At 46.4% G+C, this 72,089-nt stretch overlaps 1 protein-coding gene and 1 long non-coding RNA gene across 3 annotated transcripts; both read right to left on the bottom strand.

Moving 5' to 3' along the window:
• Positions 1–30,633: 30,633 nt before the first annotated feature.
• On the bottom strand, positions 30,634–33,476 carry LOC123134420 (uncharacterized). 2 transcript variants are annotated; one of them, XR_006465641.1, is made up of 5 exons: positions 33,418–33,476; positions 32,899–32,967; positions 32,747–32,790; positions 31,121–31,504; positions 30,634–30,945 (listed from the first exon to the last, which is right to left on the bottom strand). It is a non-coding gene; the product is annotated as an uncharacterized lncRNA (long non-coding RNA). The 2 variants fall into 2 exon arrangements; XR_006465640.1 differs by having other exon boundaries at positions 32,747–32,774.
• Positions 33,477–33,531: 55 nt separating this feature from the next.
• On the bottom strand, positions 33,532–65,405 carry LOC123139381 (uncharacterized). The gene is made up of 4 exons (XM_044559190.1): positions 65,374–65,405; positions 34,418–34,860; positions 34,251–34,327; positions 33,532–33,645 (listed from the first exon to the last, which is right to left on the bottom strand). The coding sequence occupies exons 1-3, from the start codon at positions 65,403–65,405 to the stop codon at positions 34,323–34,325; spliced, it is 480 nt and encodes a 159-aa protein (XP_044415125.1). The 3' UTR covers positions 33,532–33,645; positions 34,251–34,322.
• Positions 65,406–72,089: the final 6,684 nt, after the last annotated feature.

The raw sequence follows: 72,089 nt of genomic DNA, 5'->3' as shown, positions 1-72,089 counted from the left end.
AGATCGTGTTCCCCTTATTTCGGGATTCTCATCAATACAGACGTGGGTAACCCAACCGCGCCCATTGCCACGCCTCCTCTATCGAAGGCGGGTTCCAAACGGTCACGGGACGACTCTTGGTACTCTTCCTCTTTATAATGAGACCAAGGCCCGTTCCTTTTCTTCAATCCTCAATCGAATCCGCCCCTCGCCCCGAGTTCCAACACCCAGGGTTTCTAGATTCGGGCACTTCGGACCTTCGACAATGTCCGGCTCCAACCTACAGGGCCGGTGGATGCCCTCCTCTGTCACGGAAGAGGACGTGCGAAAGATGAGAGACGCCAGGTACTTAACCTACGAGATTTCACATAGGTTGCCCGCCCAAGGGCAAGTCATTCCCACTCCCGAGCCCGGCGAGAGTGTCGTGTTCGTGTCTCACCTCCGTCGAGGTTTAGGCTTCCCGAAGGATCCCTTTGTGAGGGGGCTCATGTTTTACTATGGGCTAGAATTTCATGACTTGGCTCTGGAGTCCATCCTCCACATCTCATCATTCATTGTCGTCTGCGAAGCCTTCCTCCGCACTACCCCTCACTTCGGTTTGTGGCTCAAAACCTTCAACGTGGAGCCAAAAATGATTGAGGGGCGTCAGGCAGAGTGCGGCAGGGCGGTTATAAGAAAGAGGGCCGATGCTCCATGGCCCGAGGGCTCTTTTCAGGAGGAGCTCGGCTTGTGGCAACAGGAGTGGTTCCATGTCACCGCTCCCAGGGGCAGCAGGCAGAGGCCGCCGCCCGCCTTTCGCTCGGTCCCTCCACAACGGCTGACGTCATGGGTCAACAAAGGGCTTGACTGGGGGCCGTCTAAGGACGTACCCCTATTGCAGGGCCGGATTCGAGACCTCCAAGAGAGGGAGATCGATCTGGTTGTAGTGACACAGGTTATGCTGATTTGGCGTCTTCTGCCCTGCAAACGTCGTCCTCTTCGACTGTGGGAATTCAATCCGGAGGGACCACGAGCTCTCCAACACTTCATGGGTATGACACCCGTGGAGATGTAAAAACTGTTCTTCGGATCACAAGAAATGCGTCCGGACTTGACCGAGGACGCTGGCTTAAGCTGCAATCGCCCGGATACTCAAGTAAGTAGCCCTGTGTCCGGACACGTTGTCCATTTATTTATCATGGGTTTGCCTTTTAACCAGCTATCCCTTGGACAGGAGTGGATAGCGCAAGCAAAACTGATACGGTGTCTAGCCCCCCTCCCTGAGACCACGCCAGGTCCCGTGTTAATCAAAATGTTGGAGGTTGCACCTTCGGAGGAGGGTGAAGGGGGGCACAGGGAAACTATCGCCTCTGCCAAGGAGGCTATCAGTGAGGGGGAATCGAGAATCCCGCCCTCCAGGGGGAGAAGAGGACCGCTTCCGAAGACCCGGAGGCCAAGGCCTCAAAGCAGGGCAAGAAATCTGCACCGAAAGGTCCTGTGCCGGGAACAGCCCCAGCCGCACAGTCTCCCTACAGGAATCAGCCCTCCCGCGAGCCGTAAGTAGAAAAAAGGGGGAGTTTTGTAATAAGGGACATCCCTATTTTATTCCTGAGGGTAACTGAAGTTTTTACCTTGTAGTTCGGACCTCAGCCCTGCTCAGCAGAGCTCATCCTCGGGGGACCTTCGTTTGGAGATGATGGAGAGCGAAACGCCCCCATCTGCCGCCCCATCAGGCGGGGCGGACGACCTTGATGTGTCGTCACGGAGGGTCTCCCCGAGTCCGGCGGGCCGGGGAGTTCGGCACCCACTGGAGTACGGGCGGTGGAGTTGCAGGATTTGCTCGAGAGGGCGTCTATCTCAGAAGATCACCGCACATTAATGAGTACGGTGATTGAAAGAATCTTATCCGCCAAGACCGGTTGTATGAGGCCGTCGGAAGTTTGCTGACGGGGTTTGAGGGACACAAAAAATGACATACCTTTTGACAGTTTTGCACATGGAGTGCGCCCTGTATAGATAGTATCCCCTGAGACTTGGTACGCTGTCGAAAGCGGCAGCGTGCCAAGGATCATAAACTCAGTTATAAAATGTTGCCTTTCCTATGCAGGTGGCGGAACATTCGGTGGCCAGCCGGACTTATAGAGTTGCCGAGCTGAAGCGGCAACTCAACGTTGCGGATGCGAACATCGCGCTGGTCAATAAACGACTTGACGAGTCACAAGGTAGGTGGCTTCTCCTCGGTCACCCAGTAAGGGAGCTGATGCCCACTCCTTACAATATGTATGCTTGATGCAGATGGTGCCGCTGCTGTGGAAGACCTTCGAGCAGAGCTTTCTCGAGCCAAGGAGCAAGCCAGAAAAAGTGATGCTACTGCGTCAAAGGCAGCGGAGGAGTTAAAAGCCGAAAAGGCTGCTCAGTGCCGAAGCAGGGAGGAGATGGCCGGAATGGCCGTGAAATTAAAAGATGCTACCGACCGCTATGAGGTTCTTGAGAGAGAACGCCAAGCGGAGCAAGAGGACCTGAAGAAGGCCACCGCCGAAGCCAAGGATGCCCGTTCTGCAATGCGGGCTATAAAGGAGGAACTGCGTCAGGCCGGAGACATTGCAGCTGGAAAGCCCTTTCTGCTGCGTAGGAAGTTCACGGATCAGAAGTATGCTCAATTGGGCCAGTTGTGGGGTGCGGAGGATCTTTATCTGGATTTGGCGGCGAGTGCGGCGGACGCAGTCGTGCACTTCCGAAGCCAGAAGGATCACGGAATGGAAGAGCTTTTTTGGTCTCAATTCCATAGTCCGGAGCGTTCACTTCCGTTGACCGATCGGTTGGCTGAGTGGGCTGAGCTAAATAGATTGTCCGGACTTGCCATGACAGATGTGGTGGCTCATCTGTGGCCGGAAAGGCCTAAGCCGAAGAGTTATTTTGGCTTATTGCGGCAATTCCTTGGGGCAGTGCCGCATATCAAGGCGATGAAGCGGTCGGCAGGCATAGAGGGTGCACGGATGGCTCTCGCCCGTGTTAAGACATACTGGGCGGAGATGGATGCCACCGATGTTGTATCCCGGGGTTCGGATGAAAGCCGATTACCCACCGAGCACTATTTTGAGGAAGTCCTGCAGGGCGCTCGTTTAATAGAGTCGCGGTGCTCGAAAAATGTTATGTTTAAATGATATGTATGATTTGTGAGACCATATTTATAATGTAACGGTTTTTTATACTTGTGCATTCAAGTATTGAACTATCTCCTGTTCGGCCGTATATGTATGTATAACCTGAAAGATGGCAATCTTTGGCTTCAGCCCCCACGCACATGGTGCGAGGGTGTTTGCAAAAAAAGGGCGCTTTTTCACACTTAATCCAACGTCTTGGTCCTTTGAAGGAGGTGATAGCATAGCAAACTAAGCAACCGGACTATGATGCTTTATCACTTTCACTTAGCCATAGGAGCTCGATGGTGGGGCTACTATATAGCCCCTAGAGGCACCGTGCTTTCCAAACTCGGGGCGCGTATGTGCTTGACCGGGAAGCGGTCCTTCGTCGAATCGGAGGAATTCTAAACATTCCAGTAGTCAATCGCGTGGTTGACCAGTCTCTCGCTATATCATGATAGTCAGTTTTCGGCTTTCTCTACTTAGGTGCTCGCCCGGCCGAACCGGGGCACAATCGCAGTAGTTCTCCTGGTGCCGCGTTAGCCGATGGAGCGGGACATAAGGCAGCAAAACACAGGAGCCCGGCAAACCCAACATTTGACCAAAGACATGATTCGGAGCTGATGCATATAAGGCCTAACTCGAGACGCCGAACACTCCCTAAGGTATTCGGTCTTTATGATAACGGGCAGAACAATGCCCTAAACCCCTAGTGTCCAGGTACAGGCGAGAACTTCTGACGCGGCCGATGCCAAAACGCCAGCCTCCTCCTCGGTTATGGTAGGAAGCCAGGGGATGTGTATCAACAAGAGACAGTAAGAAAGGTTTACGCAGGGTCTTAATGTGAAAAGAATCCTTGCAACGGGTCCCTGCTGCACGTCTGCGCCTGTGTCTCCGTTGTGCTGTATCATGGACGGGTGTAGCACGTGGTTCATCTGTAAAAGAGAAGAACTTAGTTTGAAAAACATACCATGCAAAAAAATGTATTTAAAACAGAGTATGATTTGGAAGATGAATAAAGTCGAGCTATATTGGCTCTCATTGTTCATACGTGTAGCCTCTTGTAAAGAGGTATGCGGCTGGGAAGCCCCTTGTTTATTTATACCGGACTCGCCTAACCATGTCCGAGGTCGGAATGACCTTTTAATGAGATTATGCTGCATGGACCGGGCATTTTAAGTGTAAGAGACGTGTAATGCGGTATTGCGTTAAAGCGGGTGAAAGCTTCGCGTCCCAGTGTAGTGCTTGATGGCTACTTTTGAACGGGGCGATATGGAAGATTAGCTTTTCGCGATGGAGGTTGTCGGATGAACCGAACACAACCTCTAGTAGTACAAAGCCTGTACAATTGGCATAAAGGCCTGGCGTCACTCCTTTGAAGGAAGTGCTGCTATGGTGAATTTTGGTAGGGTCTATCCCCATTCTGCAGAAGGTGTCCTGGTATAGCAGGTTTATATCACTGCCGCCATCCATTAGGACTTGTGTGAATTGTAGTCCGTCGATTATGGGATCCAATACCAAAGCAGTCCCTCCTGTGTTTCGAATAATTCTGGAGTAATCCTGATGGTCGAAAGTAATTGGTTTAAACATCCAATTTCGGGACTCTTCTGGGGTGGACCGTGCGGCGCGTGTTTTAGCCGGTGCCGCACTATTTTTCCGTGTTATCACATGAAGTGAGTTCACTGTTTTGACTTCTAGTGGGAAAGTCTTCTGTTTTCCGGCGTGCTGCTTGTGGGGTTCGTCATCGTCTTCGCTTGTTGTGTCGAGCCCCTTGTGTTCAGCGTTAAGTCGGCCGGACTGCTTGAAAACCCAACAGTCTCTATGGGTATGGTTTGCAGGCTTCCCGGGGGTACTGTGGATTTGACATCTCCTATCCAAGATTTTGTTTAGGTTGGATAGCTCGTCACTGTTGTCCTTAAGAGGCAGTGTTTTGTTGTTCGGCCGAGAGCTTTTAAACCTGGCGTTGACCGCCGTGCTATTTTGGCCATTATCCTTGTTCCGGCGCTGAACTTTTCTGCGTCGTGATTTCCCGTTTCCATCTCTGACCTCGGATGTACTCGGGTCGCTGGTGCCGCATCTTGCCACCTAGCTATCTTCCCCCGCGCAAAAGCGGGTCATGAGGCTTGTTAGCGCGGCCATTGTTCTTGGTTTTTCCTGGCCGAGGTGTCTGGCAAGCCATTCATCTCGGACGTTATGTTTAAAGGCTGCTAAGGCTTCGGCGTCCGGACAATCGACTATTTGGTTCTTTTTGGTGAGGAACCTGTTCCAGAATTTTCGTGCCGACTCTCCGGGCTGTTGAGTTATGTGACTTAAATCGTCTACATCCGGAGGGCGGACATAAGTCCCCTGAAAATTTGCTCAAAACGCATCCTCGAGCTCTTCCCAACTTCCAATGGTATTTTCTGGGAGGCTTTTGAGCCAATGCCAAGCTGGCCCTTTGAGCTTGAGGGGTAGGTATTTTATGGCATGGAGATCGTCTCCTCTGGCCATATGTATGTGTAGGATATAATCCTCAATCCAGACTCCGGGGTCTGTTGTTCCGTCATATGCCTCTATGTTTACGGGTTTGAATCCCGCTGGAAATTCATGGTCCAGTACCTCATCGGTGAAGCATAGTGGGTGTGCGGCGCCCCTGTATTTAGGTGTGCCGTTATCTTCAAACACTCGGCGGGTTGTGTTGCTCCCTGGAGTCTTCTTTTTTGGCCCATAGATGGACCTGACCAGGCCATCCTTTTTGCGAGGATCCTTATGTGGATCGTGTGTCGGCTTATGTGCGGCGTCACTTGCCGCTCTTAGCCTGTCCTCTGGTCATCTATCCGGCCAGGCGGCCTCTTTCTTTTTTGACTGTGGGGGCTCTACGGCCTCTTCATCAAATTCGGGCAACAACTTGCGTTTCAGGTAGCTCTTTGCTTGGTGACTATCGCCGTATTTGTCTGCGGCCTTGAATACTTTGCTCCATCTCATTCTGAGTACGTCTTCCGCTGTTTTGAGCTTCCGCTTCTGCTTCTTCAAACTTCTTGCAGTGGCAACGAGCCTTTTGTGAAGGTTCTTCTGCTCCGGTGATGTGTCCGGCGTGAGATCGTCTGGACTGTTGTTTTCGCCGGGGATGGGTTGCTCGTCCAATTCATCCTGTTCGGATGGTTGCTTTGTGGCATGTTCGTCGCCCACTGGTTCGTCCTGCTCTAATGCTGGGTCTGTATGGGTGCTATTGTTATCGAGGCGGGACTTCGGGGGGCGCTTGCGTCGCCGTTTTGGTTGTTTTTCGGGGGGATTATCCTTCGCCGCGTCCCGTTGTTCCTCGTTATCGCTCCCTTTTGGAGTATCCGCCATGTATATGTCATATGACGAGGTGGATTTCCAGTGCCCAGTGGGTGCTGGGTCTTGGTCGTCTCCGGCATCGACGTCCATATCGTCGATGTCTTCGGAGTCGAAGTCTAGCATGTCGGTTAGATCGCCGACAGTGGCTACTAAGTGGGTGGTGGGTGGGGCTTGGATTTCTTCGTCGTCCGCATCCCAACCGTCCTGGACGCAATCCGGCCAGGGCTCTCCTGATAATGAGAGATACTTCAGCGAACTCAGGATGTCGCCGAAGGGTGAGTGTTGAAATATGTCCGCAGCAGTGAACTCCATGATCGGCGCCCAATCGGATTCGATTGAAGGGGGCGCGGGAGGTTCGGAGTCCGGCGAGGACTCCGGCACCTCGGAGTCACGGGCTTCACAAGGCACAAGGTCAGTGTTCGGCTCCATCGCCGTAGAGGTTGCGGCCCCCGAGGCGGTGTCTAGCCACCCGTCCTCGATCTGCACAGCCGGCTCCGAATTGAGGGTCGGAGCGGGCTCGTGTGCGGCCTCCAGGGCACTGTCCGGCTGCAGAGCTAAATCATGCCCAACATGACAGTGCGGCACGCTCGGCTGTGGCTCGAATCCATCGAAGATCAAGTCTCCACGGATGCCAGCCGTGAAGTTCAGACTTCCCAATCTGACCTGACGGCCAGGGGCGTAGCTTTCGATCTGCTCCAGATGGCCAAGCGAATTGGCTCGCAGTGCAAAGCCGCCGAAGACGAAGATCTGTCCGGGGAGTAAGGTCTCACCCTGGACTGCGTCGTTGTTGATGATCGAAGGAGCCATCGAGCCTATCGGTGACGACACAGATGAACTCTCAATGAAAGAACCAATGTCGGTGTCAAAACTGGCGGATCTCAGGTAGGGGGTCCAGAACTGTGCGTCTAGGCGGATGGTAACAGGAGACAAGGGACACGATGTTTTACCCAGGTTCGGGCCCTCTTGATGGAGGTAAAACCCTACGTCCTGCTTGATTAATATTGATGATGTGGGTATTACAAGAGTAGATCTACCACGAGATCAGGGAGGCTAAACCCTAGAAGCTAGCCTATGGTATGATTGTTGTTCTGTCCTACGGACTAAAACCATCCGGTTTATATAGACACCGGAGAGGGCTAGGGTTACACAGAGTCGGTTACAATGGTAGGAGATCTACATATCCGTATCGCCAAGCTTGCCTTCCACGCCAAGGGAAGTCCCATCCGGACACGGGACGAAGTATTCAATCTTGTATCTTCATAGTCTTGGAGTCCAGCCGATGATGATAGTTCGGCTATCCGGACACCCCCCAGTCCAGGACTCCCTCAGAAACCAACCAGATGGGCTTGGAGTGCACGTCAGGGGAGTCCCGGTCTTCCCACGAGGGTGGGGGCGCGCCCCCCTGGGCACCCCCCCTACCTCGTGAGCACCCCGGAGGTCCACCGACGTACCCCCTGCACCCATATATACCTACGTACCCTAAAACTTCCAGAACAGAAGATAGATCAGGAGTTCCGCCGCCGCAAGCCTCTATAGCCACCAAAAACCAATTGGGGCCCTGTTCCGACACCCTGCCGGAGGGGGATCCCATCACCGGAGGTCATCTTCATCATCCCGACGCTATCCATGACGAGGAGGGAGTAGTTCACCCTCGGGGCTGAGGGTATGTACCAGTAGCTATGTGTTTGATCTCTCTCTCTCTCTCGTGTTCTCTCTCGTGTTCCCTCGATGGCATGATCTTGATGTATCCTGAGCTTTGCTACTGTAGTTGGATCTTATGATGTTTCTCCCCCTCTACTCTCTTGTGATGAATTGAGTTTCCCCTTTGAAGTTATCTTATCGGATTGAGTCTTTATGAGAACACTTGATGTATGTCTTGCCGTGATTATCTGTGGTGACAATGGGCTATCATATGCCACTTGATGTATGTTTTGGTGACCAACTTGCGGGTTCCACCCATGAACCTATGCATAGGGGTTGGCACACGTTCTTGACTGTCCGGTAGTAGCTTTGGGGCACTCTTTGAAGTACTTTTATGTTGGTTGGATGAATCTGAGATTGTGTGATGCATATCATATAATCATGCCCACAGATACTTGAGGTGATAATGGAGTATCTAGGTGACATTAGGGCTTTGGTTGATTTGTGTCTTAAGGTGTTATTCTAGTACAAACTCTTTTATAGATCGATCCGAACGAATATCTTTGAGGTGGTTTCGTACCCTACCATAATCTCTACGTTTGTTCTCCGCTATTAGTGGCTTTGGAGTGACTATTTGTTGCATGTTGAGGGCTTGTCATATGTTCTATCTATGTTATTATTATTGAGAGAACTTGCACTAGTGAAAGTATGAACCCTAGGCCTTGTTTCCTAACATTGCAATACCGTTTACGCTCACGTTTATCACTCGTTACCTTGCTGTTTTTATTATTTCAGATTACAAAAACCTATATCTACTATCTATTTTGCACTTGTATCACCATCTCTTCGCCGAACTAGTGCACCTACACAATTTGCCATTGTATTGGGTGTGTTGGGGACACAAGAGACTTTTTGTTATTTGGTTGCAGGGTTGTTTGAGAGAGACCATCTTCATCCTACGCCTCCCACGGATTGATAAACCTTAGGTCATACACTTGAGGGAAATTTGCAAATCTATGCACTTGCAGGCCCAACAACGTCTACAAGAAGAAGGTTGTGTAGTAGACATCAAGCACTTTTCTGGCGCCGTTGCCGGGGTGGCTAGGTAAGTGAAGGTATATCTTTAGATCTTGCAATCAAATATTTTTGTTTCTTGTTTTAACACTAGTTTAGTTTATAAAAGAAAATTACAAAAAAATGGAGTTAAGTTTGTCTCATACGCTTCACCTTTTTAATATCTTTCGTGAGTATGATGGAAAGGATAATTGTGCTCAAGTTTTAGAAGAAGAAATCTTTAAAATGTTTGGCACTAAATCTTTGTATGATGAGCATGATTGCAATGTTATTAGTATGAATTCCTTGAATATCCATGATGCTAATGATATGCAAAGCCACAAGCTTGGGGAAGCTATGTTTGATGAAGATGATATTTTTTGTCCCCCAAGCTTTGATGAGCAAATTTACTATGATGAAAGCATGACTCCTATCTATGATGATTATTGTGATGATACGTATGCCATAAAGAAGTTTGCTTATGAGGAGAGTAGTAAATTTTCTATGCTTGTAGATCATGAAAAGAATGCTTTAGGTGCTGGTTATGTTGTTTAATTTATTCATGATGCTACTGAAAATTATTATGAGGGAGGAACATATGCTTGTAGGAATTGCAATAATAACAAGTTTCCTCTCTATGTGTTGCAAATCTTGAAGCTATGCTTGTTTTACCTTCCTATGCAAGTTGATTATTATTCCCATAAGTTGTTTGCTCACAAAATCCCTATGCATAGGAAGTGGGTTATACTTAAAAGTGCTAGTCATATGTTTCATGATGCTCCCTTATGTTTCAATTCTTATCTTTTTTGTGAGCATCATTGTCATCATCATGCCTAGCTAAAAGGCACTAGAGAAAAGCGCTTGTTGGGAGACAACCCAATATTTACCTTTACTGTTTTTGTGTGTCCACATGATTATGCTACTGTAGTAATCATGTTTTATAGCTTTTGTTTCAATAAAGTGCCAAGTAAGACCTTTAGGATAGCTTACGGTGATAGTTGTGTTGATCCTGCTGAAAATCAGAAACTTTTGCATCCAGTAAATTAGTTTTATTAATTCACAGAAACGGGCTTCTGATCTGATTCTATTTTCTCTGGATTGGTACACGAATTTCTTAGGACTTACTATTGTAGGATTTGTGGAGTTCCATAAGTATACGTTTGGTACAGATTACTACAGACTATTCTGTTTTTGACAGATTCTGTTTTCTATGTGTTGTTTGCTTATTTTGATGAATCTATGAGTAGTATCGGAGGGTATGAACCATAGATAAGTTGGATTACAGTATATATTACACCAATATGAATTTAGAATGAGTTCATTAAAGTACCTAAGTGGTTGTTTTATTTTCTTATACTAACGGAGCTTACGAGTTTTCTGTTGAGTTTTGTGTGGTTGAAGTTTTCAAGTTTTGGGTAAAGATTCGATGGACTATGGAATAAGGAGTGGCAAGAGCCTAAGCTTGGGGATTCCCAAGGCACCCCAAGGTAATATTCAAGGACATCCAAGCAACTAAGCTTGGGGATGCCCCGGAAGGCATCCCCTCTTTCGTCTTCGTTCATCGGTAACTTTACTTGGAGCTATATTTTTATTCACCACATGATATGTGTTTTTCTTGGAGCGTCATTTTATTTTGTTAGTTTTTTATTTCTTTTATTTAGAATAATGTTTTGCATCTTTAGTTTCAATAAAGAAGTCAAGGATAGCCTTTGCCATGCTTATTTTGCTAGTTTGCATGTTGCTGTTTGAAAACAGAAAGTTTACCGCTGTTGCAAAAATTGCCTAGAAAAGTCAGAGAATGGTCTAATGTTGAATATTTTTGAATATTAAGCTCTGATAAATTTATAACAGTGGGAATTTTAGTTCATAGTTTTTGGAGTCAGGGAAGTATTGATACTCTTGCATTCTTTACAGACTGTACTGTTTTGGCAGATTGCTGTTATGGTTGCATTGTTTGCATATGTTTGCTTGTTTAATGATTCTATTTAAGGATAGGAGTATTAAATATGCAGAGGCATTTAGTATGCAATGTTGAATAATAATTTTAGTGATTTGTTACAGTAGAAAATGATAAGGTTTTGCATTGGTTTATACTAACCTATCTCACGAGTTCTTGTTGAGTTTGTTGTGAATGAAGCTTTTGATAAAAAGAGAAACCATGATATGAGATGAATGAAGGAGACACAAAAGTTCAAGCTTGGGGATGCCCAAGGCATCCCAAGATAATATTTCAAGAAGTCTCAAGCATCTAATCTTGGGGATGCCCCGGTAGGCATCCCACCTTTCTTCTTTAACAACTATCGGTTAGTATCGGTTGAGCCTAAGTTTTTGCTTCTTCACATGAGTTGTGCTATCCTTGCATTGTCTTTTTATGTTTGTTTTGCTTGCTGCTTGAATACAATATCAATATCTTAAATCCTTTAATGAGAGAGAGCCATACACAAATTATAATTTGTTAGAATACTCTATGTGCTTCACTTATAACTTTTGAGCTTGATAGTTTTGCTCATAGTGCTTCACTTATATCTTTTGAGCGTGATAATTTTTGCTCTAGTGCTTCACTTATATCTTTTAGAGCATGGTGGTTTTATTTTGAAGAAATATATGAACTCTCATGCTTCACTTAGATTAGTTTGAGAGTTGTTAATAGCATGGTAATTTGCTTAATATTAATATACTTGGTATTCAAGATATGTGAAACTTTCTTATGAGTGTGTTGAATGCTAAGAAAAGTTTGATGCTTGATAATTGTTTTGAGATATGGAGGTGATAATATCAAAGTCGTGCTAGTTGAGTGATTGTGAATTTGAGAAATTCTTGTGTTGAAGTTTTATAACACCCACGATGCGCCTATATCTCCCACGTGTCGGAGCACGACTTAGAGGCATAACCGCATAGTGGTTTAGTCGCAAGAAGGGTCATCTTCACACAATCCCATGTAATGAACAAGAATGGGATAAAGAGAGTTGGCTTACAATCGCCACTTCACACAATACATAATTTAAGTTCATACATCATTCAAATACACTCATAGACCGACTACGGTGAAGGTCAAATGAAAAGAAGACAACCCCAAATGCTATATCCCCGATCGCTCCGACTGGGCACCTCTACTGATCATCTGGAAACGATACATAGTAACGACCAAGGGCCTCATCAAATTCCCACTTCAGCTCAGTTGCGCCACCTGCGCTGGTATCCTCGGCACCTGCATCTATTTTGGTAGAATCTGTGAGCCACAGGGACTCAGCAATCTCACACCCGCGAGATCAAGACTATTTAAGCTCATAGGTAGGAAAAGGTGTAATATGGTGGAGCTGTGGCAAGCACTAAGCATATATGGTGGCTAACATACGCAAGTGAGAGCGAGAAGAGAAGCAGCGCGTCGGTCGAGAAGCTAGAAGCGATCAAGAAGTGATCCTGAAACTACTTACATCAAGCATAACACAAACCGCGTTCACTTCCCGGACTCCGCCGAGAAGAGACCATCACGGCTACACACTCGGTTGATGCATTTTAAAGAGGTCAAGTGTCAAGTTATCTACAACCGGACATTAACAAATTCCCATCTGCCTCATAACCGCGGGCACGGCTTTCGAAAGATTATATACCCTGCAGGGGTGTCCCAACTCAGCCCATCACAAGCTCTCACGGTCAACGAAGGAATAGACCTTCTCCTGGGAAGACCCGATCAGTCTCGGAATCCCGGTTCGCAAAACATTTCGACAATGGTAAAACAAGACCAGCAAAGCCGCCCGATGTGCCGACAAATCCCGATAGGAGTCGCACGTATCTTGTTCTCAGGGCACACCGGATGAGTCAAGCTACGAGTAAAACCAGCCCTCAAGTTGCCCCAAGGTAGCCCCGCAGGTTGCTCGGTTCGGACCAACACTCGAAGGAGCACTGGCCCGGGGGGGGGGGGGCTAAAATAAAGATGACCCTCAGGCTCGCGAAAACCCAAGGGAAAAAGGGGGTATAGGTGGCAAATGGTAAAACCAAGGTTGGGCCTTGCTGGAGGAGTTTTATTCAAAGCGAACTGTTAAGGGGGTCCCATAAATCACCCAACCATGTAAGGAACACAAAATGAAGGAACATAACACCGGTATCACGGAAACTACGGCGTCAAGAGTGGAACAAGTCACCAGGCATAAGGCCGAGCCTTCCACCCTTTACCAAGTATATAAGGTGCATTAAATTAAACAGGAGATATTGTGATATCCCAAAATATCCATGTTCCGACCAGGAACAAACTTCCTCTTCACCTGCAACTAACAATGCTATAAGAGGGGCTGAGAAAAAGCGGTGACATAGCCAATCAATGGTTGCTAGGACAAGATGGTTAGAGGTTTAACATGGCAATAGGTAGGCATGGTAAACAATGGCAGGTAGAGCTAACATAGCGATAGAGCGAGTACTATCAAGCAAAGATAGAAGTGATATCGAAGGTATGGTCATCTTGCCTGCAAGGTTCTCAGAGTTGTCGAAGGCTGGATCCTCGTAAGCGTACTCAACAGGTTCCTCGTGCACGTACTCGTCTCCCGGCTCTACCCAAAGCAAGAACACAAGCAAGGAACCACAATAAATCACGATGCAATGCACAAGCATCATGATGCAATACATGTCATGATATGCGAGAGGTGATATGCAAAGCGTATGCGTGCTTCGGAAGGGAAGATGAAGAACAAGGCATCAACTTGGCAAAACAAGTATGCCGCTGGAAAGATGAGATGATTTCGGTTGAAATCGATATAAAGATCACCGGATTCGGGTGCACGGTTTGCAAAAGACAAGCAAGACAAGATGGCCACTTGTATGCAAAGTATGGATAAGCTATAGCACCCAAACATATGAACTATATGCATAACAGTGATGTACAGGAGATGCCCTACGAAACATGAACACTAAGCTCAAACTAAAAACCACTAGAGCATGACTAAAATAGCATGGCAATAATGCAAGAGATAACAGTTCTACACACTTAGTGGAATTACTAGACATAGCAGAAACAGATTCATCATGGCATCTCTACAGGCTTGATTAACTCACTACCAGGCATGTCATGGCATGGAACAAGTACTAGCATGAAGTAGGCATGAAAATGAAGCTACTCATGTGCAAAACAAACAACTAGCATATTTGCAAGAACAAGCACATGAGAGACAAAACAACAATAAGAAGTGAGATGGCATGACTATGAACTCGCTCAAATGCAGAAACTAATGCCACCACTGGATTGGTGGGATTTTTCTACCCCAAAAACATATATAATATGTTAGGGTTGCTGCAGAAAAATCATCACAAATGCACTAAGATACAACCTGCCTAAAATGGTAATTGACAGAAATGGCACTTTCCATATTTGGAAACGTCCAGAAAAGGACTTGCCTGAAATGGAAAGGTAGTAAATGCCAGAAATGGTATATTCGCAGGAACAGAAATAAAACACTTAATAATAATAAAAATAAATAAATAAATAAAAACAGCCAGGCTAAGAGAGGATGAAAGGTGGGGCCACCCTGTCATACTCACAGTGCAAAGAAAGGAAAAAGGGGGGGGGGAATAATATGCACCTGCGGGGGATCAAACCCGGGTCTCCCCGGTGTGGCTCTGCTACGGCAACCACTGAGCTAGGCAGGCGGCTCTACTAGGAAAAGGGCCTCGCCCCTTTTATCTACTGCTTCTGCTGCTATCCCCACGGAAGAGAAACAGAGCACATCACGGTGCGGCCAGAGGCGGCGGAAGGATCACCGGAGCAGCTCCGGCAACCAAACGGAGCGACGGATGGGAGCTGCTGGACCGCAAGAGGATCCCGCACGCGCGCTTGGGGAGCACGACGCCCAACAGCGACGAAAACGCTGTCGGCGACGAGGTACCGAGTGGGCGGCGACGAGCTAAACCACGACGGGGCGCTGGTTTAAACGAGCGGTAGAGAGCACGGCTTTCTCCTACGTGATACGACGAAGTCTAAGGACATGCGCAGAGAGGCTAAAGAGGTCGGAGCACTCGCCGGAGATGAGGTCCAACGGCGACGAGATCGGGCGGCCGCGGCGGCCGCGGTTAGAGCAGGCAAACGAGGGGGAAAAAGGGGCAGGAAGATGCGCGAGCTCACCACAAGCACGGTGGTGCGCTTGGCTTGGCGGGAGGTGGACGGAGACGGCGAAGGCAGAGGACGAACTCGTTCGGCGGCCGGGTTTGAAGACGAGGAAGAAGCGGTCGTTGCAGGGGCTCCGGCTCCAAGTAGTCGACGACGGGGAAGAAGAGGGACACGCTAGGCGGAGTAGATGCCGAAGGAGAGCACGCCGGCGGCGAGGACGCGCTCTCAGGTGCGCTCGGGACGGAGCAGATGCGGTGGATCTGGTGGCTAAACTTACCAGGAAACGGCGGCGGCGGATGAGGGAAACCCTAGGCGACGCGGGGGACACGGAAACTAGGGCTTATAAGGGCGAGCGGTGCGAGCTCACGCACGCTCGTGCTCGTGGTCCCCATGGCGACGGCAAGAGGAGAGGGAAAAGGTGGGTGCGGGAAACAGGGGAGGCGCTGACGAGCAGGGCCAATCTATCAACGTGGCGAGGGTCCAGCGGGGGTGACCGGTTGCATGGGTGAGAAAAGACGAGGGCGCGAGCGGGCGGGCTGGCATGCTGGCTGGGCTGGCTGGCTGCATGGGGCGCTAGCTGGGCCGGCCTGGGAGGCCGAGGCCCAGGGGGGCTGCTGCGCTGGCTGCTGCTCCATTTCTATTTTATAAACAGAAATAGAAACAGAAAAGCTCAGGAAAAAAGGAGAGGAGTTAGAGCATAAAGAAAATATTCTCCAACTCCTGGAATTATCCACTATTTTAATAAATTGCATTGGGCATTTTTAGAGGTCGAAAAATAAGACAAGTTTGAATATAATTCAAACTTGTGTCATTTTTGAACCTGACCAAAACAACTTCAAATAAGGATATATTTGGCAGAGAGGTTTAGGGCATGAAGCAAGATTAACAGGGAGAAGATGAGCATTAATAGAGAAGGAAAAATAGCACTTGATAAGAAAAGGAAGGAGGAGAAGTGATGGTGCCATGGTTGAAAGGGGGGGACAAGGTCATGCCCATGATGCTCATGGCAACAACATGAATGATAAAATGCAACATGAGATGACATGAGATGAAAATGCACTATATGATGATGACAAGAAGCACAAATGCAATATGGCCAAAAGGAATATGACAATGAAAAGAATAAAACCACACAACCAAACAAGATGAGGCCAAACATGATAAAACCCACAAGAATTTGGATGAGGTCAAGTTGATATATTGCCAAATTGGGACATGATACATCTGGGGTGTTACAACCATTATACGAGTTATGGCAATACTCCCGAGCTCGCCCCAGTACTGGGTTATCGGGGTTATCTCACCAACAACTGCATAAAAGAGATTTTCGATGTCGGCAAAGCTCAGGTATTCCAGAACTGCAACGATAAAATTGTGACGACAACACCTCGGAGCTCAACTCCCCGGGACACTGCCACAACCCCTAAATGTCAGGAGGCACCAAGAACAATGTTCTCGTCACAAAACCATCGAAACGATTCCAAGATACCCGCGTGATCCTAAATTTTTTTTGAGAAATTTGAGAAGAGGATAGTCAAAACATCTACGTCAGGAGACCTCACCAGAGCGACGAAGGGACTGACGAGTAAAAAGAATCCTACTCTCCGATATTTATAATCCTAAGACTCAAAACATTTTTGTTTCTAGACTCAACATCGCCAGTAAACAATCAAGCAGGGGGCTCCTAAGTCGGGGATGGCTCTGATTACCAACTTATAACACCCACGATGCGGCTATATCTCCCACGTGTCGGAGCACGACTTAGAGGCATAACCGCATAGTGGTTTAGTCGCAAGAAGGGTCATCTTCACACAATCCCATGTAATTAACAAGAATGGGATAAAGAGAGTTGGCTTACAATCGCCACTTCACACAATACATAATTTAAGTTCATACATCATTCAAATACACTCATAGACCGATTACGGTCAAGGTCAAATGAAAAGAAGACAACCCCAAATGCTATATCCCCGATCGCTCCGACTAGGCACCTCTACTGATCATCTGGAAACGATACATAGTAACGACCAAGGGCCTCATCAAATTCCCACTTCAGCTCAGTTGCGCCACCTGCGCTGGTATCCTCGGCACCTGCATCTGTTTTGGTAGAATCAATGAGCCACGGGGACTCAGCAATCTCACACCCGCGAGATCAAGACTATTTAAGCTCATAGGTAGGAAAAGGTGTAATATGGTGGAGCTGCGGCAAGCACTAAGCATATATGGTGGCTAACATACGCAAGTGAGAGCGAGAAGAGAAGCAACGCGTCGGTCGAGAAGCTAGAAGCGATCAAGAAGTGATCCTGAAACTACTTACGTCAAGCATAACACAAACCGTGTTCACTTCCCGGACTCCGCCGAGAAGAGACCATCACGGCTACACACTCGGTTGATGCATTTTAAAGAAGTCAAGTGTCAAGTTATCTACAACCGGACATTAACAAATTCCCATCTGCCTCATAACCGCAGGCACGGCTTTCGAAAGATTGTATACCCTACAGGGGTGTCCCAACTCAGCCCATCACAAGCTCTCACATTCAACGAAGGAATAGACGTTCTCTCGGGAAGACCCGATCAGTCTCGGAATCCCGATTCGCAAAACATTTCGACAATGGTAAAACAAGACCAGCAAAGCCGCCCGATGTGCCGACAAATCCCGATAGGAGTCGCACGTATCTCGTTCTCAGGGCACACCGGATGAGTCAAGCTACAAGTAAAACCAGCCCTCAAGTTGCCCCAAGGTGGCCCCGCAGGTTGCTCGGTTCGGACCAACACTCGAAGGAGCACTGGCCCGGGGGGGGGGCTAAAATAAAGATGACCCCCGGGCTCGCGAAAACCCAAGGGAAAAAGGGGGTATAGGTGGAAAATGGTAAAACCAAGGTTGAGCCTTGCTGGAGGAGTTTTATTCAAAGCGAACTGTTAAGGGGGTCCCATAAATCACCCAACCGTGTAAGGAACGCAAAATCAAGGAACATAACATCGGTATTACAGAAACTAGGGTGGCAAGAGTGGAACAAGTCACCAGGCATAAGGCCGAGCCTTCCACCCTTTACCAAGTATATAAGGTGCATTAAATTAAACAGGAGATATTGTGATATCCCAAAATATCCATGTTCCAACCAGGAACAAACTTCCTCTTCACCTGCAACTAACAATGCTATAAGAGGGGCTGAGCAAAAGCAGTGACATAGCCAATCAACGGTTGCTAGGACAGGATGGTTAGAGGTTTAACATGGCAATAGGTAGGCATGGTAAACAATGGCAGGTAGAGCTAACATAGCGATAGAGCGAGTACTAGCAAGCAAAGATAGAAGTGATATTGAAGGTATGATCATCTTGCCTGCAAGGTTCTCAGAGTTGTCGAAGGCTGGATCCTCGTAAGCGTACTCAACAGGTTCCTCGTGCACGTACTCGTCTCCCGGCTCTACCCAAAGCAAGAACACAAGCAAGGAACCACAATAAATCACGGTGCAATGCACAAGCATCATGATGCAATACATGTCATGATATGCGAGAGGTGATATGCAAAGCGTATGCGTGCTTCGGAAGGAAAGATGAAGAACAAGGCATCAACTTGGCAAACCAAGTATGCCGCTGGAAAGATGAGATGATTTCGGTTGAAATCGATATAAAGATCACCGGATTCAGGTGCACGGTTTGCAAAAGACAAGCAAGACAAGATATGATGCAAACAACAACATGGCCACTTGTATGCAAAGTATGGATAAGCTATAGCACCCAAACATATGAACTAGATGCATAACAGTGATGTACAGGAGATGCCCTACGAAACATGAACACTGAGCTCAAACTAAAAACCACTAGAGCATGACTAAAATAGCATGGCAATAATGCAAGAGATAACAGTTCTACAGACTTAGTGGAATTACTAGACATAGTAGAAACAGATTCATCATGGCATCTCTACAGGCTTGATTAACTCACTACCAGGCATGTCATGGCATGGAACAAGTACTAGCATGAAGTAGGCATGAAAATGAAGCTATTCATGTGCAAAACAAACAACTAGCATATTTGCATGAACCAGCACATGAGAGACAAAACAACAATAAGAAGTGAGATGGCATGATTATGAACTTTCTCAAATGCAGAAACTAATGCCACCACTGGATTGGTGGGATTTTTCTACCCTAAAAACATATATAATATGTTAGGGTTGCTATAGAAAAATCATCACAAATTCACTAAGATACAACCTGCCTAAAATGGTAATTGACAGAAATGGCACTTTCCATATTTGGAAACGTCCAGAAAAGGACTTGCCCGAAATGGAAAGGTAGTAAATGCCAGAAATGGTATATTCGCAGGAACAGAAATAAAACACTTAATAATAATAAAAATAAATAAATAAATAAAAACAGCCAGGCTAAGAGAGGATGACAGGTGGGGCCACCCTGTCATACTCACAGTGCAAAGAAAGGAAAAAGGGGGGGAATAATATGCACCCGCGGGGGATCGAACCCGGGTCTCCCCGGTGTGGCTCTGCTATGGCAACCACTGAGCTAGGCAGGCGGCTTTGCTAGGAAAAGGGCCTCGCCCCTTTTATCTACTGCTTCTGCTGCTATCCCCACGGAAGAGAAACAGAGCACATCACGGTGCGGCCAGAGGCGATGGAAGGATCACCGGAGCAGCTCCGGCGACCTAACGGAGCGACGGATGGGAGCTGCTGGACCGCAGGAGGATCTCGCACTCGCGCTTGGGGAGCACGACGCCCAACAGCGACGAAAACGCTGCCGGCAACGAGGTACCGAGCGGGCGGCGACGAGCTAAACCACGACGGGGCGCTGGTTTAAACGAGCGGCAGAGAGCACGGCTTTCTCCTATGTGATACGATGAAGTCTAAGGACATGCGCAGAGAGGCTAAAGAGGGTCGGAGCACTCACCGGAGACGAGGTCCAACGGCGGCGAGATCGGGCGCCTGCGGCGGCCTTGGTTAGAGCACGCAAACGAGGGGGAAAAAGGGGCAGGAAGATGCGCGAGCTCACCACAAGCACGGTGGTGCGCTTGGCTTGGTGGGAGATGGAAGGAGATGGCGAAGGCGGAGGACGAACTCGTTCAGCGGCCGAGTTCGAAGACGAGGAAGAAGCGGTCGTTGCAGGGGCTCCGGCTCCAAGTAGTCGACGACGGGGACGTAGTCGACGACAGGGAAGAAGAGGGACACGCTAGGCGGAGAAGATGCCGAAGGAGAGCACGCCGGCGGCGAGGACGCGCTCTCAGGTGCGCTCGAGATGGAGCGGATGCGGTGGATGTGGTGGCTAAACTTACCAAGAAACGGCGGCGGCGGACGAGGAGAACCCTAGGCGACGCGAGGGACACGGAAACTAGGGCTTATAAGGGCTAGGGCGAGCGGTGCGAGCTCACGCACGCTCGTGCTCGTGGTCCCCATGGCGACGGCGAGAGGAGAGGGAAAAGGTGGGTGCGGGAAACAGGGGAGGCGCTGGCGAGCGGGGCCGATCTATCCACGTGGCGAGGGTCCAGCGGGGGTGACCAGTTGCATGGGTGAGAAAAGACGAGGGCGCGGGCGGGCTGGCTGGCGGGCTGGCTGGGCTGGCTGGCTGCGCGGGGCGCTAGCTGGGCCGTCCTGGGAGGCCGAGGCCCAGGGGGGGGGCTGCTGCGCTGGCTGCTACTCCATTTCTATTTTATAAACAGAAATAGAAACAGAAAAGCTCAGGAAAAAAGGAGAGGAGTTAGAGCATAAAGAAAATATTCTCCAACTCCTGGAATTATCCACTATTTTAATAAATTGCATTGGGCATTTTTAGAGGTAGAAAAATAAGACAAGTTTGAATATAATTCAAACTTGTGTCATTTTTGAACCTGACCAAAACAACTTCAAATAAGGATATATTTGGCAGAGAGGTTTAGGGCATGGAGCAAGATTAACAGGGAGAAGATGAGCATTAATAGAGAAGGAAAAATAGCACTTGATAAGAAAAGGAAGGAGGATAAGTGATGGTGCCATGGTTCAAAGGGGGGGGGACAAGGTCATGCCCATGATGCTCATGGCAACAACATGAATGACAAAATGCAACATGAGATGACATGAAATGAAAATGCACTATATGATGATGACAAGAAGCACAAATGCAATATGGCCAAAAGGAATATGACAATGAAAAGAATAAAACCACACAACCAAACAAGATGAGGCCAAACATGATAAAACCCACAAGAATTTGGATGAGGTCAAGTTGATATATTGCCAAATTGGGACATGATACATCTGGGGTGTTACAAGTTTGCAAGTCCCGTAGCATGCACGCATGGTTAAAGTTGTGAAACAAATTTATTGCATGGGGTGCTCTTTTAATTGCCTTCCCTTAGGTGGAGGTCGGGGGCGCGCGATGGTTAACTCCTACCAACCTCCCCCCTAGAAGCATGCGTAGTAGTACTTTGCTTTGAGAGCTAATAAAACTTTTGCAATAAGTATATGAGTTCTTTTGACTAATTTTGAGTCCATGGATTATACGCACTTTTACCTTTCTGCCTTTGCTAGCCTCTTCGGTACCGTGCATTGCCCTTTCTCACCTTGAGAGTTGGTACAAACTTTGCCGGTGCATCCAAACCCCGTGATACGATACGCTCTATCACACATAAACCTCCTTATATCTTCCTCAAAACAGCCACCATGCATTATCTTCCATACATGTCACTCTTGATTCATTGCACCATCCCGGTACACCGCGGGAGGCATTCATATAGAGTCATATCTTGTTCTAAGTTTCGAGTTGTAATCCTTGTGTTGTAATCAATAGAAGTGTGATGATCATCATTATTAGAGCATTGCCCAAATAAAAAAAAGAAAGGCAAAAAAAAGGCCCAAAAAAAGAAAATAAAAAAAATAAAAAATAAAAAAGGGCAATGCTACTATCTCTTTTTCCACACTTGTGCTTCAAAGTAGCACCTTGTTCTTCATGTAGTGAGTCTCATATATTGTGCTTCAAAGTAGCACCTTGTTCTTCATAGAGTGAGTCTCATAAGTTGTCTTTTTATACTAGTGAGAATTTTTCATTATAGAACTTGGCTTGTATATTCCTACGATGGGCTTCCTCAAATGCCCTAGGTCTTCATGAGCAAGCAAGTTGGATGCACACCCACTAGTTTTCTTTTGTTGAGCATTCATAGCTCTAGTGCATCCGTTGCATGGCAATCCCTACTCCTCATGTTGACATAAATTGATGGGCATCTCCATAGCCCGTTGATTAGCCTCATAAATGTGAGACTTTCTCCTTTTTTGTCTTCTGCACACAATCCCCATCATCATATTCTATTCCACCCATAGTGCTATATCCATGGCTCACGCTCATGTATTGCGTGAGAGTTGAAAAAGGCTGAAGCGCGTTAAAAAGTATGAACCAATTGCTTGGCTGAAACCGGGGTTGTTCTTGATGGGAGTATTTTGTGTGACGAAAATGAAGCATAGCCTAACTATATGATTTTGTAGGGATGAACTTTCTTTTGCCATGTTATTTTGAGAAGACATGATTGCTTTGATTAGTATGCTTGAAGTATTATTATTTTTGTGTCAATATGAACTTTTGTCTTGAATCTTTCGGATCTGAATATTCATATCACAATTAAGAAGATTTACATTGAAATTATGCCAAAGTATCACTCCGCATCAAAAATTCTTTTTTATCATTTACCTACTCGAGGACGAGAGGGAATTAAGCTTGGGGATGCTTGATACGTCTCCAACGTATCTATAATTTTTTATTGTTCCATGCTACTTTATCTACTGTTTTAGGCAATATTGGGCTTTATTATCCACTTTTATATTATTTTTTGGACTAACCTATTAACTAGAGGCCTAGCCCAGATTTGCTGTTTTATGCCTATTTCAGTGTTTCAAGGAAAAGGAATATCAGACGGAGTCAAAACGGAACAAAATTAACTGGAGAAGTTAATTTTGGAAGGAAACCAACCAGATGGGCTTGGAGTGCACGTCAGGGGATTCCCGGGCTGCCCACGAGGGTGGGGGGCGCCCCCCTGGGCGCGCCCCCCTACCTCTTGAGCACCCCAGAGGTCCACCGACGTACCCCCTGCACCCATATATACCTACGTACCCTAAAACTTCTAGAACAGAAGATAGATCGGGAGTTCCGCCACCGCAAGCCTCTGTAGCCACCAAAAACCAATCGGGACCCTGTTCCGGCACCCTGGCGGAGGGGAATCACATTACCGGAGGCCATCTTCATCATCCCGGTGCTATCCATGATGAGGAGGGAGTAGTTCACCCTCGGGGCTGAGGGTATGTACATGTAGCTATGTGTTTGATCTCTCTCTCTCTCTCATGTTCTCTCTTGTGTTCCCTCGATGGCACGATCTTGATGTATCCCAAGCTTTGCTATTGTAGTTGGATCTTATGATGTTTCTCCCCCTCTACTCTCTTATGATGAATTGAGTTTCCCCTTTGAAGTTATCTTATCGGATTGAGTCTTTATGAGAACACTTGATGTATGTCTTGACGTGATTATCTGTGGTGACAATGGGATATCATGTGCCACTTGATGTATGTTTTGGTGACCAACTTGCGGGTTCCACCCATGAACCTATGCATAGGGGTTGGCACACGTTCTTGACTCTCCGGTAGTAGCTTTGGGGCACTCTTTGAAGTACTTTTATGTTGGTTGGATGAATCTGAGATTGTGTGATGCATATCGTATAATCATGCCCATGGATACTTGAGGTGACAATGGAGTATCTAGGTGACATTAGGGTTTTGGTTGATTTGTGTCTTAAGGTGTTATTCTAGTACGAACTCTTTTATAGATCGATCTGAACGAATAACTTTCAGGTGGTTTCGTACCCTACCATAATCTCTACGTTTGTTCTCCGCTATTAGTGGCTTTGGAGTGACTCTTTGTTGCATGTTGAGGGCTTGTCATATGTTCTATCTATGTTATTATTGTTGAGAGAACTTGCACTGGTGAAAGTCTGAACCCTAGGCCTTGTTTCCTACCATTGCAATACCGTTTACGCTCACGTTTATCACTTGTTACCTTGCTGTTTTTATTATTTCAGATTACAAAAACCTATATCTACTATCTATTTTGCACTTGTATCACCATCTCTTCGCCGAACTAGTGCACCTATACAATTTACCATTGTATTGGGTGTGTTGGGGACACAAGAGACTTTTTGTTATTTGATTGCAGGGTTGTTTGAGAGAGACCATCTTCATCCTACGCCTCCCACAGATTGATAAACCTAAGGTCATCCACTTGAGGGAAATTTGCTACTGTCCTACAAACCTGTGCACTTGCAGGCCCAAGAACGTCTACAAGAAGAAGGTTGTGTAGTAGACATCAGTGACCACATCACCACTCTTGTTCACTAGCCTCAAAGTTCTTTGAGAGTATTGAGCAACTCCAGCAACACGACTAACATCATCCGGATCAGATTCTTCTTGAGCAACCATTTCTTTCCCATCTCTCTTCTTGATCTTGGAGTTCAAAGGATCTGGCAACTTCTTCCTGGGAAAGGTCTTGGGAAACCTTGGTGTATCCTCTCTCTTCTCATAAGGGCACTCATTGGAGAAGTGGTTGGTTTCTTCACAGTTGTAGCATTTTCTTACATTCTTCTTTTGAAATCTTCCCTTGAATTTTCCCGCGCTAAACTTCTTGACAAATAGAGCCATGTCTTCATATGAAGGTCCCTCATAGGATTCAACCTCATCACCATCTTCATCATCATCATCATCTTCTTCTTCTTCACTTTGCTCATCTTCACATACATGTTTGGCCTTCAATGCAAGATTGATCTTTGATGTTGGAGTACCGTGCATGGCAAGATGTTTTGTGGTATTTGCCTTTGACTCTTCAAATAGTTGGAAGGTGGGTATGATGTCATCTATAGTCATTTCCTTGAAGGCATGGTGTTGTCTTATGTCCCACACCATTTGATGGTGATATGGGGCAAGAGCATGAAGCAACTTATCCACAAGGAATCGCTTAGTAATTTTGAATCCATCTTGTGTCTTGTCACACTCACACGACTCAATGTCAGTGGTGAGAGTCATGAGACACTCAAGGATTTGATTGGGAGTTTCACCTTTCTCCATACAAAAGTTTTCCAATTTCATATTGAGCACTCTGGAGGGCGGAGGTACCGGTCTTGGATCTTATAATGCTTTCCATAGTTCCTTGGCACTTGTGATATGTATGAACGGTCTTCTTTGTTTTTCAACCATACCTCTCCTTATACACATGGTTGCAGTGTCACTGAGATTCTTGTCATAAATTTCTCTTGGTGTAGGATTCTTTGGATCAACCACATGGTACCCATACTCCAAGATCTCCAGCATCTCATCGTTTCCATATCGAAGATGATCCTGCATAGCAACTCTCCACAAGGCAAAATCGGAAGTGGCATCAAGTAGAGGAGGTTTTCCTTGAGGATTATATTTCGGTTTCTCAACCTGGGGTCTTGCATACAGCCATGGAACACTTGAGTTTTCATTGCTAGGAGGTTGTTGACCAAGTGACGGAGCACGCACAGTTGGCCTCGAAGCCGCACCACCCGAGAGTGGTGCAAGCACCGTGGACAACGTGGCTAATCTCATTTGGACCAAGGCCTCAAGAGAAGCATCATGCTCCTCTTTTTATTTAGCAAGGGCCCATTCCAGATCCTCAGAAGTAAAGGACTTGACTTCAGAAGAGGCCTTGCCTTTATCCTGCGGATCTGCAACAAGGGGAGACCCATCGGGGTTCATCTCGGTCTAGGGCGGTTAAGCCACAAGAATAGAGCATGAGGCTCTCATACCAATTGAAAGGATCGAGATGGACCTAGAGGGGGGGGTGAATAGGTACAATTACAAATTTTAATTATAACTAAGCAATTTTAGGCAATAATGCGGAATATGAGAGTGAGCCTAACAATTGCAAGAGTAGTACTAAGTGCTAAGCAAGTAACATGAGTATGTAAGGAAGCGAGCACAATAAGATATAAGTAAGTGCTAAGAGACAAGTAACCACAAGTAGAGAGTTAGGGTTAGGAATAACCGCAACTCCGGGAGACGAGGATGTATGCCGATGTTCACTTCCTTGGAGGGAAGCTACATCACCGTTAGAGAGGTGGATGTTACCAAGAAGGCACACCAATGCCACAAAGGCTCACCCTATTCTCCCTTTGAGACAACACCACGGAGGCGTTTCTCAACCACTAGTGGTAGACCTTGGGGTGGTCTCCAAACCCTCACAAACTTTTCCGGGGGTAACCATAAAGGTCGATTCCTCTCCGAAAGACTCCTACCGCCTAGGAGTCTCCAACCTCCAAGAGTAACAAGAACAATGGGGAAAAGCTCAAGACTTGCTCAAATCATGAATTCCTTTGGTGCAAAGAAGGAGAAGGAATGGATCTATCACTTGAATTGGACAACTTCTCTCAAATGCTCTCAAATCCCTTGGGGATCTAAGATTTGGTGTGGAGGAGTGAGAGAGGGAGAGAGTGAAATGTGTTCTAGGGTTTGTTCAAAGTGAGTGGCCAGTCGTCTCTCGTGGGGAAGAAGGGCTATATATAGTGTGAGTACAATTATGGCCGTTGTAGTGTAAGTGAATGGGCAGCCCGAACATCCGGGCAAGGGGCCAGACATCGGCCTGGCAAGGTTCGAGGAACAAAACTAGAACCGGAACAGAAAACGGAGGGACCGGACATCCGGGGGCCAAGCCCTGGCATCTGGCATATCAGGAAGGCCCGGATATCTGACAGATGGCCGGACATCCGTTGTGATCACAAACAGGTTACAGAACCTCAACTGTTCTATGGGTAGTGGAGGTCGGACATCCAGGATTGGGCCCAGACATTCGGCATGTCAGGTAGGCCTGAACATCCGGGGAAACACCCAGACATCGTGCAGCGCAACACACAAGAGTTCTCCGGATGGCTAGGCCCGGATATCCGGCAAGAAGGCCGGATATCCGGCATGAGGCTCGGACATCCGGCTTGAAGCCGGGACATCTGGCAGCCAAGAGACAGAAACAGAAAGTTTTAGCATGTGCATGTATGGCAATGAGGTTTGTGGCAAGAGCAAGCCTTTAACTAACCCTATCGATCACCTCTTAATAGTGCGGGATCCTATACTCAAGAAAACAAATATGAAATCAATTTTTATGCTTCATCCTTGAGTAAAATCACTTTGCATGCTCCTGATCCACACACTTCAATGAACCGGGGACTAACACCTGAGATTTACTTAACAACCATTGTTAGTCCCCTACATGTATATTGTCATCAACATCAAAACATGATGTAAGGGCATGATTGCTCTTTCAGCAATACGACTTCTGCGCCATATACCATAAAAAAGATGGTGTATCTGGTCGTTCGATTGGGCGTTGTTCGGAGCCCCCAGAGTACAGAATCGAGTTCCTCAACTAAGTGCTTATCTGATTCTCATAAAGAGCGTACTAGTCTGGGTTTAATACCACTCATAATCGGACCATTGGCCCGCTCGACTTGGCCGTTCGTTGAAGGGTGGTATATAGATGCATAGTCGAGTTTAATGCCCAACTTAGCACACCAGTTTTTCACCTCATCAGTTGTGAAGTTAGAGCCATTGTCAGTGATGATACTGTGCGGAACACCATAACGGTGGACTACGCCTGATATAAAATCGATCACTGGTCCGGCCTCAACTCTTTTGACTGGTTTGGCTTCTATCCATTTAGTGAATTTATCCACCATGACCAGTAAGTATTTATTTTTGTGGCTTCCCCCTTTAAGGGTCCGACCATGTCAAGCCCCCAGACCGCAAAGGGCCACGTAATGGGGATTGTTCTTAATGCGGTGGGAGGCATGTGACTCTGATTGGCGAAGAGTTGACAGCCCACGCAATGTTGGACGAGGTCTTGCGCGTCAGCTCGAGCCGTAGGCCAGAAAAAGCATGTACAAAACGCCTTGCTTACAAGGGCACGGGCTACGGCATAATGACTGCCGAGACAGGCATGTATCTCTACCAAGAGTTGCCTTCCCTCCTCTTCAGAGATACACCTTTGAAGGACTCCGGTTGTACTTCTTTTATATAGTTTCCTTCATGTACTTTGAAGGCTTTGGAGCGCCGAACTGTGCATCGCGCCTCATTTTGATCGTCGGGGAGCTCTTTCCTATTAAGGTAGGCCAAGTAAGGTTCAGTCCAAGGAGCGATAACGGCGATGATCTCAAGAACACAGGGTGTTATCTCGATATCCGAACCCCCAAAGTTGTCCACATTGTGTTCGGCGGATGGGGGTATGATTAGGTATGTGTTACCTTTGCTGCTCTCACCCGGCCACACCATAGATGGCTTAAAGAGCCGCTCCACGAAGGTGTTGGGTGGCACGGGTCGCGTTTGGCGCCCATACGAGCAAGGATGTTGGCTCCCTGATTACTTTCCCGGGTGACATGATGGAACTCATGTCCGTCGAACCGAGCTGACATTTTTAATATGGCGTTTCAGTATGCCATCATTTTTGGGTCCTTTGCATTGAACTCTCCATTGACCTGTGAAATTGTAAGGTTCAAATCACTACACACCTCCAAGCATTGTATGCCATGGAGACAGCCATACGAAGACCACGCAGTAGCGCCTCGTATTCGGCTCCATCATTAGGGTTCGCATACATGATTTTCAATACGTAGCGGACTGTGTCCCTAGTGAGAGATGTGAGGATTACGCCAGCCCCCAGCCCGACCAGCATTTTGGAACCAACGAAGTACATGACCCAATTAGAATATGAGTTGTACTCTTTAGGGAGTTCCGCTTCCGTCCATTCGGCTATAAAGTCAGCCAACACCTGGGATTTCATAGCCCGGCATGGCTTGAATATGATTTCGAACGGTAATAGCTCCATTGCCCACTTTTCTATGCGGTCAGTGGCGTCTCTGTTATTAATGATGTCATTCAGTGGTACCTCGGATGCCACTGTGACAGAACACTCTTGAAAGTAGTGCCGAAGCTTGTGAGACGCCATGAAGACTGTGTAGGCTATCTTCTGATAGTGCGTGTATCAGGATTTGCAAGGTGTAAGGACCTCCAATACGTAATATACTGGTTTTTGGGTGGGATATTTATGTCCCATGTCCCCTTGCTCGATGATGAGGACAACACTAACTACTTGGTTAGTTGCTGAAATGTATAATTACATAGGCTCTCCGATGCCAGGTGCGGCCAAGATTGGGTTGCTTGCGAGAAGGTCCTTTATTTCTTCCCATTCGGCTGTGGATGCGTCCGTCCATTTGAAGTTATCAGTACGGTGCAGTAGCCGCAACACATCCAGCTAGTTTATGGACCTGCTTTAGGTCTATTGGCGTGGCCAATTGTGACATGGCTCAGATTTTTGCTGGGTTTGCCTCAATTCCTCTATGGGAAACAATGAACCCCAGCAACTTTCCGGCTCGGACTCCAAAGACACATTTTTCTGGATTAACCCGGATGTCGTATGTTCGGAGATTGTCGATGGTAACGCGAAGATCATCCACCAATGACTCAATGGGTCTTGTTTTAATGACCATATCGTTCACGTATGCTTCGACTGTTTTTCCTATTTGTTTTTCCAGGCATGTTTGAATCATGCGCTGGTAGGTAGCCCTGGCATTTTTGAGTCCGAAGGGCATAGTGTTGAAGCAGAAGGGACCGTAAGGGGTGATGAATAAGGTTGCAACCTGGTTCGATTCCTTCATCTTAATCTGATGGTATCCGGAATAGGCATCGAGGAAACATAGCGAATCGTGTCCTGCAGTTGCGTCGATAATTAGGTCAATGCGGGGCAATGGGAAAGGATCTTTGGGGCAGGCCTTGTTGAGGTCCTTGAAGTCGACACAGAGGCACCATGATTTGTCCTTTTTAGGGACCATAACCATATTGGCTAGCCAATCCGGATGTTTGATTTCCCTAATGAACCCAGCCTCTAGTAACTTGGCTAGCTCTTGTCTGATAGCTTGACGTTTGGGTCAAAAGCTGGCGGTCGTAAACTGAAATTAACGACCTTCTCTATGAGAAGGTCGTAGACGTTTACGACCAAAATATGCCTACTGTTTTGTCTTGGTCACTAGCAGCCTCCCCAGGCCACGTAGGCATCCGACGTGGCAATCTGATGTGGCACAAAAATCAGCCCGGTCCAATTCAGTGTTTTAGATGGGCCAAGCCCATTAATTCAGCCCACTTATATTTTTTTCCTATGAATTTTTTTAGCTTCATGGACCAAGCCCAACAGCCATTTATTCTTTTGGGCCAGCCTTTTTGTTTTCTGAGCTTCTTCCATTTTTCTAGGCCTCAGCCTTTTGTGGTCCATTTAACTTTTTAAAAATTTTAAGACGTTTTTCCTTTCATTTTTTTGTCCAATATTGTTTGGGCTAAGGCCTCTTCCAGCCCATCAATATTTTTAGCCCGCTAATTCAAAGGACTGGACAACAGAGAAACAATTCAGCTTTTCTTCAATTTTGCTATCAAAGCAACATTTGTTTCACTGTACAATCATACATCATTTGTTGTAGTTACATCTTCATCACATTATCTATACATAAGAAGCAGCAACTAAAAGATTGTCATCTATAACAAATGACAACCAGTCAAAAGAAAGATCACCATCACAGCTCCAGCGACTACTAATATACACTACAACTTCCACTTATGTGCAAACCTACAAGAAGGCCAAACAAAAAAGGAATCGCTATCGATTGGATTTGGTTGCAGCCCTTCCAGTTTGCTAATGGCATCTCTCCAGCAGCATATCTCGTAACCTATAGAGAACACAAACTAGCATAAGAATTTGAAACTTCTTCTAATTTGAAACTTTAGGGAAGCACGAAAAGCAGCAGCGAACTAAGACAGTAGCACGCAGGCAGCGTTGTAAACAGCAAACCAAGTAATATAATGTACACTACAAGAGAAACAAAAGGCAAAGCGAGACTTGACCTGGAAGGGGCAGACGTGGGAGCCCTCAAGGCCCTGGAACGCCCTTCGGATCTGCTCCAGCCTCCATTAATGGTCATGCGAGGCAACAGAATTTAGTCATAACAAACAAGCAAGGGCGCTGAATATAATCCAAGTACTCAACTTGTTCTAACCGAATTTAGGAGTCTGTTTTTATTCTTTTCTTATGCAGTCTGAAGATTAACTTGTTCCAACTGAATTTAGTCAGAACAAACAAGAAAGGGCGCTGCAGATCACGCATCTGAGATCAAAGACGCTGTAGATCATGAATCAAAGCACATCTGGTCCAGTACTCGGCACCAACTCCTCCAACTCTTTGCGGAGTAGGGCTATACTATACGGCTTCAAACTTCAAATTTCATAGACCTGGAGCTCATGCAAAAGAGTGAACACATAGGCTACCAGCATTAGAGTCGCTATTATTCTTCGAAAATCAAAAATTATATATTGAAAGAGATCTCATAGAAATGTAGATTTGTGGACCAAATATATGATAAAGCAACAGATTCAACCAACTTCAAAAACCTAGATGTTTTGTGATATAGTACCACAAGAACCACAAGAATACTAGATATAGTATAATATGATTCCAGGAGACCAAAAGAGCATCAATCAGTAGCAGGTATATAGCTAGCAAACTACTACTAGACATCATCGACACTTGAACTAGCCAGAGGCCATCCAATGGATTAAGCAACGTTCATACTAAACCTACAAATTCTAATTACCTACAAAAAATCAGTAGCATAGGCAGACTATGTTGACTGAAAATCAAACTCCAGCCACATTGCTCTGTGTTCCTACACTAAACTGGAAACAATAGAAATCAAATGGGCTAAACAGTGAGTCGGAGCCCTCTTTCTAGAGTTGAGACTCCACTCTTACCTCCACATCACACTCCTAATGCTACTGATGCAAAACTACTCTTAAATGGACTGCCACAGCTATACTGCAAGAATTTACAGCTATACTCCATGTACTGCTCTCCAGGAGTACTCCAATTCATCTTTCAAAAAATGTTCAAGCACTAACTAAAAAAGGAATTTTAAGTTTTGGAACCCAAGAGACAACCGTAGCATCTACACTGACATGTGTAGTTCAATTAGGTTGGTCCTGTGCAAGACAAGCTACCTAGATTTTGCTGATGCACACTATAAACTATCAAAAAAATAATGGACATGAAAAATTCAAAAAAAAAATCAGAAAACTGCAGATACAGACTAGACTGCCACTTTGTCCTAAATGCTACATAGTCAGTTTTCACACACAAGCAATCAAAACGCTACAAGGTGTCATTTGTCCATCCTACCAGGAACAACGGCATCCAGAAAGGTAAAACGGAACATATTTTCCCTTGAGGAGTAGACAAGGCACAACTACAATTCAAGCCATTGGACTGCCAATCGACTCCACTAGCATTATATCAGATACAATAGTACACATTTCAGAGGAAACAACCCATGTGCAGCGTACATCGTACTAGTATCAGTGAGAGGAGGAGCTACAGCCACATATGATGACTGGTGTATACTCTTGGGCATCCATCCGGGCAAATAAGAAAAGAAATAAAAAACAAGAACGGGGATGGAATGTGGCGGGAGCTATCACCTTGAAGATGGGTGGCTCGGAGCAGATCCTACAGCGAAAAGCATCTACATCAGTGAGAGAGCAAGGACATCAGGGAAAATAGGAACGTTGCATTCTTGAAAGGAAGCAGGGATATGAATAACTGGGTAGAGAACATTGAAAATGTATCTTACCCTGCAGTGGTGATCAAAGCCATCAACACACTTGTCGCACACTCTGCAATGCTTACTGTTCTTCAAAACCTACATAAATACACACCAGGTTTGTAATAACATGTCGCAAAAAAGGTGAAGAAGTCATGCCATTCCCCATAAGATAGAGCTACCTAATGTAGCAATAACATTCGATTCAAACTACTACACACCCTCTTGCATGTCTGACTACAACCTACTAGTAGTAAGTTACAGTAGTTCTAAAATTACATCGAATATCAATAGTGCAGGGCACACCACAGCTACCCACTACTCCATTAGTTAGTCCGTACCAACCACAACCACAACTCCATAGGCATTGCTGATGTAGCTAAACTGATTTCAACTTGCAGACAAAATTAGCTAGGGATGGGAGAAAGAAAACAAGTATCATTCAGCTCCGACCATGGCCCCGTATACTGTCCAACTCGGGACTGGACACAATCAACAGAGATGAAATGCACAATTGACAACAGATCCCACCAGACGGAGGAAACGAACCTGGCGTGGATGAGCTTGACGCTGGTCTTCATGTCGGGCCTGGACCAGTTGTAGGCGATGGATCCTGCGACCCCCATGAGCCACAGCGTCCCTGCAAGCACACACGACAGAAAAAGGGGATCAGATTCAATTCAATCACACGGCAAGGAACGACGCGGAACAGAGAGGAGGAGGAGCTCCGTCGGTGGAAGGGGAGTTCCCCGTGGCGCACCATGCTCGTGGACACCCCTGATGCCATGGCATTAAATATGAGTGTCGTTGGTCATCGTAAAATCAGTAGTGCACAATGGAGCACACAACAATAGTTACCAAGCAAGCTGACAGACTGACAGTGTTGTTAGGCATCTTAAGAAATTTCATAAACATACAAAGTTAAGTTGTTCATAGGGCCACTTTGGCACCTTGCAACAGCCTCTAATCTAAGCCATCAGACTAACACCACACGGTCTAAACACACAAAGAAAATTCCATTTCCACAGAGAAATGGACACCAACTCTCCATCATCACCACGCAAACACGTTCAGAAACTTGTAGAAACATCTGGAAAAAAATCACATATCATCGTAAACTCAATAAAGTGCAATGCAGAAGACACCAATTGGTATCTAGCCTCTAAGAAATTTCATAACAGACGAAGTTAAGCTGCCCATACGCACAGCCACCTGGTACCTTGCAAAAGCCCCCAATGTAAACCATCAGGCTAACACCACACGGTCTAAACACACAAGGAAAACCCCATCTCCAGAGAGAAATGGACGCAGGCTCCACATTATCACCACGCAAGCACATTCAGAAACTTGTGGCAGGGCATGGAGAGGGAGAGAGCACTCACTTGGCTTGAGCCTTGCCCTTGGGGAGGACGGTGTGGTCCACGGCCGGCCTGATCTTCCATGCCTCGTTGATCTCAATCTGCGGAAGGAATCAGCACAAGAATAAACCCAACCACCAAATCACCAAGCAGGATGCAGAGGAACCGGGCGAAACTCGAAGTCGAAGTACCAAATGCCGAGGACGATGAGAGATAGGACCAGGACGCCTGCTCGCAGTCGGTGGTGGCGACCATGTCCACGACGGCCTCCGTCTCTGGCCCTGGGATGAGAACACCGTCCCGGACGGCGACCACCAGGTCCTTCCAGTGCTCGTTCCCGAGCAGCCCGCGGAGGAGGTAAGGTGCCACCAGATCGCTTCCGGACGGGGACGGGGCAGAGGCGTCGGCGAGGAGCCAACGGAGATGGTGGTGGAGGTGCGGCGCCGAGGGCGGGATGGGCGCAGCGGCCCTGCGGAGGAAGGCGGCGACTGAGACCTCCGGGACGGGGTGGGTCGACGGGCGGAGGAAGAGCGGCGGGCGTCCTCGGGAGGCGAGGAGGAGCGGAGCGGGTGGTGGCGCGCGGGCGTGGGCGGCGGGATCGGCATGAGGTAGGTGGCGGCGGCTAGGACTGGATCTGAATCGGGGGAGAGGCACTAGTAGAAAAAGGGTCAAACGTGAAGCACATTAGTGCCGGTTTGATTTTGGCCCGGTACTAATGGTACCATTAGTGCCGGTTCGAACGGATTTGCATTAATGCCGGTTCGTGTTGAACCTTTAGTACCGGTTCGTGGCACGAACCGGTACTAAAGGGGTGGTGGTAGGCTGGCGTCAGGCCGGGGCCCCACGATCACCTTTAGTACCGGTTCATGGTACGAACCGGCACTAAAGGTCTAACCTTTAGTACCGGTTCGTACCATGAACCGGTACTAAAGGGGTCTGACCTATAGTACCGGTTTGTGACACAAACCGGCACTATAGGGCAATTTTCAAACTCTAGCCCCCCCTGTGTGTCGCCATTTTAGTTCTGAAAAAATCAAAAGAAAATGATAAAAACTTCAAAAAATAAAATCCTTCGAGAGGTAGTTATATTACTACATCTACTAGTTAGGAAAATTTGAAAACTACAATTTGGACATGTTTTGCAAAAAGTGTAGGGAAAATGTAAAACGGCTATAACTTTTGCATACGATGTCGGAAAAAAACGTATAATCTATCAAAAAATTCAGCACGAAAATCCGCATCCGATGGAGGCAGCCTAGGGCCTGTTTGGAATTTTTTAGAATCCTCAAATTCCAAAAGGAAAAAAAGATATGGTCAAATTTTAGTTTTTTTACAAAAATTTGGTTAAATCTGGTCAAACTACTTATTCAAGAAGTATTAATGTTACTACATAATTATTCAAGAATATTAGTGTTACTAAATAATTATTTCAATTTTTTGAATTTTTGTCAAATCTGGTCAAACTATGGTCAAACTGTGGTCAAACTATGGTCAAACTTATTCAAGAAATATTAGCGTTACTAAATAATTACTGTTTTTTAGAATAATAGTTTCAAACTCAAACGGTGAAATGTGTGACTTCATGCTCAAACTAAACTCCTGAGGGTTAATAGGATTGACATCCTACTATTGTCTGGAAAACAACAAGTGCAGACTCGAAAACGAAGGAGAATAGAACCCGAAAGTTAAGCGTGCTCGGGCTAGAGTAGTGAGAGGGATGGGTGACCGGTCGGGAAGTTAGATGATTTGGAATGAGTGATCCACACTTGAGCAGTTAAGAGAGGTGATTAGAGAATAAATCATTGAATAATTCGGAAAAATTAAAAATAAAAAAAATTAAAAAAAATTTCCAAAATTTTCAAAAAAAAAATTCAAAAGAAAAAACCTTTAGTACCGGTTGGTAACACCAACCGGTACTAAAGGTCCCCCATACCAGGGCGCGAGCTCACGCCACGTGGTGGCACTTTAGCGCCGGTTCGTGCCGAACCGATACTAAAGGGGGGGGGGCTTTAGTGCCCACACTTTAGTGCCGGTTATGGAACCGGCACTAAAGGCCCTTACGAACCGGTGCTAAAGCTCCGTTTTCTACTAGTGAGGGGAGAGGGGACGGGAGGAGTGGAGTTAGGGTTTGGGCTGCGGGTGGGTGGGTGTATGGATGGATGGATGTGTGCCATGTCATAAATCCATGGCACAAACATCTCAACCAATGAAAATTAAACTTATGTATATGTGTTTTTTTCTTTTTGTTTCTCTTCTTTGTTTTCACCTATGTGAAGAACCTATCAAATATTAGTTATAAAATTGGACCGCAACAATTTTCAAACATATTCGACCGTGTTTTATGTACAAATGGACCAAATGGTTCCCTCTTAAAAGTTTTTCGTCCACCTCTCGTCCATTTTTTGAGTGTTCAAAACGAGTTTTTTGTGAAGAACCTAGAAAATATTTGTTGCAAATTTGGACCAAATCAATTTTATAAAATTTTAGGCCATATTTAATGTATAATTGACCAAATGGTTGGGTGTCAAAAGTTTTGATCAACCACTCGTGAAAAAGACAAATTCCCACCGATTCAGCTAGAAGCGGGTCAAATTTGAACTGCATCTGCCTCATAGTTTGGTCTTTATTTTTTTTCCAAAAATCATTTCTAGGTACATAAGTACCTATTTAATCAGAGAAACATCAAAAGTTTTCCAAGATTAACCACTTGCTAGGAACGGTCAAGCCCGCCGTTTTGATGGCATTTTGAAATGGGCATAAAAAATTCAAAAAAAAATCTAAAAATTGGAAAACCTTCGCATTGTTTCATTATATGTGACCAAGTTTCCAGGAAAAATAATAAACTTGTAATACAGAAATTATTTTAGAAAAGTGTTCTAACAAATGAGCTGTCATGCGTGAAGATTCAGGGCTTTCAAGCTAAATGATCTATCTTATGGCCACATTCATGGCATAGTTTGTTCAAATGATCTCATATTGTGCACAAGGGTGCATCTTGGAATTCCAAACAATGTTGCCTAAGGGAGTTTTCACTTTCATTGCGCAAAAGAGCCAATTTCCATTTTTCGAGTGCCCCAAGTGAGGTTTTTTTGTGAAGGAGCTACCAAATAATTCTTGCAAAATTTGACCAAATCATTTAAAAAAAATACTAGGCCATATTTAATGCACAATTGACCAAATGGTTGGGTGTAAAAAGTTTTGTTCCACCTCTGGTGAAAAAGACAAATTTCCGCTAATTTAGGTGGAAGCGGGTCAAATTTGAACTGCAGCTGCCTCATAGTTTGCTCTTTACTTTTTCCAAAAATCATTTCTAGGTACATAAGTATCTATTTAATCAGAGAAACATCAAAAGTTTTCCAAGATTCAACCACTAGCTGGAACGGTCAAGCCCGCCGTTTTGAATGCATTTTGAAATGGACATAAAAAATTCAAAAAAAATCAAAAAAATGGAAAACCTTCGCATTGTGTCATTATATGTGACCAAGTTTCCAAAAAAATAATAAACTTGTAATAAGGAAATTATTTTAAAAATGTGTTCTCAGAAATGAGCTGTCATGCGTGAAGATTCATGGCTTTCAAGCAAAATGATCAATCTTATGGCCACATTCATGGCACGGTTTGTTCAAATGATCTCATATTGTGCACAAGGGTGCATCTTGGAATTCCAAACAATGTTGCCTAAGGGAGTTTTCACTTTCATTGCACAAAAGAGCCATTTTCCATTTTTCGAGTGCCCCAAGTGAGGTTTTTTTGTGAAGGACCTACCAAATAATTCTTGCAAAATTGGACCAAATCATTTAAAAAAATACTAGGCCATATTTAATGCACAATTGACCAAATGGTTGGGTGTAAAAAGTTTTGATCCACCTCTGGTGAAAGAGACAAATTTCCGCCGATTCAGTTGGAAGCGGGTCAAATTTGAACTGCAACTGCCTCATAGTTTGCCATTTATTTTTTCCAAAAATCATTTCTAGGTACATAAGTACCCATTTAATCATAAATACATCGTTTGGTGGCGATACATCGAGGTTTGGATGGTGGGTGAGGGCCCCAACTTTAGAGCGTGTAAACTCGCATGCCCGCCGCGTGGTCACCGCGTGATCCTGGCGTTGCCATGTGTTCTGGGCGGCATAGGCATGACTAGTGGGTTGGGAACTCTCTAGGTAGGTGTTAGGAAGAAAATCACAACATAAGATTGTCACGAGGAGACCGATCGATGCTCAAACATGAATAAGCAGCCAAGTGTTTGATTAGTGGTACGGGAAAGGCACATGGCTAATGGGCGCGAGTTTTGGCTGAGGATGATCAATTACTAAGAAGACCGTCTTCACAACTTTTCATCTCAAAAGGAGGAGCCTAGGTGGTACTTGCTTTGCAAAGTACCACACTAGACATAAATACGAATGTTGAAGCTGGACTCAAAATAATGAATGGATTGAGCTGGCATTTGGTGGAGGATGGTTATTTGGGTAGAGGAAAGCACTGTAGAAAATGGATAACATTTGGACATGCCAAAATGGTACTTCCTTCACAAAGTGCTGCTCTGAACAGAATAGGAAAATGAATATTGTTGAGTTATTATTGAACTAGGCAAGGAAGGTTTTTGACATATTTGATGAAGATATGATCCAAACAATTTATGTGAATTTTTTGGGAATTTTCGAAATAACAGAAATATAGGTTGCTTCACAACCTAGGGCAAAAATTGACACATGGACATGACACATAGGCAAAACTGATGAGATGGCGCCTAGTCATCACAACCCACCACAATTTACAAGGCTATGACCATCTATATTGGTCTTTAACAACTAGAAATAAGGCAGCAGACCAGCACTGTTTGCTTTATGAACATTTCGTGTAAGGAAATTACGACCTTTCTGACCAAAATGGTCGCAATGGTTTAGGGTTTGGAGCCCCCCGAACAACTTTTGATCAATTGGTCTCAAATGGTCATAGATCTATGACCAATTCTTCCAGGGTCACTGACAGAAGGTCACTAGTTGACATATTTCTTATAGTGTTACGCTAGTTCTTTGTACAGGCACACTGCAACTTCTTTTTCGCTTACAAGGTTGTACGAAGGAGTCCAGGCATCAATTGCTTGGATATGCAGTTCCAATACTTCTTTCTTCCCACACTGCATTTGTAAGTCGAATGGTTAATCTGGTAAGATGGTGCATCCTTCATATGTTATATGAGGACGTGTAGTCAGACTAGTTGTAGCCACACACATCACACTGGCTTTTACTGTATATTTCATGCGATTACTTTTGGCATATCGAGATCTAAGCAATCTACAATAGGATGAAAAGACTGGCATCCTTCACATTATTGGCAAACTCAGTTCATAAAGACAAGCAATTCAACCATTCTGTGGGTAAATCAAAAGCACCACTAGAATATTTTTCACTACCCAATCATACACACAAAAAGGGGCGACGCCACCATAGGGGCTGGTATGGTCGGCCGCCTCAGGTGGCTGGAAAGTGTGAACCTAGTTTGCGTCATCCAGGTTGGCCCACGCTAGTTTTGTTCGTCCCAACGCACGAGCAGGCAATGTAAAAAATGAATAAAAATGTTTCAATTTGGATGGAACAATAACATAAGTGCAAGGCAGGCCCTATAGCAGGCTCGCGGCCCAAACGAGCGCCTCCCATATTGATCGACAACACGAAAAAGCCCAATTCATTCGCTCCAGCCTCTAGTCAGGTTTGCTCCTAACCTAGCCGCCGCTGGACAGACCGACACAGCACTTCCTCGCGCCCTCGTTGGAGGGCGGTCGTCGGGCTTCAAGAGAACAGAAGGACAAGAAGATGAAGATCCAACCCTGGGTGTAGCCTGCGTGGGAGGTAGCGGTGGCAACACGAGCATGGCACCGAGCTTGCGCAAACGGACAGTCGCAGCTTGCAAGAGTAGCATGCGCAACAAGCAGGTACATCACATCCCTAATTATATCTAATTCAACTCTTCAATTTCTGGCCAATAGTTAAACCTGACGGTGTTGTAAAACTGCTTGTATGTAGGGAATCTATGAGAAAATGAAACCAATTTCTACTTATTTTATAACTCCCCCAATCAATACTGAACTGAATGAATCTGATGCATCTAATCAAGTTTTCGATGCAAACATACAAGCTCATGTTGTTCTTGAGCCTGAAGTGTCTAATGAACAGACTGCTAATGAAGAATTTGATGCAAACATTTTACATGCTCCTGGTGATGAACATATAGTGTCTAATGAGGGATCTAATGCAAGCATTTTGCAAGCTCATTGAAGGATTTAGTGTCGAATGATGATCTGCTATGTTGAGAGAGACAGAGATTTGCATGCATTGATGAAAAGAAAATTATAGTGCATTTTCATAGCTTGAGGAAACGTCGAGGCCATCTACCAGAAAGTCACCGTATCATGACAACATAGCATAAATAATTTTCTAATCTGTTGTTTGAAACTATTGTCATACTTGTGCAGGATAGATATATTGATATCCAGTTTGCGCACTGGTTATAGGTGCAATTACACTTTGATATTTTCAGCCAGAGAACGAATAATTCAAGCAGGTACAGACCATGTTTGTAGTCCACCATGTTGCATTTTGTGTTTTTTGGTGCTTTCATCATTTAGTGTTTATAATCTGAACTACTTTGGATCATTAGCTGGTTTTCAAAGTGCATGTAGCTTCACATTTCTCAAGTTATGTTGGTTTCCGGAGTGCAAGTGCCTTCGTATTTTTTAAGTTAAATGTTCGCCCCTGGTAACTTGAATTCATGGATTCTCCACTGCACACAAATCATATGCGAATGCCAGTACGAATTAAATGAAATGCATGGACTTACGCTAGCTCGTTGTACATGCTCACTACAGCTCTGCTTGCGCTTGGGATCTTCCATGTACAAGTCCTTGTTACCACTTGCTTGGATGTGCAGGCCTTGTGTTCCTTGCATCCCCCTCTGCATTTTTACACGACGAATGGTTGATCAAATAAGAGGAATTGACCTTGATGTTGTACCGGAGGACAGATACTTACAAGGTTATACGGGTGTGCAGGATGTGTACCAGATCCCGTAGCGCCGTCATGCTTCACTAAAAAATGGATTTGGTTGTTTCAGATGATATTTCCAGAAGAAATAAGAGTTAAAGTCAGAGTTGCATAGGCGTGTAAGCTAAGAGAGCAGTGAAAAGATATCCAAATGTCGTCAAAACAATGCACAAGGGAGTGATGTGTGGATACCTAGTTCAGGCCGGCGTTTGGGCATACTCGCCTAGCTAGAGTGCGGGTCACTTTAGAGCCGTTGAGCATGATGCGCTGGTGTTGGCTGGCCGTGCACGGATGCAGATCTTGAGTGGCAGCGGAGAGCTACGATGCGGTGGACGAGACCGTTGGTGAAGCCCCAATGGCCTCGGGGGGCGGAGGTGCAACGATGTACTCAGTGAAGTAACCCCGGTGAGCTGGGAGACGGTGTTGGTGAAGCACACCTGATGCGGTGGAAGTCAGTGTCTGTGAGGCACGTCAGTTGCGGCGGCCGACATTGTCGGTGGTCCACCCGGTGCGGTGGACGAGGGCATAGATGAGGTAGCTCCGGTGCGGTGGTGAAGCATGACCGTCATCTTCGTCATTATTGTCCAGCATAGAGGTGGGGAAAGAGACAAAACGAGGGGTGATTCAAACTTTACTTGGGTTTGCGGCAAATTAGGGATTTGAGCAATCTGGGCGCGGAAGGGGACGGTGGAGAAGAGATATTTTGCAGGGCTGGAATTCGGGCCGCTAGATATTTCAATCCGAAACATGGAAGCGTGAACTTATTTTGTCGTCGTCCTTTTTTGGGGTGGGGGAGTTGGGGAGGGAGGGAGGGGGTGGGTGGCTGGGTGCTACGTGTCCGTCCGACACACGCGACCACCCCGACGGGACTATGCTTCGGTGCCTTAAGGCACCTGCCTTTGTGTCCATGACATGTGGGCCCAACAGGTGGCTGGCCCACATGTCAGTGACCCAAAGGCAGGTGCCTTTAAGGCACCGAAGCAGCGTCCACCCCGACACGACCCTGGTCTGCTTGGTGCACCTACATTTGATAATGCAAACGAATCTGTATGTATTACCATGCCCGTGTTTTCCTTGCAATAATTAGTCATTCGAAACGAGATACTCCCCCCGTTCACTTTTGTAAGTCGTTTCAGAGAACATAAAATGTTCTGTTTTGCACATTCTCTGAAATGTCTTCAAGGTCTTATAAAAGTGAACAGAGGGAGTACTATAAATTAATTAATGAGGAGTTATTTGAAAAAAAATTGAAACCGTATCCATGGCATCCACGCTAACATGGATTAGAGTGTGTGTCACATAATTAGTTATTTGAATTAGAGTGTGTGTCACGTAGCGATCTCCAATTCTAACGTGGATTTCGCATTTCACTGTATCCACGCTACTTTTTTAATACAAATTCATATGTATATGGTGAACACCATGTGTAACGCCCCAAGACCGATGCTCGAGTTGCCTTTCATTTAGTTTTCGTTGTTGTCGTGTGTTTATTTTGTTTGTTGCATTATCATAATTATTTTGCATATTTCATTACTCTATGTTGATGACATGACCATGTTGAGTGCCTTGTCATATTTTTCTTCTTGCATCATGTTCACCTTATATTATATTGCATTGCACCATCCTTGCTTTGTTCTATGCTTCATGATTTTGCCTATGTCATTTTTGTTGCATTTGCATCATGAGCATCATGCCTTGGTTTGCATCTTGAAGTCTTGTTGTGTGATTTTGGGTGACCCCCCCCCTTTTTCTTCTTACCTCCACCTCACTCATGCAACATGCTCATACCAGCGACCATTCATCAAGTTCACCCAAGTTTCTATTCCATTCAAACTTCTCCTTTCTTCTTTATTGCATTTATTTTCATGTGACATTTTCCCTGTCTAGAAAATGTTCCATCTTTTCCTACAAACCCTACACCTTGCCATTAACCCCTCTGTCAATATTCAGCTCTTTTTAAGTTGTTTTGGTTAGGTTCAAAAATGGAGCAAGTTAGAATTAAATTCAAACTTGATTTATTTTTCTATCTTTTAAAATGCCCAAAGCAATTTATTCAAATTCTGCACAAATTCTGGAGTCCAAGGATATTATCATTTCCCTCATAACACTCTCCAATTCCTCTGTGCCTTTTCTCTTTTATTTCTGCTTGAAGAAATAGAACAGAGAAAGAGCAATAGCAACCCAGCGCAGCCCACCTGGGCTTCCCTCCCTAGCCGGCCCAGCCATCCGCTAGCGGCCACCTGCTCCGTTCGCCTCACGCCGTCTCCCTCCTCTCTGGAGCGGTAGCTGCAGCAGCAGCGCCGTGAGCACGCGCTCACGGACGCCGAGGTCGTGCCGTCCAGTCTCCCCCTTTATAAGAGAGCGCCTCCCTAGGGTTTTCCCTTCTCCCTCTCGTTCCTCCCCGTGCCGCCGCCACCTGGTAGGTCCTCGCCCAAGCCACCCATAGCCGTCGCCCGTGCCATGGCTGAGGAGAGATCAAGCTCCTCCCTGGCTTGATCATCGCCGTAGCCATCTTCTTCATCCACGGGAGTGTTGCGGACGTCTTCCACGGCTACGCACACGACCACACGGACCCGGAGCTCCTTCCCCTTCGTCGTCTTCGCTCTCTGCTTCCCAGAGCCGTGGCGCGCCGGAGATCAGCAGCTCGTCGTCGCCGTCGTCCACGTCGTCGTCTTCTTCCTCTTCATCGCCGCGGGACGCCAAGTTCCTCGACGTCGTCTGCTCTGCTTCCTAATCTCCGCGGAGCCGATCACCTCCGTGGTCGCGCTTCCAACCTCGTCTTCTTGTCCCGAACCCTCGGTGAGCAGCCGCTCCTCCCCATCTCTCCCTCTGGTTTGATTCGTCACGGTAGCCGCCGATCCCATGGTGTCTGAGGCCATGTCCGTCATGTACGACCATGGTAACGATCCCGAGCTCATGTTCTAGCCTTTGCTTATCTCACCTGAGCATGCACCCTCAGCCGAGTCCACTTTGCATCACCGATGTCCTCGCCTGTTGCTCCGCTACACGCATGCACACCTTGCTCGTGCACATCCTGCTGGCCTCGCCCGGTCCGTTCATAGCCGAGGCCAAGGCCAGGGAGCTTGCCCAGCCCCTTGCAGCGTGCCTCACATGCACACACTCGCTCGCATCTGGCCGCGTGCACGCGCGCGATCGTCTGCATGCCTACAAGCACTCATGCGGCCTCCACCCGCACGCGCTGCAACCTACGCCTTCGTTGATCTCCGCAGCAAGTATAGCCAAGGCCGGCCCTTCGTTTGTGTTCTTTTTCAGTCAGGTTTGCTCTAGTTATTGGTTCAGTTAGGTCTGGTCTGCAATTTGAACACAAGTCACTTGATGTCGTATTGGTTGGCCTAACCCATTTGCAGCCAGGAGAGCATGGTTCGAATCCCAAGCAATCCCCTTTTGTTTCATTAGTTTGTTTTGATATTCTTCTGTTCCCAGCCGCATAAGAGCAATGTTCATCTGCGGCCGATCCCCCTTTGTATCACAAACACTAACCTAGCCCAGTGGTTCCTCCCTCGAGCACAAATCCAGGAGGACCTGGGTTTCGATCCCTAGGGGCCCCAATTTTTGCTCTGTTTTTCCTGTACTGTTGCACGCGCGCACACACACACTCAGCGCTCACTCGGGCCAAATCTTCCTGGGCCGCTGCAGGTTGCTGCAATCCGGCCCGTGCATATTTTTTCCCAGTCTGAGTTTACCATTTTCCAATGCATTCTTAATTACAGAATTGCCTCTGTTTTACACTGTCTATAGCTAAATATGCATGCATCCAAACTAAACAAACTATATATGCGACATGCTTAGAATTACATATAGTTTCACATTATGCCACTTTCATCCATGTTTAAAATGTTTAAACTTGCCGTTTGTTTAAATTTGCATAAATGCCATGCTAAAATGATTTATTTCATAACTAAATAACCGTAGCTCCGAATTTAATAAACTTTACATGTAAATGGGGTGGAAAAATGCCTAGTTTAACATGGTCCACTTTGTTTTCCTGTTTAACAACTTTAAAATATGTTTTAGGGCAGAACAGTACCAAATCTAAAATATGGACATGAGGATTTTCCGGAATTGTTGTTTGTCCTTCCGACCTCATTTAAACTTGCCAAAATAGTTAGTTTACTTATGCTTCACCTCTTGCCATGTTTAACAACATTTAATATTGTTTGGTAGCTTAAACGAGATTAAACTAAATATGTCAATGTGGTGTTTTGTCAATATGCAACTCGTGGCATATTGAGCTCCACTTAACTTGTAGTATTGTTTGTTGCACTTTGCCATGCCATGCCTCATTAAACCGGACATGCATCATACTTGTTTGTGCATCATGACATGTTTATGCTTGTGCATTTACCTTGTTGTTTGTTTCTTTCTGGTATTGCTTCTTAGTTCCGGTAATGTTGCGATTGTGAGGATTCGTTCGACTACTCCCGTTAGTCTTCTTCATGGACTCGTTCTTCTTCCTAGCGGGATTTCAGGCAAGATGACCGCTACCATGGATCTCACTACTATCATTGCTATGCTAGTTGCTTCGTTCTATCGCTTTGCTGCGTTACCTATCTTTTGCTCATCAAGCCTCCCATATTGCCATGAACCTCTAACCTTTGACACCTTTCCTACGCAAACCGTTGTTTGGCTATGTTACCGCTTTGGTCAACCCCTCTTATAGCGTTGCTCGTTGCAGGTGAAGTTGAAGATTGCTCCATGGTGGACAGGATTTTGGTTGGGATATCACAATATCTCTTATATTATTAATGCATCTATATACTTGGTAAAGGGTGGAAGACTCGGCCTTTTGCCTAGTGTTTTGCTCCACTCTTGCCGCCCTAGTTTCCGTCATACCGGTGTTATGTTCCCGGATTTTGCGTTCCTTACGCGGTCGGGTGATTTATGGGACCCCCTTGACAGTTCGCTTTGAATAAAACTCCTCCAGCAAGGCCCAACCTTGGTTTTACCATTTGCCTCACCACCACCTATACCTTTCCCTTGGGTCGGCCAAACCGAGGGTCATCTTTATTTTAGCCTCCCCGAGCCAGTGCTTGTCTAAGTGTTGGTCCGAACCGAGTAGACTGTGGGGCCCCCTCGGGGAAACTCGAGGTTTGGTTTTACTCATAGGATGCCTCATCCGGTGTTGCCCTGAGAATGAGATATGTGCAGCTCCTATCGGGATTGTCGGCGCATCGGGCGGCTTTGCTGGTCTTGTTTTACCATTGTCAAAATGTCTTGTAAACCGGGATTCCGAGTCTGATCGGGTCTTCCTGGGAGAAGGTATATCCTTCGTTCATTGCGAGAGCTTATCATGGGCTAAGTTGGGACACCCCTGCAGGGTATAATCTTTCGAAAGCCGTGCCTGCGGTTATAGGCAGATGGGAATTTGTTAATGTCCGGTTTTAGATAACTTGACACCATATCCGAATTAAAACGCATCAACCGCGTGTGTAGCCGTGATGGTCTCTTTTCGGCGGAGTCCGGGAAGTGAACACTGTTTCTTGGGTTATGTTTGACATAAGTAGGAGTTCAGGATCACCTCTTGATCATTGCTAGCTTCACGACTGTTCCATTTGCTCTCTTCTCGCTCTTATTTGCGTATGTTAGCCACCATACTTGCTTAGTCGCTGCTGCAACCTCACCACTTTACCCCTTCCTTTCCCATTAAGCTTTGCTAGTCTTGATACCCATGGTAATGGGATTGCTGAGTCCTCGTGGCTCACAGATTACTACAACAACAGTTGCAGGTACAGGTTTATGCGATGATCATGACGCGAGAGGGATGCTTGCTTGTTTCGGAGTCCTTCTTCTGCTTCTTCTTTGATCAGGGGATAGGTTCCAGGTCGGCAGCCTGGGCTAGCACGGTGGATGTCGTTTGAGCTTCTGTTTGTGCTTCATCCGTAGTCGGATGTTGTTCTCATGTAAGTTGATGTTGTATTCGTGTGGCATTGTATGCCTCTTGTATGTATCCCCATCTATTATGTAATGTTGATGTAATGATATCCACCTTGCAAAAGCGTTTCAATATGCGGTTCTATCCTTGGTGGGACCTTCGAGTCTCTTTAGGATAGTATCGCATATTGGGCGTGACAAGTTGGTATCAGAGCCTCGACCGACCATAGGAGCCCCCTTGATTGTTGGTCGTTGTTGAGTCTAGAAAAAAATTATTTTGAGTCTTAGGATTATATATATCAAAGAGTAGGATTCTTTTAACTCCTCAGCCCCCTTCGTCGCTCTGGTGAGGACTCCTGACTTAGATGTTTTGTCTTTCCTCTCCTCAAATTTCACTAAAAAAAATTTTAGGATCACGCGGGTATCTTGGGATCGTTCCGATATTCTTATGACGAGAACATTGTTCTTGGTGCCTCCTGACGTTTAGGGGTTGTGGCAGTGTCCCGGGGAGTTGAGCTCCGAGGTGTTGTCGTCATAATTTTATCGTTGCAGTTCTGGAATACCTGAGTTTTGCCGACATCGAAAGTCTCTTTTATGCAGTTGTTGGTGAGATAACCTCGATGCCTCCCAGTACTGGGGAGTTCAGGAGTATTGCCATGGCTCGTATAAAGGATGCTTTTCGAAGGTTGAGGTACACGATTTCCGGAGTTTTCTTGGTTATGTGTTGACGGATGGATACAGCTGGATGTAGGGATTTTTAGTTTGGGTGAGATATATTGCTTCCCCTGTATCCCCAACACCAGATTGCATAACCAGAAAGTTTCGGGAGTTTTATAGGTGGGAATTCAAGTAGCTCCTAGAATATCTTTTCGACAGATGCATGATATGGGATTGGGTAAATCTCTAACATATGTATTTGTTCCGGCTTATTCCGCAAGCCAAATCCTTTGTTTTGTTGTATTTGTGGTATTCGAGTTGCTTCGAAGTCAAGTGTTGAATCCATACCTTTCCCAAACGGTGTTCTCATATTGCTATGTGAATACTAATCCTTTTGATCATCGAGATTTTCATGTCAATTCTTTCCAACCGGTGTGCTTCTCTTCAAGTGGATCCGATCATTTTAACATTTGTGAGATCAATTCTAAGTTTTCTCAATGGTATCTGTTTCATCCGTCCCTAAGTTGCCTTTGTTTTCCCACCCTCCCACCCTTTTCTTCAAGGACTCAGATATCTTAATCAAGTATCCATCTTATGGATGTGAAGTTTCTCCATTCTTTTCCCGTCAATGTTCTTATCCGGTGAGTCTTAGAAAGATACCAACGGAGCTTTGAGTTCATCATTCTTCGTGATTTTTCTTCTCCGGTGGATCCAATTCAAGCTTTCGATATTCATCATATTCCTTTCCCCGTCTCTAATGCTTTCTCATGCCGATGCACCTCTTAATCATTCATTTCTTCCTATTTATTTGTTCTGGAGTGTTGAAGATATCTCAGAAGATTTGTGTTTCCATTCTTAATCCGTTCAAGCTATTTGGAGATTGTTATCTCATTCAAGCCATTTAATTCAATCGGTGCATTTTCTCTTTAAAATCATTTCCAACGGTGTTTTCTTTTGAGTGGGCCCTAACCCACAGGTCTTTTCCCAGGATCTTACCTGTCTCTTCTCATTTTCCCGGAGCTATTCTCAAATTCATTTCCAAGTTTGACGTAAAAATGAATTTTCATCAGTCACATGCCTTCTCCAAGGTCGTTTTCAATTTTTTTTTCATCTTTGGCTCAACCTTTCCTCCTTTTCATTCTCCCGGAGTATCTCAGTAATTTTGGTGGTGTTCCGTCGTCATTTGAAGACCGAAGAACAGTTCCTCTTAAATCCTTACCCGTTCTTCCAACGAGGCATAGTTCAAGCTTGATGCCATCCTCTCATAATTGTTTTCGATGGTGAGAATTCTTTTCTTACCATCCGGAGCATTTCATGAGTTATTTCCATTTCTTTCCTCCGAAGGCCATCATGTCATAATTCTTCATTCTCAGCGTGTAGCTATCATTCTCCAAATCTTACCGGTGCATCATTCAAATACCCTCTAATCAGTTCATGAGCTCTTTGTTCTCATGTATTTAAATCCCTTCAAGTATCTTCATTAATTTTCAAATTCTTTCCGGTGAATTGTGCCCTTGCTACTCTCTTTTTCAATTCTTACGGTGGTTCGTTCAAGATTTCACTTCATTATCATATTAATTCATTCGTGTTTCCGAATTCCACTGGTGGTTCCATCAATACCTTCTCAAGTTTACGCTATATCTCTCTTATTCCTTTTTTTCAATGGGAATAAGTAGTATGCCAAATCCTTTGCTTGTCATCAATTAAATTTGATGAAGGATAAGCATACAATAAATCTTATTCTTATTTCCTCAAGGTGACTAAATTCTTTTTACGAAGATTATTCATGATGAATAAATTCTTGATTACTAGTGATTCATCTTTCTTTCTGGAGTTGGTCATCATATCACATTCTCGGTTCGAGAGGCTTCATCTTTCTTTTCGGAGTTCCAAGCTATCTCAATTATCTCGTCGCGAAGCTCCATCTAAATCATTGCAAGGGTTCACCTTGTGTTTTCAACTTCTCTTTCTTTTTATCATCCTTTTATTACCGGAGTTCTTCATTGAGGCTCTACATGGTGCTTCGTCAAGGATTCATTTCATTCTTCAATTGCTCTTCAAGATTTCTCTCGGAGTTAAGATCCGCCAAGATATACTCTAAAAATTAACATGGTGTTCAACACATGTTTTGTTTTGAGGAGTTCAAGTATTCTTCATTGTGCATTCCAAAGTGCAATTCTTTCTACCATATCTTTGGAGATGGCATTATATCATTCTGGACAATTTTCATTCATGTTTCGCGATTCACATGTTGTCAGGAATGAGGAATTTTAAACCCATCATTTTCTTCCTTGGAGTTATCTTGGTAAAGATTTCACCTAAAGGCCTTCCCGAAGGAATGTTGCCAATTGTGGTGCTTATTAATGACCCAAGTTCTCCAATTATCCTCTTGGTGAAAGAAGTTTCTCTTATCTTCATTGATCTCAACCAATCAATTGTTTCTGTTAGTGGCCGGTTGTCACCTCTTCATTTTGAGATGTTTGCCATAAGCCCACAACAAGCTTGTTCTTTTTGTTGTTGGTTTTCCAACAACTCCGTTCTAACCTTCTTGGAAGTGTGCTTCCCAAGCTCATTTGTGGCACAAGTTGGCATTTTCTTCTCCATTCTTTTATTCCAATGATCTATCTTCCATTATTTCTTCCGGAGGCATTGTGATGTTACTCTCTTCGACTCATTATCTCGTTTTGTCAAGATCATGTTCTTTCCTTGCTTTTCCTTTCAACCGGAGTGTTGTGTTCTCATTCAAGTTCTTTCATCTTATAAAATTTTGCCTCTATTTTCAACTAGAGTGTTGTCCGAATTTGATCTTCCTTGTTCCGTGTTTATCTCGTTTAAACCAGAGTGGTTCCAATTCCTTCTTGTCCATTGTACTCATCATTCATAGCTTTGCAACCTCCAAGGTTCACTTGGTGTTCCTTGTTTCTATTTTCTACCGCAGTGCTCTCAATTGTGTTAAACTCCATTGTGTTCTTTCTTTCAAGTTTTTCAACCTCTCAAGGATCATGGTTTCACTCGTTTGTCAAAGAAGCAACTTAGTTCTACCTCCTCTCTTTCTCTTCCGTTTCTCTCCGGTGCCATCCTAGATCTCGGGACGAGATCTTCTGTTAGTGGAGGAGAGTTGTAACGCCCCAAGACCGATGCTCGAGTTGCCTTTCATTTATTTTTCGTTGTTGTCGTGTGTTTATTTTGTTTGTTGCATTATCATAATTATTTTGCATATTTCATTACTCTATGTTGATGCCATGACCATGTTGAGTGCCTTGTCATATTTTTCTTCTTGCATCATATTCACCTTATATTATATTGCATTGCACCATCCTTGCTTTGTTCTATGCTTCATGATTTTTCCTATGTCATTTTTGTTGCATTTGCATCATGAGCATCATGCCTTGGTTTGCATCTTGAAGTCTTGTTGTGTGATTTTGGGTGACCCCCCCCTTTTTCTTCTTACCTCCACCTCACTCATGCAACATGCTCATACCAGTGACCATTCATCAAGTTCACCCAAGTTTCTATTCCATTCAAACTTCTCCTTTCTTCTTTATTACATTTATTTTCATGTGACATTTTCCCTGTCCAGAAACTGTTCCATCTTTTCCTACAAACCCTACACCTTGCCTTTAACCCCTCTGTCAATATTCAGCTCTTTTTAAGTTGTTTTGGTTACGTTCAAAAATGGAGCAAGTTTGAATTAAATTCAAACTTGATTTATTTTTCTATCTTTAAAAATGCCCAAAGCAATTTATTCAAATTCTACACAAATTCTGGAATCCAAGGATATTATCATTTCCCTCACAAGACTCTCCAATTCCTCTATGCCTTTTCTCTCTTATTTCTGCTTGAAGAAATAGAATAGAGAAAGAGCAATAGCAGCCCAGCGCAGCCCACCTGGGCTTCCCTCCCTAGACGGCCCAGCCAGCCGCTAGCGGCCACCGGCTCCGTTCGCCTCACGCCGTCTTCCTCCTCTCTGGAGCGGTAGCCACAGCAGCAGCGCTGTGAGCAAGCGCTCACGGACGCCGAGGTCATGTTGTCTAGTCTCCCCGTTTATAAGAGAGTGCCTCCCTAGGGTTTTCCCTTCTCCCCCTCATTCCTCCCCGCGCCGCCGCCACCTGGTAGGTCCTCGCCCAAGCCACCCATAGCCGTCGCCCGTGCCATGGCCGAGGAGAGCTCAAGCTCCTCCCCGTCTTGATCATCGCCGTAGCCATCTTCTTCGTCCACGGGAGTGTTGCGGACGTCTTCCACGGCTACGCACACGACCACACGGACCCGGAGCTCCTTCCCCTTTGTCGTCTTCGCTATCTGCTTCCCGGAGCCGCGGCGCGCCGGAGATCAGCAGCTCGTCGTCGCCGTCGTCCACGTCGTCATCTTCTTCCTCTTCATCGCCGCGGGATGCCAAGTTCCTCGACGTCGTCTGCTCTGCTTCCTAATCTCCGCGGAGCCGATCACCTCCGTGATCGCGCTTCCAACCTCGTCTTCTTGTCCCGAGCCCTCGGTGAGCAGCCGCTCCTCCCCATCTCTCCCTCTGGTTTGATTCGTCGCTGTAGCCGCCGATCCCATGGTGTCCGAGGCCATGTCTGTCATGTACAACCATGCCAACGAGCCCGAGCTCGTGTTCTAGCCTTTGCTCGTCTCACCTGAGCATGCACCCTTAGCCGAGTCCACTTTGCATCACCGATGTCCTCGCCTGTTGCTCCGCTACACGCACGCACACCTTGCTCGCGCACTTCCTGCTGGCCTCGCCCGGTCTGTTCGTAGCCGAGGCCATGGCCAGGGAGCTTGCCCAGCCCCTTGCAGCGTGCCTCACATGCACACACTCGCTCGCATCTGGCCGAGTGCACGTGCGCGATCGTATGCATGCCTGCAAGCACTCATGCGGCCTCATCCCGCACGCGCGCTGCAACCTACGCCTTCGTTGATCTTCACCGCGAGTATAGCCAAGGCCGGCCCTTCGTTTCTGTTGTTTTTCAGTCAGGTTCGCTCCAGTTATTGGTTCAGTTAGGTATGGTCTGCAATTTGAACACAAGTCACTTGATGTGTATTGGTTGGCCTAACCCGTTTGCAGCCAGGAGAGCATGGTTCGAATCCCAAGCAATCCCCTTTTGTTACACTAGTTTGTTTTGATGTTCTTCTGTTCCCAGCTGCATAAGAGCAATGTTCATCTGCGGCCGATCCCACTTTGTATCACAAACACTAACCTAGCCCAGTGGTTCCTCCCTCAAGCACAAATCTAGGAGGACCTGGGTTTCGATCCCTAGGGGCCCCAATTTTTGCTCTATTTTTCCTGTACTGTTGCACGCGCGCACACACACACTCAGTGCTCACTCGGGCCAAATCTTCCTAAGCCGCTGCAGGTTGCTGCAATCCGGCCCGTGCATATTTTTTTCCCCAGTCTGAGTTTATCATTTTCCAATGCATTCTTAATTACAGAATTGCCACTGTTTTACATTGTCTATAGCTAAATATGCATGCATCCAAACTAAACAAACTATATATGCGACATGCTTAGAATTACATCTAGTTTCACATTATGCCACTTTCATCCATGTTTAAAATGTTTAAACTTGCCGTTTGTTTAAATTTGCATAAATTCCATGCTAAAATGATTTATTTCATAACTAAATAACCGTAGCTCCAAATTTAATAAACTTTATATGTAAATGGGGTGGAAAAATGCCTAGTTTAACATGGTCCACTTTGTTTTGCTGTTTAACAACTTTAAAATATGTTTTAGGGTAGAACAGTACCAAATCTAAAATATGGACATGAGGATTTTCCGGAATTGTTGTTTGTTCTTCCGGCCTCATTTAAACTTGCCTAAATAGTTAGTTTACTTATGCTTCACCTCTTGCCATGTTTAACAACATTTAATATTGTTTGGTAGCTTAAACGAGATTAAACTAAATATGTCAATGTGGTGTTTTGTCAATATGCAACTCGTGGCATATTGAGCTCCACTTAACTTGTAGTATTGTTTGTTGCACTTTGCCATGACTTGCCTCATTAAACCGGACATGCATCATACTTGTTTGTGCATCATGACATGTTTATGCTTGTTCATTTACCATGTTGTTTGTTTCTTTCTGGTGTTGCTTCTTAGTTCCGGTAATGTTGCGATTGTGAGGATTCGTTCGACTACTCCCGTTCGTCTTCTTCATGGACTCGTTCTTCTTCCTAGCGGGATTTCAGGCAAGATGACCGCTACCATGGATCTCACTACTATCATTGCTATGCTAGTTGCTTCGTTCTATCGCTATGCTGTGTTACCTATCTTTTGCTCATCAAGCCTCCCATATTGCCATGAACCTCTAACCTTTGACACCTTTCCCACGCAAACAGTTGTTTGGCTATGTTACCGCTTTGCTCAGCCCCTCTTATAGCGTTGCTAGTTGTAGGTGAAGTTGAAGATTGCTCCATGGTGGACAGGATTTTGGTTGGGATATCACAATATCTCTTATATTATTAATGCATCTATATACTTGGTAAAGGGTGGAAGACTCGGCCTTTTGCCTGGTGTTTTGTTCCACTCTTGCCGCCCTAGTTTCCGTCATACCGGTGTTATGTTCCTGGATTTTGCGTTCCTTACGCGGTCGGGTGATTTATGGGACCCCCTTGACAGTTCGCTTTGAATAAAAGTCCTCCAGCAAGGCCCAACCTTGGTTTTACCATTTGCCTCACCACCACCTATACCTTTCCCTTGGGTCGGCCAACCCGAGGGTCATCTTTATTTTAGCCCCCCGGGCCAATGCTTGTCTAAGTGTTGGTCCGAACCGAGTAGACTGCGGGGCCCCCTCGGGGAAACTCGAGGTTTGGTTTTACTCGTAGGATGTCTCATCCTGTGTTGCCCTGAGAACGAGATATGTGCAGCTCCTATCGGGATTGTCGGCGCATCGGGCGGCTTTGCTGGTCTTGTTTTACCATTGTCAAAATGTCTTGTAAACCGGGATTCCGAGTCTGATCGGGTCTTCCTGGGAGAAGGCATATCCTTCGTTGATCGTGAGAGCTTATCATGGGCTAAGTTGGGACACCCCTGCAGGGTATAATCTTTCGAAAGCCGTGCCTGCGGTTATAGGCAGATGGGAATTTGTTAATGTACGGTTGTAGATAACTTGACACCAGATCCGAATTAAAACGCATCAATCGCGTGTGTAGCCGTGATGGTCTCTTTTCGGCGGAGTCCGGGAAGTGAACGCGGTTTCTTGGGTTATGTTTGACGTAAGTAGGAGTTCAGGATCACCTCTTGATCATTGTTAGCTTCACGACCATTCCATTTGCTCTCTTCTCGCTCTTATTTGCGTATGTTAGCCACCATACTTGCTTAGTCGCTGTTGCAACCTCACCACTTTACCCCTTCCTTTCCCATTAAGCTTTGCTAGTCTTGATACCCATGGTAATGGGATTGCTGAGTCCTCGTGGCTCACAGATTACTACGACAACAGTTGCAAGTACTGGTTTATGCGATGATCATGACGCAAGAGCGATGCTTGCTTGTTTTGGAGTCCTTCTTCCGCTTCTTCTTTGATTAGGGGATAGGTTCCAGGTCGGCAGCCTGGGCTAGCAGGGTGGATGTCGTTTGAGCTTCTGTTTGTGCTTCATCCGTAGTCGGATGTTGTTCTCATGTAAGTTGATGTTGTATTCGTGTGTCATTGTATGCCTCTTGTATGTATCCCCATTTATTATGTAATGTTGATGTAATGATATCCACCTTGCAAAAGCGTTTCAATATGCGGTTCTATCCTTGGTGGGACCTTCGAGTCTCTTTAGGATAGTATCGCATATTGGGCGTGACACCATGGTACTGAGAAAACTTTTGGATGGATTCAAACATATGACCTGCAAAAAAGCACAACAAATTGAGTCAATGTCAACTTTTCGAAACTTAGTATGGCACGAATTCAAAATAATTACCCATATGCATGGTCCTCCGTTCAAATCTTACAATGTACACCGAATTGAAACATCGATATTGAGTCTCGTACTATGTACATTCAAATGTTGTTTTTAGCCCCCCCCCCCCCCCCCCCGCACACACGCTACATACTTCCTGTATCGGCCAATCTTCCTCTCCTAACCTCCTTAGGAAGCTATCAGTTTCCAACACACATTCATTCTTTCTCTCCATGTTTCGATCTCTAAGTCTGTCAATTACACAACCCCTGTACCTCACACATCCGCCATTGCACCCCATGCCGAGCTCTCTCTCTCTCTCTCCCACTCCCTCTCACCCTCTCGCGCTAAATACATGCAATGACTATCTAGCCCCCCAACCTCTCATGCGCACGCACGCACGTTGTATATCTAGGTCACTCCCTCGAGACTGTCTCACTCGTTCTTCCGCACGGTGGGCCACACTCACTCAATCTCGCTCTCTTTATCTGAGTCTCATTTAACCTTGTTTTCTTTCACACACAAATGATATATGTCCCTGTTCGGGCCTCGATCGACACACTCTATGCTCTCTCATGCAGATTGTCTATCTAGGTCAATCCGTCCAAGCCGCCCCCACTCTTTCGACCTCATGGCGGGCCATGCTCACTCAATCTCTCTCTCTCTCTCTCTCTCTCTCTCTATGTCTCTTTGTATGTCTCGATTGACCTCGCTCTTTCTCGGACAAAAACGATATATCACCATGTTTGAGCCTAATTCGACCTATTCACATTGTATACTCTCTCACGCACATTGTCTATCTAGGTCACTCTCTCCAACCCGTCTCACTCTTTCGAGCGCACGACAACCCTATGTGATCGATTGACCTTGCTTCCTCCCACGCACAAAATATATCTACACGTCTGTGACTGGATCATCTCTCAACCACTATCTTACAAACCTCACCCTTGCCAAAAGCTCAATCGGACAATATCTCTCCAGAGCATATATATCTATTTAATGAATGTTGGACCACACTCACTTTGTCTCTCTATCTATATGTCTCTCAATTGACCTCTCTTTCTCACACTGTATCTTCCACGCATTGAAGGTACCTCTCCATCCCTCGCAAAGCCGGAGCTATTTACATTGCGAGGGGCACTCCAACCTTGGATTAATTTGTGTAGGCATTTATTCCGGTCTGTTTAGATTATATTTTCGTAGCATTCGGCCCACAACTACTCCAAACACCAATGCAACCCCCGCAACTCCCCTAGTTGATTTCCCTCTGGCTCGGTCTTTGCTCTCTCGCACGTCCTTCCTCGCCTTCAATGTCGCACCATGGTATTATTGAAAAAAACTCTGTTGTTCTCTTTAATTATTATAAATAAGCTACAAAACTACACACCGATAGTCCACTTGGAATGGAACAAATTTTGACCCACAAATTAAAGTGCTACAAACTATACACCGGGGGACCCACATGTCATGAAACAAATTTGGACCCATATAGAAATTAAAAAATAAAGGATGAGGATTGTCGTGTAATTGGCACATCAGATGTCCTTAGTGTGAGGACTTAGTCGCGAGGCCAACACATCTATGTGGTAGCTTGAGAGGGGTTGGGCGGAATCGTGAGACGCAACACGCAAGACAAAGGATTTAGATAGCTTCGGTGCCCGGGAAACATCATCCGGTAATAGCCCTACATGCTGTTTGTGGCTAGGTCTTATTATCCTCATGAGGGAGTCGCTGTAAACCGGCTCTCCTCTAGTTGTGTCTAGCCCTCAGATTGTTTCTTCTTCCTTCCCCCTTTGAGGAGCCCTGCCCCTCCTTATATATGTTGAAGGGGCAGTTTACATGACTAGTCCTAGTTGGTTTAGGATTATTCTATTACAAGTGGAGTCCTAGTCTTGCTTCCTATGTAGGAAAATATTCCTTGTACTTTCCTCATAAACCGGCCGACCATAACATGAACTGACCTTCTGGGCCTTGGGGCTTGTCATCTGTCTGTCCCGCCCACCAGGTTACCAATGAGTCATAATTTTTAGGTAGGTTGCTTGTAAACTGTCTGGTTAGGGCGGTCACCAATGAATCACCGAGTTTAAATCGGGTCTCAAGTAAACCGCCAAGTTCGGCTGGGTCATATTTCCGTCTGGTTCATACCGCGGAGTATATCACCGACATTAGCCCCCAGTTTAATTTGGATTCATCCATGTTAAACTGATCCTGTAAAACAAACACAAGAACAAACTTGGCGGCTTGTGCTCTGGATTAAAGATTCTTATAAACCGGCATTTGATCATCCTTAAATCCTTGTCATTTCTTCCTTCTAAAAAATCTGAGTCAATAGACCAGCTTCATAATCAATTTGCTTGCAGAAGATATTTTGTAAATAAAGAATCCATTTGAATCGGCCTTCAATGCTCTGATTTGACAAAAATATTTGTCTTCAAATATTCAACTGATATTCAACCGGTTTGAAAATGTAGAACTTGCCGATCTACGATTTCCAAAAAATCGCCGGGTTATAAAAACTAATAATTCTGGGTCATGATTGTTTCCAACTCCAGTTCATGATTGTTGATGCCGGGTCAATCTGATTTGCTCAAAATTGAAAATCGGAAGATATTTCTCCCTCATATCCATATTACCTATAGCCCCCAAGTCTTGAACAAAACAAAGTGATGATTTGAGACTTGTTTCCATATAATTACTGCCACTTTGAAGAAATCCATGTTGTTCATCTCAGTCACTAGCAAAAAACTGAATACTCCATATATGTAGCCCCCAAGTGTCGGGCTGTCATGCTTGCAGCAAACCTGGGACTTGAATTGTTGACGGGAGCAATTGGTAGCCCCCAAGGGCCGGCTCATTATAATGTGATGAGTCGGGTCTTCAATAAGATGAGCAAAAAATGACTTTGCATTAGCCCCCAAGTGCCATGGTGCATGCTGGCAGTGACATGGGACTTGCATATTTGATATAATCTCAATCTGAATAATGTAGCCCCCAAGTGCCGGGTCGTAAGCCTGCAGCGACTCGGGACTATTCCATCCATTGTAGAATGAATCATATCCATAGATAAAATAATAGCCATTCCGCTAAAGAGATTTTTAAAACCTCAATCATAATACTGGTTATTGATAACCATAAAAAAATCTAGCCATATTGGATATTCAAGATTTGAATAATATAATCTGGTATGAAAACCTCAATCATTCAATATTATAATGAAAATCCAGCCAAGTTTGTCTATGAAAGATGTGAATACCTTCTCGGCTGACAAGAAAATCTGGAGTTTAAATACTCGGCGGCTCTTGGCTGATGGCGACTTAATGCGCATTCATTGTAAGCCGGAAGTTTATAACCCGGAGGCTTATAGCCTTTGAGAAAATCCAGAACGGATAATCATTTTGAAGCATCATTTTTGATAATGAGCTTGAACTTAATCATTTATATAAGTCATATTTCTGCAAATCCTGCACAGAGTTTAAACAACATATGCTCTGGTGACTTAACGTCAAAGCCAGGGCGGGTAACAACCCAAACATAATATAGTCTATAGAAATTGGCTCATACTGCCGGCTTACATCGCCGTATGCAATAAGGGCAATAATCCAATGATTGATAAGCGCATGATTCCAATGGCGCAATCCAAAATAGACCAGCGACTTAAAGTCCATAATCAGGGCCGGTTTAAACATAATCATGTATAAACAATATCATACCTGTGATATTGAATTTGTACTGCTGGTTTATGCGACCTGTGCAGTAAGGGTGATAACCCAATCTTTAGAAGCCAAACCTTCCAAATGTTTATGAGCGTCATATGCTGGCAACTTATCATCCAAAGTCAAGCCGGATTAATTGAAACCACACATATGCTTCAGATGTGAACAAAAAGTCTCAAGACCAACCCAAAAGATTGTTTTCAAAAAACTTAAGCCAAATAGAAAGAAAAATTTGAGGCTTCTGATTCGAATACGATCAGTAAATTGTTCCAAAGGGGTTAAGCTAGGATTCGAATATGATCATGTAGCCCCCAATGGCTTTGGCGTTGCGCCGATCAAGAGGGTACGACAACTATGTTCTCTTTGGTTCGAATACGACCTATGTTTGAACATGAAGCCCCCTAATGATCTTGAGAGTTTTTTAACGACTCTGATTCGAATACGATCAAAGTTAGTTCCCAAAAGGGGTTGAGCTATGATTCGAATACGATCAAGAAGCCCCCTAGTGAGCTCGGCAGTGTGCCGATGAAGAGGGTACCGACAACTATGTCCTCTTTGGTTCGAATACGACCTATGTTTGAATAGGAAGCCCCCAAGTGATCATATGAAGATGAGCCCATAAGGCAGGATACCTATGTTTGAACCGGGCGTCAGGGCAGCAAGTCCTCTTCGGCAACCTTTTACTTTTTGCAAGAGATAAATTCTTCTTGAACCGGAAATTCTTAAACCGGATATTGAGAGCTTCAAAGCTTTGTGGGAGATATCTTTCCCTTTAGCCGGATCTTAAACCGGAATCTTCATTTTCAGCCGGAAATTTTCTGGTGACCTTTAAACTCGAACTTGTTTGAGATTAATTCTTTTTGAACCAGAAATTCTTAAACTGGATTTGTGGGAGCTTTGTGGGAGAATAGATTTCCCTTGAACCGGATTTAAAACCAGCATTCTTCGTTTTGAACCGAAAATTTTCTGACGGCCTTTATACTTTCATCAATATGGTAGTAGCCTCCGGGACCGGGTTATCTTTCCCTCCAATGTCCTGGGGTTCTTGAATTCACCGAAAGCCTGCAACATTTGCTGAGTCATATCATTGTAGCCCCCGAGACTCAAGGCGACTCGAGGTGTTGGCTTGATATTTCTCCATATTGACCGTGATATAAATTGGCATATAGCTGAACAGCAGAACGCTGTAATATGTTAAAGCTGGAAGCAAGGCGGCGAGTTAACAATCTTCGTAACACTCATTATATATCGTTGACGTTGATAATGCGATGTGAATCCATGGAAACTTGAGGTCGACCATGGCGGGTTATAAATGACCCCGTATGATTTGTGTCAGTAGTCCGGCCAGCGGTTCATCCCAGCTGGTTGTTTAAACAAAACATTGTGGCAGAGACTTGCATGCTTACCCAATGAGCCATCTGGTGGGGGCAGAGCCTGACACTATATCATGACCTTCTTCAGAGTTGTCGTAATAGACCGGATAGCAGGAGCAGCGACTTGCACGCGCTCGTTAAGCAACTTGTGCACACAGGCGCGGCCCGGTGTATTGATGTAGACCAGACCATGAGGGACAGACGGTAAAGACAACCATAGCATCAGAGGCGAACATGCGACCGGGCCTTCAATCCGCACGTCAATAGGCAACATACGTAGAACAACAATGTTTGTTGTACCCCCCTTTGTTCACATAATGTTTTTATATTACCATAGCCTATTTAATGGAAAACATGTAATATTATTTTTAGTACTATTCTCCTTCACTTACTGGTGGGTTCCATGTGTGCTCTCTCTCTCTCCTCCCCTTCTGCGTTTAGACGCACGGGTAAACATGATGAACTCGCCGGTGATGTTGCCGTTGACCATATCTAGACGCGTTCACAAGTTACGGCACCAGTTTCACGTACTAGTAGCACTAGTCAGTGTGTACGTGCAATGCATGTTAATCTGGAAGTATATTAAGTGCATGCGGATATTAAGTAGGATATTATTTGCGTGTTATTATGTGATTAGCACTATTTTTGGCATGAAATTGACTGCATGCTAAACGTGTTGAGCGCTCGACATTGAAGCAGTCTATGTCGTTGGATGACAAGGAATACATGTGGCTTCATGATGTTTTATATTTAATTCGATATGGCTCTAGCAGAACATTCAATCGATCAAACCATAGATTTCTTTCAGTTTGAATCCGACTTTAAATTATACGATGATCGATATAAAAATAAACGGAAATGATCAAAGTTCAGATTTTAAGCATGGCAATCCCAACGTTTTTCATGGAAATTTAGATTATGCAGCGGAGGCGGGGGCGTCTTGCGGTGGGTAGCGGCTCCTCTGCCGTGCTCTGGGTGTCGTTAGGTAATGACCGACGGCGACGGCGGCGTCTTGCGCCATTGTTGGCGTACTCCTGGACGTTGGCCTAGCTTCAAGGAAGGCCAAAATGTTCTGGACTTCGAAGCGAGTCAACTGGCGGGAGGAGGCGACTGACGTTGGTGCAAGGAAGCGGTCGACGGTGACCATCCATGCCGCTGAGGGGGGCACTGGCACCCGCGCGGGGACAGGCGCTGTCAACGGCACGGTGGAGACATTCGTGTGCACGGGCACCGGCATGGGCGCGCATGTTAGTGCATGCGCAGGCGCATGCGCTGGCAGGAGCATAGGCACCGGCACGGGTGTGCGCGTTAGTGCACGCGCAGGCGCATGCGCTGGCAGGTGCATGGGCGCGTGAAAGACGGCGGGGACCTCGTGGAACACCATGGGGTCAAGCTCGGCGACAATGTGCGGCTCCCAGCCCATCAATGCCATGGGGATGGGCGCTGGCACAGTCAGGGCAACGGGAGCCAGAACGGGAGCGGGGACAGGCGCGATGTCTTCCCGCAAGGCCAGTTCAAGCTCGTCCCAAAGTGCCTTATGTCCTTGACACTCCGGCTAGGTGTCTTCCTCAGGAAACTAGAAGACTAAGGGCAGACCATCTTGATGCGTCATGGCGTACGTTTAGGTCAGGCTAGTTGGAGGTAGACGACAGGAGAATCGGAGAGGAAGGGAGAAGATTGTAGCGATACTGGGTAGTGCGGGGTTGATTTTAAACTGCGGCGCCGACGACATTAAAAGTGGGAGCTGTTGGGACGAAGGTGGGCGGCGGAGCCTGGTCAAAGGGCTCGCCTCCCGGTGAGCCTACATAGTGGTCTGCTCGCACGCCTCCCTGTCAGCCGGCGCAGCGGTCTGCTCGCACGCCTCCCATCGACTCACACGCTTGCTTGGACGGCACCTGCCGATGAGAAGCGGGGACTCGTGGCGGCACGTGAACACCCACGGTTTAAATAGTGAAAGCGTTCACCTTAACGTGATAGGTCTTTGTTCCAAAATACCTTGGCTCTTCATTTGTGCAACTTGTCATAAGCAGCTTGTCTCAAATTGAAGAAAAAACTTAAGAAGTAATATTTGTGCCATATCACGTGACCATGCTCAGTTTCAAGAATTTATGCTCACTTTTGGATTTTCTGAAATCTAAGATCCAGGATTCGAAACAATATCATAACCTAATTCATGCAATAAATTTTCAAGTCGTACATCTCTCCTGTTGTATTTCTTAAGAAAGGATTTGGTCAAACATTTTGCTTAGTTAGACTTCAGACAAGTTATATATGCAGAGTAGAAGGATAATCCCTCCGTACCAATGCATTGCCTGATATATTAACTCAAGTACACTACTAGGGAAAACCTTATACACAGAATCTTACCAGTAGCGCGTGCTAAAATGAGGAGCTACTGCTAGTTAGCAGTAGCGCGTTGGCATATATAAAGGGCGCTACTATTATCCACTTAGCAGTAGCGCGGCAGGAACAAAATGCGCTACTACTATAATTGCCACACCGTTCCCGACGTTCTAGGTATAGTAGTAGCGCCCTTCTACAAACCACGCTACTACTACAAAATTAGTAGAAGTGCACTTTTAGGGTAGGGTGCTACTTCTAAGTTTGAACACACCACAGGACGGGCCCATCTTAGCAGTAGCGAGTTTGTGAGGGCACCCTACTGCTACGGATTTTAGCAGCAGCGCGTTTTCGCTCCCCACGCTACTGTTAAAGCTATTTTCACCTAACCCCCCGCGCGGGCTTCCCTCTCCTCTACTTCCTCCCCCAATTCCCCACTCTCTCTTCTCCCCCTCGTCGCCCCCGCCGGAGCCCCTGCACTCGCCCTCGCCGGAGGCCCTACCCTCGCTCTCCGCTAGAGACTGCCCTCGACGTCGTCACGCGCCTATGCCTCCTCCTCCTCGACCTCGACCTTGCCGGAGCCCCTGCCCTTGCTGTCCGGCACCGTCTCCCTCGACCCGCCTCGTCGCCGTCTCCCCCGACCCCGCCTCGCCGCCGTCTCCCCCGACCCTGCATCGCCGCGCCTTGGTGCCGCCCTCTCCCACAACCCCATCTCTCCCCCGCCCTCTGTAAGTACTCTCCCCTTCCCTCTTCTCTACTCTCTATTAGTATGAACCCTAGCTATTTAGTGCTAGTTAGTATGAACACTAGGCTATTTTTAGTGCTAGTTAGTTAATTACAATTAGTATTAACCCTATTTAATTAGGTAGTACGAACCCTAGTTAAAAAAATGGATACTTATATGGTAATTAGGGCAGTAGTTCCTAGGTACTAATTAGTTAGTAAGAACTAGGTACTAATTAGGCACTAGTTTATTTTTATTTATAGTAAGTTTATTTTTAGTAAGAATTAGTTGAATTAATAGAACTAGTTAGTAAGAACTTGTTGTTATTTTTTTAGTTAAAGCAATTTTTCCCGCATCGACATGGACGATGCCTATCCCGCATCCTCGTTGTCGAGTCAGCGGAGGACACCTGCGTCACCAGATGGGCCATGTCCCGGACTGGGCTCCGCCGGGGTGGTACTGGGAGGCGCCACCTACCAGGGGGTGTCGTGATCCTAAGACTTACAGTAGAGAGGGGGTAGGTATGGAGAGGCAAGATCTCAGCTATGGTGAAGGTGTACACACGGGATTTACGAGTTCAGGCCCTTCACGGTGGAAGTAACAGCCCTACGTCTCGGTGCCCGGAGGCGGTCGATTGGATTATGTGTGTGATATTACAGGGGGTGCGAACCCTTGTCCCAAAGGAGGGGGTGTCTTATATAGAGTGCGCCAGGACCCCCACCCACCTCCATTACAAGGGGCTTAATGTACATAAAGTAAGGGGCATTACTGGTAATGCCAGCCTTAAGTGCTGTTAATGCTTATAAAGACTAAGGGGTGAACGTCCGGCCGTTGCGGGCCCTTCTGATTCCTGGTCTTCGATAGGTCGAGTGATTCTCCATATGGTCGAGTGACGGTAGGGAGGAGGACCTCCGAGTGATGTGGCCGTCGAGTGGATTGCACTCGACGTATTTGACTGGCGCTCTCCTGTTGCCTCTTGGTCCTTTTATCTTCCAGGTTAGTGACCTTGGGTAGGACATATAGGTCAGGCCTATGACCCTACCCCAGGTCTGTATACTCATCAGTAGCCCCTGAATGGATTAAGGTGCGAGCGGAAAGTAGGTCGAAGTTGAACCTGCTTCGAGCTTCGTGTCTTCACGAGTGTTTTCTGCAAGACTGAACGCCCGCGTCGGTACTTCAGTGTCGACTCAGTCGCCTTGATCCATTCAGTGAGCTGTCGACAGAATTGGTGACCTCATGCATCGAGTGTTGTGTTAGAGGGCGAGATCTTGGGCGTGACTGTCTGCAGTGTTTCCCGGATTTCACGGGATACGAAATTTCAGGGAAGCGCGCGGGCTGGAGAGCGCCGAAACGGGCGGTCCGGATAAGTAGCGATGCCTTGATTACCGCGCCGCCTTTTTCGCCACGTACGCTGCACGCAACTGTTGTGGGATTTGACGGGATTGCCTGGTCCCACGCGTCAGTCACTCGGAAGTGACCCTTTATAAGGTGACGGCCCCGAGGCGCTTGCACTGTGCACACCTGTTCCCCTTCATTCTCCTCTGCTTCTCCATCGCGCCCAGCACCTCCGCTCTCGACGCTGCTACTCCCCCGCCATGGCGAAGGACAAGATGGTGGCGCTAGAGCGCGCTAAGAAGGTGACGAGGGCGGCGAAAGGCAAGAAGCAGAACCATGGGTCGTCGTCGCGTGCGGGGCTGCCGCCGGGCTGGATCCAGGGCGATTGGATCCGGTCTTCGGTCCGGCAGGAGGATCTGGCCGAACTGGAGGAGTCCGGACTGATCGCCAAGGGAGCAGCGAGGCTGCCGAAGGGGGAGACGGAACCGCAACCTTGACCGGGTGAGTGTGTTCTGCTCGCCACTCATGTTGACCAGGGTTTCTCGCTCCCTCCGCATCCTTTCTTCCGGGGATTTTTGAACTTCTTTGGCGCTCAGCTGCACCATTTTTCTCCCAACACCATCACGTATTTAGCTGCGTTTGTATCGATGTGCGAGAACTTCTTAGGGTGTCGACCGCACTGGGGTCTTTTCAAACATATCTTCACCATTTTCTCCCAGTCGGTAAAAAAGGAAAGTCGAGCGACTCAAAAATCCACGGCATCCAGATGTGTGGGGGTTTACGTATCCAAAAGAGGCATAGGAGTGCCTCTCCCGCCATGACTCTCCCTGAATCTGTTAGAGGCTGGCACTCGACCTAGTTCTACTGCCAGGACGTCGCAGCTCCAGGTCAGTCGACTGGTCTACCCCACTTCTCATTCGACCGTGTTCAGACTCCTGCCCCATTGAAAGTAACCGCTGCTGAGACTGTGGAGACGAAGATGTTGGTGGAGAGAGTGGTCCAGCTCGTCAATGATGGCGTTACCGGCCTGGACTTGCCGGAAGTGTTCCTCAGTCGACGCATCCAGCCTCTCCAGGCCCACGATCACCCGATGTGACTGTATTCCGGACTGGACGACACCGCTTGGGTCCATCCAGTAGAAGTGCCGTCCAAAACCGTAGCTTTGTTGCTGAGGAGCATCACAGGCAACCAGGACAACCCTAGAGGATCCAGGCGAGTCATCACCTTCAGCGACGGTAACCCGCCCGACAAGGTATACTCTTTGTTCCGACTGCTTCCCGCTCACGCTCCGACTATACTTGATGTTGACTGACTCTTACTCGACCGATTTGCTCTGCAAGTATTCACTAAGATGCATTCAATGCCCAACGGCGAACAAGCTTTGGAGCAGGACCAGGAGGGGGAGGAAAGTGCGGAGGAGAGTGGCGAGTGGGAGTCTCCAGGAGAAGAGGAGGAGGAGGAGTGCGAGGATTCGGACGAGGAGGAAGAAGTCGACTAACCGCCACGCTCCGAACGTCGATCCAAACAGCAGCATGATCCGTCTTGCGGGTGCAGGAAAAGCGTGGCCCCGAGTGCCAATACTCAGAAGCGCACTCGGACATCGACCCCGGAGCCGACGGAGAAGGTGGCCAAGCAGCCTAAAGTTGCTCCTCCCAAGGCTCAGAAGACATTGCCACGGATCAAGATGGACGTCCCTGTTGCTTCGGGGTGAGTATCTCGCTTGCGTTTTTGTAAGTCGACTGAAGATTTTCTTGTTCTAACCGACCAATTCATGTGTCTTTCTAGTCCCACCTCTATTGCCACTGACATGGACATTGACAAGGCGCTAGGAGACAAAGAGGCCACCTCACGAGTCGGTAAGTCCGATCGACCAAGCTTCGTTAAGTCGAGCAGATCACCAATCAGCAGAGTTTCTGACATTTCTCTCTTTCTATAGTTCTGCAAGAAGTTGTTGTGCTTCCTGATGATGAAGAAGAGGTGCCTCTACAGGAGAGGAGGAAGACGGCTGAGAGCTCTGGCAGGAGGAGGCTTGAAGTTCAGGTTCCTCAGTCGACGCTGGCGCTCGAGGCGGTGGTCGATCATTCCGGAGAGCCTGTTCGGACCAGCGTCACATTCGCCAGCCCGCTGACGACTGATCATGCGGCGGACCCGACTGTACCGACTCCTGCTGCTCAAGTGCAACCCCACGCCTCTCACCCAGCGACTACTTCGGCTGCTCTGCAGCCATCACTTTTTGCTGCGTATCAGACTCCGGATGACTCACCGAGTGCCGCTAGGGAAGCTCTTCGCCAGGTGAGCCTTGTCATGGAGCAGGTGAAGGTGGTGCACGAGGCTAGCCAGGTGGCTTACAACGCCAGTACTGCTCTTTAGGACAATGTTCAGGTCAGCAAGACTCCGACTGAACTTTCGAATGTTGCCTTATATCTGATCACCCACTTGGGTGTTTCTTTGCTTAGAGCTTGGGAAATCTTCCATGTCACTCGACTTGGGTTGAATCTTAGCAGACTTTCCGAACCAGTGGGGGCACGCCGAGTGCACCCACTGGGTGTAGTCCCCGAGACCACGGTCAACTTTTGGCAGTCGACTAAGGTCTTAGAATGTATCTTTTTTTGAACTCACGCTGGGCAGACCCTGCTGAGTATTGATCTAAACCAGTGGGGGCACGTTAAGTGCACCCACTGGGTGTAGTCCCCGAGACTACTTGGTGAATATTTTATTGGGTAGTAGTCTTAGAGTAACTTGGCTCTGTCGACGCCTCTTATTTCTGTCGACTGACATATCATTCTTGCTGACTGCAAAGGTCTTGTTATCTTGGAGCTCGTCTTTCTGAGTTGAAGACGAAGCATATCAGCGTTGAACTTGACCTTTAACTCACAAAGAAGAATCTCAAGACTGCGCAACAAGAGACGACCATCATTGGAGGTAATCATTTGACTGTCTTGTCTGCTTAGTAGTTCGCACTTTGCACTACTTTTCCTTCGGTCTCTTTGAACCGAGTGACTTCACACAAGCAAATGTGCATAGTGAAAACCGCCAACTTCAGGCTCGTCTGAAGAGTGTTGTTTCTTTAGAGAGAATGAAGGAGGCTTTGGAGAAGAAGGACCTGGACCTTGCTACTGCTCAGAAAGAAGCACGTGAGAAGATGACGCTTGCGGACCAGAAGCTGGCTTCAGTCGGCAAATTGGAGGATGAGAACGCGAAGTTGAAGACTGACGCCTCGGACGCCAATCGGGAAGTCGAGCAACTGAGGAAGGAGAAGGAGAACCTGGCCACTGAAGTCGACCGCCTCAGAGCAAAAACGGGCAAGCTAGAGTCCTATTTGGAACAACTTGCGGCGAAGCTTGTCTGGAAGCCTGAAGGTATGTCTGTTCAATTAGATAACTGTTGTCGACTGAAATTTGCAATATTGTCGACTCATTGTGTTTTGCGATGGAACAGAACTTTGCTAGGACTTTGAAGCTGAAACTGGACGGGTCGAGACAGGTCTCGACCCCATCAACTGTCCCGTGAAAGATGAAGTTGCGATGAACTTGCTTCAATTGGAATCACGCTTGGACGGTGCTGTCGACTACCTGGCTCGGCTGAAGGCTGCGATGAACCAAGTGGACACCAAACTCTGGCCTCAGGCAGAACTTTCTCAAAGTCTCGAGTCGCTGATGACTCGACTCAACCAGATCCCTGACCGAGTGCAAGAGTGGAAGAAGTCCTCTGCCCACTGTGGCGCTGACGTCGCCTTGTCATTGGTTCGCGTGCACTGCAAGGAGGCTAAAGAAGAGAAGCTGGCGTCCCTCAAGGTAGCGAATACTAAGAAGCACTCCTTCCAGGATTTCATGGACACCTTCCTCGAGGAAGCTAGCCGCATTGTCGACAGTATCGATCTTGACAGCTTCTGTGATCCGTCCAGCCCTTCTCTCGTTGAGTGACGGAAAAAACATTATGCCCCACTTTTATTTGCCTCGGAATGTCGAGTGATTTTGTGATTGTTAAAAATCTTTTGGGCCTGACGCTCGAGTACATTTAATCTGCGGTTAGGAACCCCTGGATTTATCTTTGAATATGTTGGGTTTATCTTCGAGTGAAATCTGTTCTTCTCTTGGATCGGTTTCTCATTGTTTGATGCAGGTGCTGAAGAAGGATCAGCACTCGACCAGTTGGATGAGCCTTTGGCAGCATTGATCAGCTCATCAACGAGGTACTCAACAATGGTGTTGACGTTCCTGTCATTAGCAAGGGGCCAATCGTTGGGTGGGTGCATACAATCTCGTCCTTCTTCTTGACGGTGCAGCCCCCGGGGGAGGGGATGGGTGTGTGGTCGACCCGCAGCCCCGCTCACCACTCGGTAGGATTTTCAAACTTAGGCAAGCACTGGACTGCAGCTAAGCCCCCGAGTGGGAGGGCTGCTCACCACTCGGTAGGATTTTTCAAACTTAGGCGAGCACTAGATTGCAGCTAAGCCCTCGAGTGGGAGGGCTGCTCACCACTCGGTAGGGTTTTTCAAACTTAGGCGAGCATTGGACTGCAGCTAAGCCCCCGAGTGGGAGGGCTGCTCACCACTCGGTAAGATTTTTCAAACTTAGGCGAGCACTGGACTCCAGCTAAGCCCCCGAGTGGGAGGGCTGCTCACCACTCGGTAGGTTTTTTCAAACTTAGGCGAGCACTGGACTATAGCTAAGCCCCCGAGTGGGAGGGCTGCTCACCACTCGGTAGGGTTTTTCAAACTTAGGCGAGCACTAGACTGCAGCTAAGCCCCCGAGTGGGAGGACTGCTCACCACTCGATAGGGTTTTTCAAACTTAGGCGAGCACTGGACTGCAGCCAAGCCCCCGAGTGGGAGGGCTGCTCACCACTCGGTAGGATTTTTCAAACTTAGGCGAGCACTGGACTGCAGCTAAGCCCCCGAGTGGGAGGGCTGCTCACCACTCGGTATGGTTTTTCAAACTGAGGCGAGTACTGCTCACACAATCTCGTCCTTGTTCTTGACGGTGCGACCCCCGAGGGGGGGTGAAGGGTTGCGACCGACCCATACCGTTTAGTAGGACTTTTTATCACTTAGGTGAGTACTGGACTGTAGCTAAGCCCCCGAGTGAGAGGCAGACTCACCACTCGGTAGGATTTTTATCACTTAGGCAAGTACTGGACTGCAGCTAAGCCCCCGAGTGAGAGGCAGCAGGTTTTTTATCACTTAGGCATGTACTGGACTACAGCTAAGCCCCCGAGTGAGAGGCAGACTCACCACTCGGTAGGATTTTTATCACTTAGGCGAGTACTGGACTGCAGCTAAGCCCCCGAGTGAGCGCCAGACTCACCACTCGGTAGGATATTTATCAGTTAGGCGAGTACTGGACTGCAGCTAAGCCCTCGAGTGAGAGGCAGACTCGCCACTTGGTAGGATTTTTATCACATAGGCGAGTACTGGACTGCAGCTAGGCCCCCGAGTGAGAGGCAGACTCACCACTCGGTAGGATTTTTATCACTTCATCTTAGGCGAAACAGATTCGTAACTAAGGTGATACATACAAAAGAAATAAACAACAATCATTCGGAAGACTATAAAATTATGTCTTTTGATGGCCAAACTAAGAGGTATTTCTTATTACATCTCATCAGTCTAAATACTTAAGAGTAAAAAGGGCGGAGCAGTTTCGCATTCCAAGCCCGCGGTTCATCTTTTTTGTGTTCGACATTGAAGAGACGATATGCTCCGTTGTGGAGCACCTTGGTGACGACGAAAGGGCCCTCCCAAGCAGGGGCGAGCTTGTGTGGCTTCTGCTGATCCACTTGGTGAACCAAGTCTCCTTCTTGAAATGCTTGACCCCTTACGTTCCTGGCATGGAATCGACGCAAGTCTTGTTGATAAATGGTCGACCAGATCAAGGCCATCTCTCTTTCTTCCTCTAGGAGGTCGACTGCATCTTGTTGAGCTTGCTCTGGTTCCTCTTCTGAGACGAGTTCGACTCGGGGAGCATTGTGGAGCAAATCACTCGGCAGTACGGCTTCGGCTCCGTAGACTAAGAAGAATGGAGTCCGTCCGGTCGACCGTTTGGGAGTTGTCCTTAGACCCCAAAGCACTGATGGGAGCTCATCAACCCAAACTCCTACTGCATGCTTGAGGTCACACATCAACCGGGGCTTCAGTCCTTTGAGAATCAATCCATTCGCTTGCTCAGCTTGCCCATTCGACTGAGGATGGGCAACCGAAGCATAATCGACCCTTGTACCTTGGGAGGCACAAAAGGCTCTGAATTCATCAGAGTCGAAGTTTGATCCGTTGTCCGTGATGATGCTGTGTGGAAAACCATATCTGAATATCAATTCTCTGATGAAACTCACGGCAGTACTTGCTTCAAGGTTTTTAATGGGCTTAGCTTCTGTCCACTTGGTAAACTTGTCCACTGCTACTAGCACATGGGTAAATCCGCTCCTGCCAGTCCTCAGGGGTCCAGCCATGTCCAATCCCCAAACAACAAAAGGCCAGACGAGTGGAATAGTTTTCAAAGCTGATGAAGGTTTATGGGACATGTTGGAGTAAAACTGGCAACCTTCACACTTGTCCACTATCTCCTTTGCCATCTCGTTGGTACGTGGCCAGTAAAATCCGGCTCGGTATGCTTTGGCCACAATGGTCCGAGAGGACGCATGGTGACCACAGGTCCCCCAGTGAATATCATGGAGGATCATTCAGCCTTCTTCTGGCGTGATGCACTGTTGACAGACCCCAGTTACACTTTCTCTGAACAATTGACCTCTCATCACGGTAAAGGCTTTAGACCGACGGACCATCTGTTGAGCCTCTTCTTCATCTTCTGGAATCTCTTTCCTAAGAATGTATGTGATTGACGGCACTGTCTAGTCGGGGGTCATGACCAAAACCTCCATGACCAAGTCGAGCACGGCTGGGACTTC

This window comes from Triticum aestivum, chromosome 6B (assembly GCF_018294505.1).
Source record: "Triticum aestivum cultivar Chinese Spring chromosome 6B, IWGSC CS RefSeq v2.1, whole genome shotgun sequence".
Classification (NCBI taxonomy): domain Eukaryota; kingdom Viridiplantae; phylum Streptophyta; class Magnoliopsida; order Poales; family Poaceae; genus Triticum; species Triticum aestivum.
This window is presented reverse-complemented; position numbering and strand designations above follow the sequence as displayed.

Excerpts from the sequence above, each read along its gene's own strand:
- LOC123139381 (XM_044559190.1), bottom strand. The coding sequence starts at position 65,405 with ATGGAGAAGCAGAGGAGAATGAAGGGGAACAG. Across the intron at positions 34,861-65,373 it reads AGGAGAATGAAGGGGAACAG|ATCCAGTCCTAGCCGCCGCC; the intron begins GTGTGCACAGTG and ends CCCCCGATTCAG.